Below are 72,089 nucleotides of genomic sequence, written 5' to 3' on the forward strand. Positions count from 1 at the left end.
ATTAAATGACCTAACACTATTTAGTAGGACGCCATTTCATTTAAATTCAACATTGGATTGATTGATTGATTGTGTCTTGTTTTACGTCTCGTTCGAGAATTTTTTCACTCATATAGAGATGTCAACATATTCCGGTGAAGGGTTTTTAATTTAAACCTTTACTCGGCACTCAGGGCCATTGAGCAATGAGGGTTCTTTATCGTGCTAACGCCTACCGTGACACGAGGCCTCGATTTTTAAGGTCTAATCCGAAAGACCCGCAACTTTCACTTCAAAGTGTCGAGCAATTGGCGAAGGTACGGTTGCTACATGTACCTATTTTTTATCGACTTAGTTCAGTTGCGATTGGTAAGAGAAAATTTGACCATGGCAGCTCGGACTGAGTGTAGTTCTAACGATATCTTTATATATGTATTTATTAAATTTGTAAGGGAAAATTCAATAAGGCGGAGTGATGCAAATTAGAAAATCGTACTTATTTCTCCACATGAAATTTTCTGTCTCTGAATAATCTTTCCACGATCCTAAAATGTTATTGAATGCATTTTTACTCAGGAAAGCGAGCACTTTTTTGTCAAAAATGGGGAGAAGTCCCAGAGACCATTAAAAGTGATTTGTTTTCTTTTAAAAGACAAATTATGTGTATGCTTTGCTTTAGGGTCGTTTTGAAACACAAAAGTAGTATGTTGCAACGATATCACAGCAGTATGCGTTACAGTCCATGGCACTAGTTATCGTAACTGTAAAAACAAAAGGCCCAGGGGCCACAACACTCACTTGAGTAACAATTGTCCTTCTGTTCTTTATGAACAGATTATTTTTCCTACCTATTCTTATGTAAAACTTTGATTACGTCTTTGGCCCCACCCTACCTACGGGGGTCACGATTTTAAGAGCTTGAATTTACACTATCTGAGGATGCTTCCATATAAATAGGACTTATCTTGGCTTTGCTGTTCCTGGGGAAAAGATTTTTAAGACCTACTATATATTCCTAAGTTTGATCCTCCATTTCCGCCCCACCTTTCACTCTGGGGTCATGAATTGAACAAACTTCAATCTACATTGCCTGGGGATGATTCCATATAAATATGACTGATCATGGTTTGCTGTTCTTGAGAAGGGGATTTCTGAAGATATTTCCTACATATTCTTATGTATAACTTTGATTCCCTGTTGTGGCCCCGCCCTACCCCCAGGGGTCATGATTTGAACAATCTAGCATCCACACTAACTGAGGATGCTTCCTTATTAATATGATTAATCTTGGCTTTGCTGTTCTTGAGAAGAAGATTTGTTAAAAGATTTTCCCTATATATTCCTATGTACAACTTTGATCAATGTTGTAGCACCTCCCTACCCCCGGGATCATGATTTGATCAAACTTTAATTTACACTACCTAAGGATCCTTCAGTATAAATATGACTAATAATGGTTTGCTGTTTTTGATAAAATTTTTAAAGATACTTCCTATATATTCCATTATAAAACGCTGATCCCCTGCTGTGGTCCCAACTTCTCCATGGGTCATGATTTGAACAAACTTCAATCTACACTACCTGAGGATGCTTCCTTATTAATATGATTCATCATGGTTTTGCTATTCTTGAGGAGATCTTTTCAAGATCATTCTTATATATTCATATGTAAAACTTTGATCCTCTGTTGTAGCCCTGCCCTACCCCCAGAGGTCATGATTTTAACCAACTTCAATCTACACTGCCTGAGGATGCTTCAAAATTAATATGACTCATAATGTTTTTTCTGTTCTTGAGAAAATCTTTTCAGAGATTTTGACCTATATATTCCAATGTAAAACTTTGACCTCCTGTTGTGGCCCCGCTCTACCCCCGGGGGTCATGACATGAACAATTACAGTATGAAATGAATCTCTCACATAAGTTTCATCTTTTCTGGCCCAGTTGTTCCTGAGAAGACTTTTTAAAGATGCCACCAAATTTTCACGAATTTTAATTGATAGAGGGCGTAGACTTTCTGTGAACAAACCCTTTACCCTAGGAAGCTTTGAGGCAAGCTTGGTTGAAATTGGCCCAGTGGTTCTTGAGAAAGAATGCGAAAATGTGAAAAAGTTTACAGTCGACACAACACAGACGGACGCCGCACACTCTACGATCAGGTAAACTCACATGAGCCTTGGGCTCAGGTGAGCTAATAAGCAGACTTAAATATTACGATTTTTGCAAGGGTATTTCAATGTAATTTAAAAACATTCCTATGTGTGTAACTAACTGTGGTCAGCTGACCAAATCTCTGCTTGACTAGATATTGAAGGAGGTATACCACACCAAACTTAGTTTGCTAGACGTTTAAAGTATCTCTTTTGAATATGATTTCATCATCAAAAGACCAATATTATTTCTTAATAGTTTTATATATTTATTTGTACTTTTTAAAAGAGAAAATGAAAATGTTTTTGCTGCAAATTAGACATTTGATAGTTTCAAATTTGCTGTTTATTAAAGCATAATATAAATATCTTATTAAACTTAAAGAGGAGTCAGTTAGATATTTTAATTAACATTTTAATTTAAAAAAAATTCCGAATACGAAAATCATAATTTATTAATATTTTTAATCGATGGATAAAATCTAAAATAATAACATTTTACACCAATATAAAGAAAATAATTATTAAACAATCATTTTTTAAAACGAAATTGAAATGAAATTGTGAAATTTAAGAAAAATTGATAATCTATATGATTTTTGTCTTTCCCGATCTAAATAACACTGGTCCCGACTGAAATTATACAAAGTGAAAACATTTAAATCTTACAATTTTAGAAAATTACTACCTTTAAACTATCAGGAACCTATATACTATGTAGTAGATACAATGTAAGTCCCTGGTACATGTAATATTATTTCCAAATCATTTTAACTTATCAAGCATATTGATTTCTCCGTGGCAACTGCAATACTTTGTATCGCGATAACGTCACAGTAATCTAACTTAATGCCGCTCATTTGCGGCGAAGTCGATGAAACTCTAAATCTCGCAAGATTTCTGGGGCATGAATTACTTATGCTAGTGGCAACAAATGATTCGAACAATTAGTATGCCGAAAGTACAATGTATTGTAAATGGTTGAACTTTAAATAAAAGGCTGTTTTACTTGGGATGTCCAAAAGTAACGATAATCAGAAAGAAATTGTAAAATTTAATTAGAAGAGTCGGCTTACAGAAAAAGTATCAATAAAAATGTAACGCTTGAGGACTGGGTTCTCTTAAAATTTATAAGCGTGGTTCAGCGAATGTTCCGCAGGATATTTCACCAGGACTTCTTTTATATTTGGCCTTTAAAAATCCTTAATGCTCTATCTCGCGTTGTATGCAACAGCACATTGCCCCAGCTAACAGACATTTCCTACCTTTACCGCGAAAGAGTTCCAGAAAGATAAGTAATCACGATATCAAGTATTTGTGGATTTTTTTAAAATTTGGAATTGATAGTTTTTGTTTCAATTGGGATTGGTACGAATTTATAAATTACAAAATGTTCTTAAATTTTCCCATTTCAATTCTCTTTTATATATTAAACGTTTCTTCAAAGATTTCATCCATAGATTTAAAAAACATGTATAACGAATAGATTTAAAATACATGTATAACAACAAATTATATTTTTCATATTCACCATATTTTTTATTATTAAAGTTTTATGTTATGTATTAACTAACAACAAATTTGAAGCTGTCTTATTTGCAACAAAAACTTTTTTTTTCCATTTTCTCTCAAAAAATACTTAAAACAAATAAAGTAATTGAGAGCTTATATTGGTCTTTCAATGATGAAATAACATGCCAAGAGAGATAAAGATTTAAAGATCCGTTAAAGATCCGTTAGATGAAAGTTTGGTGTGGAATACCACTTTAAACTATTAATGATTCGTATTCACTATTCCTGCAGATTTCACGCCAAATACGCCCATTTATAAGTATAAATACATTTGATTTAATATAATAATGTTTCTGAATGTATAAACTTTTAAGATTTTTATGAAATGGACATTTTGAAATCAAATGAAATTTGTCTTCAAAATCAGTAGATGAACAAAATGTAAAATGGGAAATGGGAGTTTGCTCTGTTTCAATTTGCACATACTGAATAATATTTAGGACTACTTTGTAAAATGTGATAACATTTTTTTTTCACTTTCTTTGTTTTTATTAGCAAAAACAGTTTAATCTTAAATAATACATCTTAAAAGATTTCACCGATTAAGTATTTCATAAGAACAGAAGTTTAACTCTAATATAAATATTCCACCAATTATATGATAAATAGGATTAATAGACACTTTGTTGATATGTAAAGGCCTAGAATGAAAGAAAATTTAAAGACCTAGCATTAAAGTACCATACCGTGATTTCAAATTATTATGTTTAGAATGAGTACAGTTTTCCTGCATTTTGCGTGAATCCCTTACTCACGAATTTAATATAGAGATATTGGTGTTGTCTTTAATGATAATACGTTCGCCCATGAAATTACATCCCCAGTTAAATTTTGGCAATTCAAGAACATCGATTTAACCCCCCCGCCCCCACCACCACCACCACCAACCCCCAGGAATTAAACTGATTCTACAGTAGTTAATTATGATGTATATGGTACATACTTTGATATATGTACTTTGGTCTATTTATTACACTCCATTTGATATGTACACTTTTAATTAATACTTTTCTTAATACTTTTGTTATATATATTTGCTTTCATCTCTACAGTTCTGATTTGGTCTGTAGTCAGATTTTACTTTGAATCATTTTTTGGGGCTTTTACATATAATGGTATCTCCGAAATTCTATATTAAGGATAATGAATTGAAAAGTAATATACATACATAATAATACATGTACAGATTTAAAAAAAATCGAAAGTAAAAAATCTAGATAAATAAGAAACTTGAGTAACAGTTTAAATTTTGCAGTCATTTAAACAGTGATTCACTGTAGGAAAACAATTTTATACTTCTACTCATAACATTATACAAAGTCCTTATTTTTAATCTATCAAATAATACAAATTTCATATGATACTTCACATACACTTTTATTTTGTTTATCTATAACTTTAAAACAAAGGTTGGTTTGATACATTGTGTTATGAAGAACTAGTTCGTCAGCTGAAACTGATAGTTCAATCAGCATTAATAAATATTTGCACAGATTGAAAGGTAAAGCATTTCAATATTTAAAATGTAACATTATAAATCGTGTACAGGTTCTTGTCAAGAATTTGAGATATGATTACTGTGATGTATATTGTTAAATGACATTTTAAATCCACATCTATAAAGTAAGAATTATTGAATCATGAAATAACTTTCCAAAAAATAATAATAGTTTCGTTTCAAAACAGAAAGAATCTATACAAATAAACTACATAAAGAGAGGTATAAGGAAGCTTTTGCCACAAATGAAAAACTGTTTTTGAACTTTGAGAAAATTATGTCATAAACAGATGTTTATATTAAGTTTATCTAGGTCATTTCCAAATAAAGTTCCTATCAAATTTCTCCAGGAAAAATATTCGAAGACAGTGAAGTATTTGAACATTAGTTAATATAAATCACTGGTTTGCTTACATTGGGCAAATACATGGATATAATGTTTTCAATTTCTTTTCTAGGTCAAATGTAATAGATTTTCGCTGTTTCATCTTACTTCAAAGGGCAGATCACTCTAAATGCATGAAACTACCTTGAAATTTGTGAGCAGTGTTTCGAGCTTCCTAAAGACTTGGCAAAGAGTTGACTGATATAGTCCCTTGCGTATTTGAATATAAAGAGGATATTCAATGTTTTGTAGATGAATATGGAATTTATTTCACGAGTGGGACAGGATTTTTTGATATTTTCACGAGTGCGAAGCACGAGTGAAAATATTAAAAAATTCTGTCTCACGAGTGAAATAAATTCCATATTCATCTACAAAATATTGAATTTTCTGTTTATTACATTTTCTGTGGTTTTCCCTTTGCCTCTGTCTTTTTTTTAACACAGTGTCATAGGCTTGACGTCATACATGTAGTTGAGCGGTTGAGACGTGATAGCTTAGCAGTTGTGAGATTGAAAACATTACATAGCATGGATTTTAGCAACATATTTGGGAAGAAATTTGTAGTTTTAGCTCTATCAAGATAGTTAGTTACTATCTCTTTATTATGACAGGCCAGAAATTATTTTTTACTTACTTTGTATCCTTTCACACTGTGAGAGAATATCATTTTGGTATCCTTTCACACTGTGAGAGAATATCACTTTTATTCAATAAATAAATCACAGTATTTCACTGTTGAAAATGTAATAAATAACTTATCCTTTATTAGACTTTCAAGGATATACTTTGCACATCTAAAAACGCAAACATCATTCTTATGAATCCTTCAAAATACTTTTGCTTCATCTATTACTACAATGCTGCTACATCTCTAAATGATGATTTAGGAATATCAGAGCACTTTCTGTGAATATCGTATAATACTTGGTATGACATTTTATGGAAGAAATGAAATTCCGTGACGTTGTAATGCCGTCCATTGCATATCTCGGATACGTGAAGAAGAAATCGCACTTTGTAAACACACAGGTATTTTGTTCCACTGTTTAATAAATTCAGAGCATTCAATTAAGAGACAAACAGTAAAAACAAAACATATTGCTTCGAAAGCATCAAATGGTCTTTTTCCATTAACGATCACTATTTCTCCTCATAGATAAACTCCAGATCTTCTTTGATTCGCTGATCCTCTCTCTTTCTACTTCTATCATAACCATTAAATATTTTCCTGTAATGTTGAGGAAAATCGGGGTCCTCAACCTTTAAATCATACATTAAGACTTCCCATGCATTTTTATCAAAAGCTTTTATTTCACAACGTCTATGGTCCATAAGTTCTCGTAGGCCATCGGAGTTTTGGGTGCTAGTTTCTTCCGAGACATCCATATAGTAAGTTTCTGTTTTGCAGGAGTTTCGCCTGATCCCATATAAATTTGCAACATAAATAGTTATTTTAGCTTGCCTTTTTTCTTTCAGAAACTTGAGCAACAAGTTCGCGTCACTCTTATTAGGAGACTTACTGGCGTATACGTTAACAAGCATGGTCTTTCCATCATATATCTTCTCAAGATTTTGGATCAAGTTTTCCGCAATCTGCGTTTTATACTGCATCATTTCCGCCTGGTTTCGATTCACACGATAAACTAAATGTGAGATATTCATTACAGTCTTCTGAGATGAGGGAACGTCGTCATCCAAGCCCACGTGGACCATGCACCCAAAGACATCTGCGAAAAAGAATAACATTAAAAATGTTGACAAAAGAATAATCTGTAATATCTATGGATACGAAGGAGAAATGTACATCCCTAACATAAAGATATAACAGTATAGTAAACAATAGTTAACTATAGTTATCTATATATATAGTAAATCAAAGTTTTTAAAGTTATCACTATACTGTCGTAGAGATAAGTATAGTAAAGTCACAGTATAAACATGTCATTAAGTACTTCAAATCAGGTGTTTAGAGATGTCACCTTATACATAGCGATGTAAAGTACAATAAAGTTATAACTATAGTAAATCCAATCTTCAAAGTGATAATTATAGCAAATCAAAGTGTCAAAGTTGTCACTATAGTAAATCAAAGTAATGTTTTCAAAGTTAACACTATACTGAATCAAAGTGTAAAAGTTATCACTAGAGTTAACTAAATTTTCCATAGTGTCAAAGTTATCATCACCATAGTTATCTATAGTTTACTATGGTAAGTTATAGTTTCATTTCACATTTATGCAACATTCCCAATAGAAATGGAAATAGATTTTAGAATTTCACATTGCTAAAAGTTTTTCAATTTCCTGTACACAAGTCTTGTCGCCATGTGATGTTTTCTTACGATGATCTTCTCGCCAATAATTAAAAAAAAAAAAACATGTGGCCATGAATTATTCACAATAATTATATTTCGCATAAAAGTTACGAAAAAAAGTGATTTACAGTATTCACTTACTTTCAATTTTGATACGCTTGATTTATACATAATATCAACATGATCATGGTAGTTTCATATCTCCTTTAAAAATAGAATTACATTAATTTTATAAATATCAAAAATCATATGTGTTCCATTCTTAACAGATTTACATACGTGTGCGAAATATGTAATTAAGATCCTGGTTTATATGCTGATCTTCCTCCATTCTACTCCGGTCATCACCTGCCTGTGTTTCCTTGTACTTTTATCAAAGTTGTACTTTTCGCCTTGGAGGTTTAGAATGTCTATCAAGTATATCCATGTTTCTCTTCCAAATGCTTTAATTTTACAACGATCATATTCCATAAGCTTGCAAAGGGCATCGACGTTCTTCTTACTATCGTATTCCGTCACACAACATGCAGATATGTGACCTTCCTTTTTTTTGCTGCATGACTGTCTAATTATCCTATACAGATGTGCAACATAAAAAGTGAGACTAAAGTTTTCATTTTCATTCAAAAATTCTAGCAGTGCTCCGGCACAATCCGAACATGGAGAATTGTTACTGTACACTTTCACATGAATCGTTTTTCTGTGAGTTGTTCTTGTTTCGTGAAGACGACGAATCAGAAATACTTCCGTGTGCGTACTCCCAGGTTCGTTATGAAGTCTTTCTGGCTTTTCAGCATTAATGGAGAAAAACATGGATGTTTTTTTAACATAATTCCACTTCCCATAGGGATTATCATGATTTAAGACTGTGTTGAACATGTTACGAAATGTTTCTAAATGTCCTGCAAATAAAAGATCCAGTAATTTATACATTTTTGCACCAAAAAAGTTTTTTTTAATGAAACGTTTTATCACTGAGATTTTTGGAATATTGATGCTTTTGCACTAACAGAAGAAATAAAACGCGCATTCTAAGAGAAGTATGTGTTTTTGTTTGTTTGTTTGTTTGTTTGTTTTTGTTTTTTTGTTTTTTGTTTTTTGTTTTCATTTTTTTTTCATTCTGAGACACTTAGAAACCTTATAGAATTAATTAGTAATTCAGACATATTATGATTGTCCCTCACAAAATAAGAAATAGATATAGGGCTCATTATCCTAAGGTTTTCATATTTCTTTTAAAAAAAACCATTAAACACAGTTCGAAATCTTCAAATTGAATTGTTTTTCATTATTTATTTTTATTTTTATTTTATTTATTTATTTATTTTTTTGTAAAATGGTGAAAACTTTATATTATTCACTTTTTGGTAGATGCATCAGTGAAAATCAGAAAAAAAAGTATCGACTTTTAAAATTCTTTGGCATAAATTACTGATTTATTTTTCAAAATGAAATAAATATCTTTTTTTTAAAAATTGCCAGCTTGATATCACTAGTCTCCATACTGATTTAGATGACCGCTATCTTGCATGAATTATATACATCGGCTTTGTGTCTTTATCGGTGAACCTTTCCAATGTCTTTGTCCGAGATAATTACAAATTGTAAAAATACTTTATTTCTACATAAATCTACTGGTTCATCGATAGGCGCGGTTAAAAAAAAATCACGTGCGGGGCGGGACAAATAGAGACAGAAGCGGGGCTATTAGAACGGGAATTTGCAGAATCAGGAGCATGTAAATATAAGGAATAACTGTCAGATTTTTTGGATTCATGACGATGATCAATCGATTGGCTGGCGTGATAATTTTATGCATAAACGCCTTCGGCGTTTATGCAAATTATCACGCAAGCCACTCGATTGATCACATCATGAATCCAAAAAATAAGACAGTTATTCCTTAAATCAATTAACACTTATCTGGTAATAGAGATTGTTCTATCTGACGTATCCGTATACGTATCCGTATCTGTATACGTATCGAGGTATGAGAGGCATCTCGATCCCGATGATTTAACCGTTGGGTAACATTTCCATCGTTTCTTGTTTGATTTCTTGTTTGATTTTAACCTCATTCATTTCAAAATAAGATATATAGAAATATTTCTAATAAAACGTATCAAGTTGCTGTTCACACCTATGATTTTATGGAAGGATTTAAAAAAAAATAAAATTAGTAAAAAAAAAAAAAGTATGTATATTTTTATTAATTTTTTTAAAAATAAAAAAAAAGTTAAAAAGGGACTCCCCCCCTTCTCTCTCTCACACACACACAATATCAGGATATATTATTGTTTCATTCTCGAAGTAACCTTTATCAACACAAGACATATTCCCCATAATGCATACAGTCAGTGCTCGTTATCTCAGACTTGATTGGACCAATTAAAACTTCGATATATTCAAGAATTTGAGTTAACAGAGTTTAACTGTACGAGGTGTCAGAGATCAATTATTCTAGATGAGTATAAGTTTGTCTACATCAATCAAACACTTAAAATTGATTAACAAAGTGGAGAAGGGGGAAGCTGGGCCGAGGCAGGGAGAAACCAAAAAATGACAAGTCACCTTAGCAAAACTTTGACAATAAAAATGTGTGGAAATTAATCAAAATCTTTAAAAAAAAACTATTACGGTGTATATGTGTGTGTGTGGGGGGGGGGGGATATTAAGTTTTGAGTTCCTCTTTTCCACAAAAATAATTACGGATACATTAACTGTGAAAGATTAATTTGACCATACTGCATACTCTGTGTGTATGTGTGTGTGTGTGTGTTGGGGGGGGGGGGTCACTGAAAATTTCCATCCTCATTTTCTTTTTTATCATTATCAACATTCTGTATATAATTTGATTATATTTGATGGACATAGTTCTCCAGAAAAGCTTTGGAAAGCTGGCAATTCTGGGGTGGTTTGAAGACTCTTAACTCTCTAAATTGTTAGGTGATAGCCGTATCCGAAATTCCAGAGAGCTTGAGAAAGGACTACCATTTCCAAAAGTGATACAATTACACGCAGTTTTTGTCGGGGATGAATAACAATAGTCGACAAAAGGAGATAAACGGAGAATAATGTTTATGTCTTATACATTACTTTATATACATGTTGACTAAAGTTTACTTAATGATTTATTTATTGAAATTAAGATGACTGTAATTCTTTGTGTGCAAGCGGGATCAAAACTATGAAAAAAATGCTGATATTTTATCAATTAAATGTTTTGTATAAATTTTATCCTTTATTCTGTTTTTTTATTTCTCTGCTACGTTGAAGCAGCCTCTTCTCTTCAGTTCTATAAACTGCCTGTTGAATTGACTCACACTTGTCCCGATCTGGGCCAAAATGCATAAATAAATAAATAAAAATAAAATAAATAAATAAAAATCAGCTGGATGGACAAGTTAGCGTAGAAGAAATAGATAAGTCTATTGTTTGGGCATTTTTTAGCCTAATGTTCTTTTCTTTCTTATAAAAAGAGAGTTAAGTTAATGAATACCCTATTCTGAAACAGTTTCTATATCAAACCATGAATTATAATACACATGTACGACAACAAGAGAACTAAAAGGAAAAATCAAATTTAACAATTGCATTTTCATTTCATTACCTATTTTTTGTCGCCATGAAGTCTTTAAGTTAATGCTGCTGAAAGGACAAAATATAAAGCAAAATCAAGCTGTATGAGAATAGGCACGAAAGTAGCAATTTCAACTGGGGAGGGGAATGGGAGACATACAGGTATTTGTCAAATAGTTCATTAAAAAAAAAGAATGAAGAAAGTCAACAGACGCTATGAAAGTTTGTGTGTTCCCGGGCGGGGGGGGGGGGGGGGGGCTTGGCATTTTTTAGCATATACTGGTAAGGGTCTAGAAGCGGCTTCACAGTTTTATTGATTGTGTGGATGTCAACGTCTTTTGCATTTTAGTGTGTGTGTGAGTGTGGGGGGGGGGGGTTAACTTTTATGTCATCTAATGTAAATTACAGAATCAATCAATAAAATATCCTGATGTTAGGATGGAGAGAAGGGGATCCCGATAAATGTTTTTAAACAAAGTTGCAATTAAAGTTTTAAACAAATACAAATTTATTTAATTTCATTATCTATTTTTTTTTTAAATTTTCCAGTGATAGACGTTTACAGCAGCTTAATGCATTTTTATTAGAAAAAAATACCACATGCTATTCTTAAATGAATGGGGCTGCTTTAAATCCAAACATTACAGTAAAAAGTTTAGACATCGGAATCGAGATGCCTCTTTCACCTCGATACGTATACGGATACGGATACTTATACGGATACGTCAGAAAGAACATTCTCTAATGAAACATAGTTTATTTTCATCTATTACGCTCTCTGAAAAAAAAAATGTTTAAAATACTAAATTTCAAAATGACTTTACAGAGGATTCTGAGTTGCGTTTTTTAAATACCTTTGTAACAAATTATGTCGAATTTATTCAGCTTTGCAGACCCTTATCATTTACTTTTACGTTTACCATCACGAATCTTCGGTTACCTCGAGCATTTTGGCAATCCTACAAGGTTCGATATATCGGAGTTTGATTATAGCATTTCTAAATGTCAACTAAGCTGATGTGCTGAAGTGTTTCGTGTTTTTATAATGATCTCATTGAACTTTATTCCAAAGCTAATTTACTCCCCTCTCACTTGGAAAAAATCATGTCAAAGCTTTGTTAGATGTCGTTTTACTGATTATCAATCGTGACTACCAATCGCTTGATTACTTGTTCACATGTAGGAGATAAAGCATTGTTTACCCGATTTCAATAATTGATATGTATTCTGTCCAGGGATCATTCATGTTATGCACTGCCCACATTTTTATGGTGACGCAATATCTTATATTTTATAGGTGTTTAATAATATCTCATATTTATCATATCTATTCTTGCTCGCATTCACTAATGGGTTCTTACTGTTATATGTAAATTCTCTCTATAGAATTCTTTATCCATTCCTACAAACCCCTTCTCAGACGCATTTCAAACTTAATACACATGGGGAAATTGTGTACATTTTGCTAACTTGCATAGCGGCCATATCGTTTTCAATATGGCGAATTTCTGTTCAATTTATTATATAAGAGCAAAAAAAAAAAAAAAAAAAAGAAAAGAAAATCATGTCACCAAGTCGAAATAATTTCTCCCTCATTTGGTTTTAGCTTTTATTGAGTCCTAGACCGAATGTATTCTTTTATCTAAAAATTGACTAAAAATTGATGGTTCCTTTTGATTTTAGAAATCTTAAACAAATCTCCGTTATATTGGTGTAGAGAGACGTTGTGAAAGAGCTAGAGACGCCTTTTACAAGTAGATTTAGAAATATTTGCCATTTTCTGTCAGATTTCTTCCTCATCTTACATGTACGCGAAGGTGTTAGTTCTACTTTCAGTTTTGAAAAATATCAGTAGTTTGAAATTAATAAGATGCTTTTTTTTGGACTTGGGAATCACAATTAGGCCAGAATTAAGAAATAATTTACGAGACTCCAAATGGGCGAAAAACTGTTGTTTTCGGCCTAGGAAAATAATATACTTCACTGTGACATACATGTACCATGATCAGGTAATGATTTTAATAATTTAAATTTCCATATCAGATAAGAACGTCGTTAATTAAAATAATCAGGATTATCAAAAATATCACAAAGACAATGAATATTAATTAGCAACGGTCACGTGATCATTAATTTATGAATAAAATGTACAGTATTTCTCCATATGACGTTGAATTTCTCGAGATGAAATAAAATTAAGAATTAATTTCGTAACGGGTATGATCATCGTTGTTAGTTCCATTTTTCCAAATAAATCTGCATTGAAAAGTGTAATTTGGCATGAAAGACTCGTTTTATTTATCAGACGTACGAGGGTTTGAAAAAAAAAAAGTTTGCGGACACATTGATTTAAGGAAAAATTTATAGTGCACTTTGAAGAATGACGTACGTCTGATTAAATTCTTATCTTTTGTTTTTAGTATATTAAAAAAATCAGGTCCATTTACTAAAATTTTGAAAATATACAATGATTTTTACTGTGCGGTTATAGGATTCATGGAGCAATCACTTGACGATTTTTGACGTTAGGTGACGTGACAACCTGATTCAAAACCTGATAAGCCTTTTCACAGTTCTAAATATCTTTCAGTTTTATAGACTTTTCATGTCTTTTTCGCCTTAAAAATTCAACAGTTATAGCAAGACATTTTACTTCTCTTTTAATACTTTTTTGGGGGGTATCGGATAAAACCGATGTCGACTCAGTTAAGCGATCAGGTATGGAAACAATGCAAAATCCATAGGCGCGACGTCCATGCGATAAGCAGGAGCTTATCATCAAAAATGTTAATCCTTCCATTCTTAGAAACCTACTACCATTTAAAATTTGGGTCCTAGATACGTGTCGGCAATCCCCAGCAGTATCTCAAACATTTTAGTCTCTTTCGGACATTTTTCTGTCTGCCGGTGTAACGACGAAAAGTGTCTCCCGTAGAATATTGACCGGGGGTCATTTTTCTAAGCAGAAATTTGACCCCCTGGTCAATATTCTATGTAGAAAAATGACCCACTTTTTGGTAGAAATTATGGTCTTGGGGTCATTTTTCTCCGTGTGGGTTGTAGAAAAATGACCCCGTAGAATTATGACCCTGTTTTTTTAAAATTTTTTTTTTAATTTTTTTATTTTTTTTTTTTTTTTATACAAAAACTGGTTTTGGTAGGAATATTCTTGTTATGCAAATATATAGGGGTAAAATTACGCAGCCTAAAAGCTTTAAAGTTTAAATAACAAAAGGGTATAGTATACCTTACATCAATAATACAAGATGTTTTATCCCCATTGAAGGAAAACAAATAACTAGGCTATTATGATTTTCGATGACTATAAGGGCAAAAATACGTGTGTTCTTAGATTTGTTTTATCACATTTTATAAAATAAGCTTCCACAGTAAACATATTAAAAAATAAGATTATTTTCTTAGCTGGTGTCAGAAAGAGAAACTTATATATAAATAGAAAATGCAAGGTTGCTATGTATAATTGTAATGATCTTCTTTAAATTTTACTCTAGGTAAATAATGTAAAAAAAATGAAAATGAAGTCTAAAGCTTTTTTTTTTCTTCAGATGTTATTAGAAAGATTAATGTTTTTGAACCCTACCCAAATAAATTTGCTTGAAAAAAAAATGAACAATTGTTAAGAAAATTGGATCTCATTTATATCATTTACTTTCTAGTATAAAACTTCTTCTCATAAAAATATAAAGAAGATTAAATTTGTGTGAAAATAGTAGACAGGACTAAATCAATATTCCTCTGATATTCGATCTGAGGGACACAAAAAATGGTTAGCTCAAAATCTTTACCAATGTCTTTTGTCGTTTGCTAGTGTCAACAAAGCCTAAACAAAATGAGGCTTTTAACATAAAAAAATGATTAATTAATAAAATTGGTGTTTGGTATACCACGAATTGACACAAGTCTATACACAGTAGTACGTTCTCCCCCTTTCTAGTTACATGTAATAATTTTTACCAATAGAAAAAGCCGAATGTTGTATTATGAAAAAGCTTCTCAGCCTAATTTACATATTATTTTTTTTCCTAAGTATGATTGGCAATATAAGCACAATTGAAGTTTCGTTTGCAAAAAACATAGAACGGTGCTTAAAAATATTGTAACACATAGTGTTAGAATCAAGTACGTGATTCGTGTCAGCGTGTCTATAGTAGTAAGTTTTGAGGGAGTGGGTAACGAGGATGTAACTCACTCTTTAAATCTGCTAGCCTATAGCTATAGAAACAAAAAATTCTGGCTATGTCTTTTCTATTCACAAATTAGTCGTTCTTGCTGTATGATACGAGGTTTAAAAATATAAGAGTTTTTAGGATAAAAGTAAACAAAATTCTTTTTTTTTCTTACTTCAAAAATCCTACTTATAAGGAGTTACATAATGCATATGTGCATGATAATGTAGATTATACATGTATCTATAATGATCAAGGAAGGGAAGAGTATATTGCCAGTATTTCTATCAAAATCGAAGGGCACCCATTTTTTCCCTCCTAATTTATATTTATAATACATTGATAGATACATGTATGGCCATGGTAATATTTAATAATATCAACGTTCATAGGAAATGAGTCTGCTTGATTTTTATTTGAAAAGAAAAAAAAATAACAATTTTAAATTTCAGTACTTAAGAGCAATTTTTACATTAAACATTTTATAGTTAAACTGAAATTTATTTTTAAAAAAGTGAATGTGTTACATTTTAAACATAACATTTCTATTAAATTATTGATATAAAATTTTTAAAAGGGTGATAAAATTGTGATAAGTTTACTCTTGATTTAATTAAAACATAAATCAGTTAAAACAACCAATGAATAAAAGCTCAGCATGTTACCCATGGATGAAAGTTCTTATTGTAAGCAATTGAACAGTGTTGAATAATTCAGTACACTTTGTCTTAATAAACGTCATGAGCATTATATAAATATAATAAACCTATTGATTCTTTTAATTCAACACGTGTGGATGTGTTTGATTTTTGTCTGATCCTGTAAGTTTAAAAAAATGCACAAGATACCAGTGGAAAGTTGAAAATAACGTTTCATGCGTGAAAACAGAGGAAATTCAGGTTAAAAGACGATTTTTTTAATGGTGGTGTTCTTTATATATTTGCAGATTTATTGATCAGTTTTATTTATTTCTTGTTGTCTAAGGGAATTATGCCTTGTTTGTACGTTGAAATATTTGGTCTTTACCTCAAAACATTTATCTACAAAAATCGAGGGGATAGGGTAAAATTACTGCGTCCAAGCGGGCTGATGCGGAGTATTTATTTATACGTCCGCTCCCGATTTAGTACGGCATGGGAGTGTCGGTGGGACGGGAATTTCGTACACTGCTTTTATAATCAGTTGGTAATTGTAGGTAGTGTACTCCACCACCACCAACACCACCACAAAAATATGGTAGTGATGGTGTGTAAGGGATAACTCTTCGTAAACTCGGTAAGTTAAGTGAGGTCTTTGAGAATTGTTACTGGGTTATTGGTTCTATTGGAATGCAGGCACCGAAGTATTGGATCCTTGGGAATTGACGCGACATACCGGATTTTCTGGACACTGGGCTCAAAAGGTCGCGTTACATGAAAACGTAGACAGGTTATTTTACGTTTAATAGTCAAACTATATTATTACATGTTTAAAACATTGCATAATGTCTACTTCTGGAATCACAGGATTTTTCATAATTTATGTTTTCGAATATGAAAACTTTTTTTTCAAAAAATTAACAATAAGTGAATCGCTAAGTGCCATTGCATTTTAAAGATGCTAGTAGTGTTCATCTCAGTTGAATATTGAATTTGACGTTTTGGCGGAATAAGCTTTCAAATGTAGATTTAATTATTTAATAGGTTTTCTTAAATAAATATGTATACATCTACTTGTTTTTCTTGAATATACGATGAATGCAATATATCCGGTAACAGTTTACCGGCTAACTCAAATTACATGTGTAGCATTTATACATAATAGCCCTGCTGTCATTACATCGTTTTTCTTTTTAAGAAGAAACATGGAAAAATATATAGGATAGGGCCACGTACTTGTATTTCACTAACGCAAAATCGCACATCATTTATTGAGTCGAAAAAGCAATGACACGATAGTGCAATGCTGTAAGATAGCGCGATGACGATGATGCGATTGCGCAATAATACGATGACAATGGCATCGATAGTGCGATGGAGCAGTAGCGAACATCGCTTCATCGCTATCGCACCATCGCATCGACGCATGATCGCTCCATCATGCCAGTAAATCATCGTCATCGCATTATCACGTTATCGCTTCATCATCATCGGACCTCGATGGCGCGATTAAGTAACTACGTGTCCCTTTTCGGATTTCATAGTTGTGACGTGTATACCTATCAGGTCATGTTCATCGCGTTTGGTATATTGAAGTTCCCTTATCCACATCCCATACACATTCACTAGACTGTATTTCGATACAGATGTATTTATGTATTTGTTTTTAGTTATTCCAAAGAGTGCTGATTTAAGTACCCAATCACCCCCATTTTGAATTTTAGCTTTCTGTTTTATTCCAAACATTTATTGGTTGGGAGAATGACGGCGTTAGTCTTTGACATCATAGGATATCCCAGACAAGTACATCAATCACACTGCCCTTCTTTGGTCTCTTATTTCTTTGCTATTTTGTTTGCTCAAGGTCACATTACGGGAAAGAGTATTCACACTTTTATCTTCTATTTCTTCGCTCAACATAACTTTTAGGTCAGACGTAATTACTCTTTGTCCCATGTTTCTATACCAAATTTTTCGTGAGTCATATTCATTGAGGTCTTAACATTTTCTCTCCTCCATTATTTCTCTTCTCAATAGTTTATTGTTTGGAGGCATTTGGGTGTAAGTAGATCAGAAACGCAGGGATGTACCCATTTTCTCCTTCATTGTTCTCTCGGACAGTATGGCCAATTGTTTATCTTATATGACTGGGATATTACTTATCCCTTGCGGTTTTTTCTTTACCTCTTTTGATCCTTGACATCAAAATATGCGAAATGTTGGGAAAATCATACATTACCGCGGGTTTTATGTCGCATGCTCTAGTTAAAACTCTACCACGTCAACAAATCAAAACTTGAATTTTGAAGAAAATAAAATATTGGGATTTATATTTCATTAATGATGCATGATTATTCATTTAACCAATTTTTCTCCCCGGTTTCAAAATTTAAAGTTTAAGTATCCATATGACAGTAAATTACCTGATATCAGCGACATACTTCAGGATTCACTTCCTTCAACCCTAAATTAGAAAAAAAAAAACAAGCGGTAAATGTTTAGTAAACAATTACATACAATACTCATTCTTTCATGATATGTCACACTTTTTGGAATTTAACCCTGATGGCAACGTGTCAAGGTGATGGTATATATTGTAGCTGGTTATTCCCAGAATCTTGAGGTTTGAATTATATACTATACACAGGCAAAAGTGGCTCGCATAAATTTTATATGAAATTCGCATGAATTTCATGTAAATTCTTCGCATGAAAAAGAGACGAAAAACAAATCGCATGAAATTTATGCGAAAACTTTATGTGATTTTGACATAATTCTCATATAAATTTTATACGATTTAAAATTCGCACGATATTCATGCGAAAAATTGTATGCACATTCATTGGATGATTTTCTGAATTATGTCATTTCATTTTACTTGAGATTCTCACTTAAGATAGACAATTATTTTTTCTAATGGTATTAAATTTATATCCCGTGTTTCTCTTCATTGCAATAATTGTATGATCATACATATGGAACAATCACAACAAACACTGTGTTTTTTTTTTTTTTTTCAATCTTCTTTATTGGAAGCTTCAATTTTTTTAACAATTCTCTGTTCCAGTGCAACCCATCGTTCTGGAGACTGTTTCATCTGCAAAATAAAAAATAAAATATAAAATTGCTTACTGCATGAGAATTCTGTCTTAATGCTACTTCAATTGCTGTATCATACAACATGTAGTGGTATGTATATTTAAAGTTCCTACACAATTTTGTATATTTACATTTCCAAATATTTTTCCTTGAGATTCTTTGCAAATTAGAAGACTGTTCATTTTCTCATGAACTACCATGGATGAGCATGAATATCTTCATTGTTATGTCATAATACCATATTATAAAAGACAGAGAGAAGGACGGAAGATGGACATGACAAACACTATATGCCCTGGACATATTCATGAAGGGGCATAAAAATGACAGTTAAATGGCGTAATTTGTGGCAACTCATCAGAAAAATAATGTAAATATAAGAAATGGATTCAATTTTTGAAAATTCATGAGGTATATGAACTACAACGCTTCACACTGGCATATTCATGAGAAAGCGTTAGAATATGCCGGCATGAAGCGTCGTAGTTCATGTCCTCATGAATCTTCAAAAATTAAAATCATTTCTTACATAAATGTGGCCATGAACTTGCCAAAATGTTTTCAGTTAAAAAAATTATACATTGTCTGGTCATACTTATCTTTGCGTGAAATGGATATCCAAAGTTTCTCCAATAGAAAATAATATATGAAAATGCCAATCAGGTCTTCTTATGTTCCTTTTTGTAAGATGTTGACCCCCCTCCCCCAGGGACCACTATTTACAAAAGGATCATTAAATATTTCATAATATGAGTGACTTCTCATAGCTTTACCTTTCTTGAAAAGATTTTTAAAAAACTCTTCTCAATATAACATTCCCATGTTAAACTTTGATCCCCCTACCCTAGCCCCACCCTACCCTCTGTGCCATGATTTGAATAAATTTGAATCTGCACTTCGTCAGGAAGGCTTCATAAAAATTTCACCTTCTCTGGCCTAGTGAATTTTGCTGAGATTTTCTAAATTCCAATTAATTTTTTTTCGCTCTTTCTTAATTATCTCCCCTTGAAAGATTGCAAATTTAATGTACCCCTTTTATCCATATATGCTTTGTGATAAGTTGATTGCACTTGGCAAGGTGCTTCTGAAGGAATCCACAATTGTTTCAAGTTGACAAAAACATGGACAGACTGACAGACAATGTTGACAGGTGATCAGAATAAAATTTAACATTTGGTATGGGTGAGCAGAAACCTTACCATAGCATCAATGTTCTTCCTGAACGCCCTCCAGAAGTCAATGGAGGTTGCACCGGAACTTTTCTTAAACAACTTGTGCCCGTCGGGGAATGCTCTCTGTAAACAAAGTGAAGAAATAAAAACATCAGCAAGCAGAATGCACTGTGAATTTCACAAATTCTATCTGGTCCTGAGAAGAACATATTGGTAAAGTAAAAGAAAAATTGATTTTAGATTATAAATGTGCCGAATGATGTCAATTTATTTACTGCTTTTTCTGCATAAAATGAAATGAAATCTTACCAGGGCAAGGGTCACTTTAAAGTTTGTCTTTTCATCCATGAGAGATGGACATACCCAGAAGGCACTGTAGAGGTACCTCTGCAGTGCCTTCAGAGGCATCCCCTCCACATTTTTTTCTGGAGTGACCAGCTGAAATACAGTATATACATAGGTAAAAATATATATACATATATAATTGATACATATACTATTTATGAATTGAACCGAATATCAAAAATACCGCATTTATCACGATAATCTGCATCCCAATTATTTTTCAAAGGATATTACTTTTATTTTTATGAATGCTATATGTACATAGTTAAATAAATTGTCGTATCTAATTAAGTTACCTTCTGTCTGACTTGGTTCCTCCAGCTGGTGAAGGAATGGGAGGCAAATGAGAAGCATATGACCAGCATACTCCCATTTACCTCCCAACCACATTGGCTCAATATGGCTCCCATACCAAACCATTCTCACAATTTGCTCATGAGCAGCTCACGTGAGGACTAACCAGATTTCCTCACGTGAGTTGCTCATGTGAGTCTCATGTGCAATTTAACATGCAAATTAGGTGAAATGCTCACATGAGCAAGATTCTGCACATGAGCATTTTTTGCTCATGTGAGGAATCATTTTGCTCACCTAGAATATTGCTCACATGAGGCTCATTAGTCTCATGTGCAACAATTGCTCACTTGAACAAACAACAATAGAATAAAATTTAGATTACAAATATAATATATACATGTATATTTAAAATATGATTTGTCAATAATATTGAACATTTTAAATATTCTTGAGCAACATGTAAATACATGCATAAATGTTCAGTGTTCTTCATTTTTCAAACTTAAAATGAAATGAAAATTAAAATTAAATTAAATGAACAACTAGTATATACTACATTGAACACATTTCTCTGTATTAATCTTAATTATACATGTATAATTAGTTAATTATGTACAATACACATTATTGTATAAATTATCAGAAAGTTAGATTTCCAGTAGATTTACACTAGAACATCCACTGTAAATGTCCAGTCAACAGTTTTGGACTGCACTAGATGGATTAAAGTTGTTTCTGATATGTCAGGCTATGTAGATTTTTTTCCAATTCCTGAATGCGTGGCAATCATACTTGGGTATGAAATAAATATTCCAGCAGTCATAAGAATCTTAATCATTTCATCAAGTTCCTTTTCCTTGCATTTCCTTTAAATGAGTGCCAACTTCTCAACTCCATCTGTATGTAAGGGGCCGGGGTTAATCTGCAGATCCTTCGATCAGCAACTTTTATCTGCAAAAAATTTGAATTTATAGTTATTATATTTTTCATGGTTCAATTGGTCATGAAAGGCCAGTCAATATAAAAATCGTATGCATCAATATTAAGCAACTTATCTTATTATAGATAAATTATAGATTACTGCACTGACCTGTTATGTACACTTTGACCTAATCTAACTTACCATATTTATAGTTCTTAAAAGAATCTATAGAGAATTTGCAATACATTAAGGATTTTATGTTTGATCCTATACATGCTATATTCAGAACTATAATTATATAAACATTAATTACATTATGTAATGATGTAAATTCATGTTCATATATTAAACTGTGATTACTGATAACATACTGCATTTCTATCTAAATTATAGTATTAATTAATAATTAACACACAAACATACTATGTTTTATAATTAGTAATCTGAAATGAGAGGGGGATTGTAAAGCCCATGCATGCACTTACCTTTTTCTCAGCATACTTTAGTACCAGCAAATCTTTGAAATTTTCCTAAATATATATTACAGTTCTTTTTCATTGTGGCTGCATGGTTATTCGTAATTGATCTTTAATACTTCCTCATCTCATGGACATAAGATGCATTTGTAACTTTTAAAATGTTGACATCCAGTTCAATATGGTGATGACATGTATTTACCAAAGCATATTTCACTTCTTTACTGTATAAATCTACCGGTATATACTTTCATGTCCCTCACAAACATTTTGGATTGAAATTTTGAACTGCTCTGAAAGCGCGCACAAATCCTGACTGGCTCCCCTCATTGGATACTGCCCTAGTTTTAAGCAACTGTGGGGGACACAACAGGTTGTTTAGGTAGAGGAAAGCATTTGCAAATTGATGGGATGAAGATTAGAAGCTCAAGAAATTAAGAAATTCCTGCCTGGCCCCCAATTATTTGTGATGCTATCATCAGGAAGCATTAATAGTTAACACATGGGCAATTGTAATGAAGGCTTGTAAAAGCTTGGACCACATAGAGTGACAAAGTATTGTATTTCCTCACGTGAGCATTAGAAATGCTCACATGAGGAAATGAGACTAGTAATTCTTTGGCGGTTCTACCTGTAATACTGAATTTTGACTATGTCCAATTTCCTAACCTCTTGCTCACGTGAGAAAACTGAACTTAGAAAAATTACTACCAATGCTATATCTTTATATAAGTGTGGCGGTCAGACGAGTTTGACCGCCGGTGGCCAGATAGCTCAGTTGGTAGAGAACCTGACTGGAGATTCAGGGGGCCCGGGTTCGAATCCCGGTCTGGTCCGCTGCATTTTTCTCCTCTCCCGTTACATTTGGTGCCGTGCCATGCCCTGAAAGTGACAGGTGAAAGGCCTGCCAGGGATGAGCCTGGGTTGGAGTCTTTGGGGGGCCAAATTTACATGCCAGGAGCAGAGATACAGCTAGTGCTTTTGCTGAAATGGAGATACTTAACCATGTCATAACAGGTGGCTATTTCCCTAATGGAGAGGAATGGTGAGAACTTACATTAATTTGCATTTGCTTAAAAGTAAACTAAATTTCTCCTATAACTTTTTTTATATTGCACATTATCTACTTGTAAACATTTACACAGAAACTTAATTTCATTATTTAAGTAAAGTAAATGGTCAGCAGGCTACTGAAAAAAGTGCGACAGCTGATCAGGGATGGTCCACTCCAAATGTGTAATGCAACCCTAATTGCACACATTTACAGTAACTTAATTGACTTCCAAGGGATTCATTAACAATGTTTAGACATATATACAAGCCATTTGCCTAAGTTCGAAATGTGGACTTACATTAATTTTTAAAAGCTAAAATCATTGAAATATGAAACCATAAAAACAATTAGAAATGGAAAAATTGTAATATTTAAATACCGCTAAGTAAATCTTAGTAGATGAGACTCGACTGTTGAAAAAGTTGAACTTGAATTGATGCCACAATTCTTGCTTTGAAGATTTCATACAGTTTATTTGATTTATAATTTCATTTTTGCATTATGATTATTCATAGGCTGCAAGCATCAGGGTCTGTTCAAAGTACAGCTGCCTGTAAAGAGGGAGGCAGTTTTTGGCACTACCTGACGAGTCAACCTCTACCACTATAAAGCTAATAAAGGCAATGGAGAGGCAAAATGGATCGTTGGTGTGGGAGTTCATTGATGACGAAACCGTTCACATGTTGTCATTGATTTTCAATGATATTGATTTCACTGGGGCCAAACGAAGCAAATTTTATTCCATAAAGACCCAATCAGAACAGCTGGTCAACAAAGGAGCCTCCATTTTACACAAAGTAGATGACAATAAGGTAACAAAAAGACAGTGTTGAAAAAAATTAGGATTGGTAAAAGTTGAAAATTATGTATTATTCAAAAGATTTTTCCCAGTCAGACATAATCATAATATGATATATTTTTATGTAGGAATTCCTAAAATAATTACAGCTGTTATTCAAATAGTCAACATTTCAAGACCAATACTTTGAATACTTCGTTCTCCTTGAAGAGAACTTTACTTATAGTTTCTGGTTGGTTACGAATTTGGCTTTGATATCTTAATTTTCATAAAAAATGTAGGAAGAATTTGGGTTATTTGAAGAGGGATGGCTCATATCAACTGCTGAAGGCATACATTTTCACCTGGCATAGATCTTCAGAGTAACACCATTGAACAACTCAAGACTGAATGATATAGCCTTGGAGAGAGTTGCTATTACACAAGATTTTGTAGTGGTTCCTGTTTCAAAGATTTTGAGTATTATTTGTTTGGTGCATGACTGTCTGAGTGAGGGGTGTCGTGTGAAAGATGGTTTGGTGAGTGTGCGTGTTGAGCAAGAGATGAAAGATGTGAGAAAGAAATTTTGGAAACATCAGAGAAAAGTTGTTTATTTTTTAAACAGATTCAGTTTTGCCAATCCCAGATGTAAATATTTTGATTAATGTAGTGCAGCTGTGTTCAGTTGATCTGTTGTAAAATGATTATGCCCCTGTAATTGAAGATTCGGGGGTATATAGTTTTTGCCCTGTCCCCATCCATATGTATGTCTGATCGCAAAACTTTGACCTTGGTCATAACTTTTGATTGGTTGGAGCTATGGCTTTCATATTTCACATATGTATTTCTTGTGACAAGACCCTCCCTTGTGTACCAACATATTTGACCTCTTGACCTTGGACGACCCACTTTTGCAAAAATTTACCCAACTTTAACCTTGGACATAAATTTTGAACAGTTGGTGCTAGGGCTTTCATATTTCATATGTATATTTATCATGACAAGACCTTTCCATGGGTGTAAATGTTTGAATGCCCCCGGATCGAAAGATCCCGGGGGTATATTGTTTTTGTCCTGTCTGTCTGTTTGTCTGTTTATCTGTTTGTCTGTTTGTCTGTTGTCAACTTTAACCTTGTCCATAACTTTTGATTGGTTGGAGCTATGACTTTCATATTTCACATGTGTATTCCTTGTGACAAGACCTTTCTTTGGGTACCATCATTTTTGACCTTTTGACCTTGACCTTGGAGTTTGACCTACTTTTGCAAAATTTTATGAGACTTTAACCTTGGCCATAACTTCTGAACAGTTGGTGCTTGGGGTTTCAAACTTCACATGTGTATTTTTTGTGGCAAGGCCTTCCTTTGGATACCAACAACTTTGACCTTTTGACCTTGACCTTGGAGTTTGACCTACTTTTGAAAAACTTTAACCTTGGCCATTACTTTTGAACAGTTGGTGCTTAGGGTTTCAAACTTCACTTGTGTATTCCTTGTGACAAGACCTTCCTTTGGATATCAACCACTTTGACCCTTTGACATTGACCTAGGAGTTTGACCTACTTTTGAAAAACATTAACCTTGGCCATAACTTTTGAATGGTTGGAGCTAGGGCTTTCATACTTCACATATGTAATCCTTGCGACAAGACCTTCCTTTGGATATCAACCACCACTTTGACCTTTTGGACCTTGACCTAGGAGTTTGACCTACTTTTGAAAAACTTTAACCTTGGCCATAACTTTTGAATGGTTGATGCTAGGGCTTTCATACTTCACATATGTAATCCTTGTGACAAGACCTTCCTTTGGGTACCAACCACTTTGACCCTTTGACCTTGACCTAGGAGTTTGACCTACTTTTGAAAAACTTTAACCTTGGCCATAACTTTTAAATGGTTGGTGCTAGGGCTTTCATACTTCACATATGTAATTCTTGTGACAAGATCTTCCTTTGGGTACCAACCACTTTGACTTTGACCTTGACGTTTGACTTTTATTTGAAAAACTTTAACCTTGGCCATAACTTCTGAACAGTTGTATCTAGGTCTTTCAAATTTCACAGGTGTATTCCTCGAGACAAGACCCTTCTTTGGGTATCAACATTTCTTATCTTTTGGCCTGGATTTTAACTTGCATGTGAAGAAACTTTAACCTTTGCCATAAGCTGCCATATGGGGGCATCAGTGTTTCACAAACACATCTTGTTGACCTTGACTTTAGAGTTTGACCTACTTTTTTGAAACTTTAACCTTGGCCATATCTTTCGAGCAGTTAGTACTACGGCTTTCAAATTTTCTTGTGACGAGACCTTCCTGTGGATACCAACAATTTTTTTGACCTTGGAGTTTGACCTACATTTGAAAAACTTTAACTTTGCCATAACTTTTGAATAGTTGGTGCTGGGGCTTTTATATTTTTCATTTCTTATGACAAGGACTTGCCCTGCTTACCATTCATTTTGACCTTTTGACATTGACTTTCATTGACTCCAGATAGTCCCAAGAGTGTAGATATTGGGAAAAGATGTTTTCAGAGCATCAATTTTGTAAAAGAATTATTGGTGAATATTAACACAGGCAGTACATTTGTTCAACAACATTGATATACATGTACAGGTATATATCATAAAACTTTTATTCCTTAAATTTCTATGGATTGCTTGATGTTATTGTCTTATTTTGTATACTTTGTACCTTCTTATTCAATTTACAGTGATGTTTGACAGTAAAATGAACTATATTTGTTCACACATAATATTGAAGATTTTCTTTTAAACTGTAAAACTTGAAATTTTACATATATGATTGTGAAAAAAACTATACAAATGAAAAAAAATATTATGGACATTGAAATAGTATGCTAATTTATAGAAGAGTATTATTTTGCTGTATAGAATTCATATCAGACAATGGTCACACACACACACACACACAGACAAAAGACACACAGACACAGTTTGGATAAATATGTTTGTATGTATTTTTTGAGTCTCATTTTTTGTTTAAATGAAGCAAATGTCAAATTTCTTAAATATGAAGAAATCGTAGATTTTCCCTGATGTTCAACGTGTAAACTTTATGCCATCACCCTTCAATATTATTAAGAATCTTGAGCAAAGAATTCAACATTGTAGGCTTATCTTATCCTTTTATCTAATTTATAAAGTTTTAACTTAGATTTTTAGGTTTTTGCCTTTAATTTTACCTGGTGTGATGCAGTCTCAAACTTGTGGTTCTGTTAGAATTGTATTGGGGTTTAACAACAAAGACTATTGTTAGAAGTTTGAACATCTCTATAAAGAGTTTGTAAAATTTTAATGAAAAAGAGTCAATGAAAGAAAATGAAGATCTTACACTCGAATTGTTTTTACCTTTCATATGAATAATACACAATTATTATATGAATATTGCATAATTTTCATATGAATTTTACACGAAGACCAAATCGCATATATATTGCACGAAAAAAAATTCACATGAAAATTATGTAAAAATTATGCGAATATCATACAAACCAATTCGCATGATTTTTACATGAAAAAATATTCATATGATTTTCACATGATTTTCACATAATTTTTATATAAAAAGAAAATCATGTGAAAATCATGCGAGCCACTTTTCCCTGTGTAGGATCCTAAATAAATGCTAGGATTTTTTATCTCCTCGAAAAAAAATTTCTCGATTTTATTTGTACATTTCTTGAATACGTGTAAAATATTATGATAAACAAACCATCTGGGAATTAACGTGTGTGAGTCATTTCGCGATATTAAGTATTCGCGTAAAAAAAGGCATCTACAGCAGTAAAGAAATATTAATTAAAACAGGTGTCCTCTTCAGTAGATTGTGAAATGGAAATGAGATTCTAACATTGTTGATAGTAATCAAGCAAAGGTTACATGTAACTGAGGTTTATAGACAAAACTCTCTTTCATATATGTCTAATTCTTTAAAAGGCTAATATTACCAGATCATTTTTTTAATGAAAACATACCTAACAAAGCCTATAATATTCAATTATATACATGCAAAGATAAGATTATTAAACGATCAATTTTATATTTATATTATCATTCCATTCTCAATGACCGTGTAGTGTTGGGCGGCGCCCCAAGAATTACCTCGGCATCGAAAGCAAGTTTTTTGACTTGCGTAGATTGCCGAGCGGTCTAGCGCGCTGTTCCTGTACTGCTAGGAGACAGATTCCGTAGGTCGAGAGTTCAACCCCGGGTTGGGGCGGAAGTGAGTATCCTTATAAATGAATTTCTCTGTGCTCTCTATATTAATATTAATATTTCTTCACTAAGGGCCGTTATATTAGTTTAAGATTTATTATACATTAAATGTACTTTATAAATAAAAGTGATATCATTAAAATGTGTATCGGTAACGATCCTCTAATAAAACTAATGTCCAAATAGCTGTATCTCACTAAGTCTTCCATTCTCAGTGACCGTGTATTACTTGCCTAGATGGCCGAGCGGTCTAGCTAGGTCGAGAGTTCAACCCCGGGTTAGGGCGGAAGTTAGTATCCTTATAAATTGAATTTCTCTGTGATTTTTATGGTAATATTTCTTCACTAAGCACTAAGCGCAGTTATATATATATATATATTATATTATATTATATTATATTATATTATATTATATTATATTATATTATATTATATGATTGGATAATTCAAATCTCGCTGATTAGCTGAGATCCAATAATGTAGTGAAAATAAATTTTTATATTCACCTGCACGTGACCTTCCAGGTGTTTATAAGGATTTATTTTCTCTACATTGCTCTAAAACTAGATTGAGAAATTCCAAATTGATACAAATAGTTTCGGAAAACTATTTCACTTGCTACCGATTTTCACTTAGGTGAGCATAATGTTAGGAAAAATATATAATTTGGGGACGGGGTGGTTGTTGGGGGGTGCATGGGACCCCCCCCCCCCCCAAAAAAAAAAATTTTCTTAACGTAAATTTTTACTTTTAATTTGGACTGAAAATATTCATTGAAAGGCTACCCATCCCCCTTTAATGGACCTCAATCCCCAACCCCAAAACAAAATATGAAGTTTTAAAAGAATTCTCTTTTAGTGGGGCTAGTCAAAGATTTTGTTTCCAACTGTTATTTTTTTCTGATAATGCCCCCTTTCAAAATCGATCCTATCAAAGAGCCTGACATTATTTTTTTTTTCATAGCAACTAACGTAGATTTTAAAAAATGCCAAATTAATACGACTGGTAATGTTCATTTAACCCTGCTTCTCTCATTGCGTTTAACTAGGACTTCAGCATATGTAAACAAGTAAGATGGGATGAACTGCTTAATGAGTTTGCATCATTTAATCATTGAATCATAAAAAAAAAAAAACAATTATTGCTGTTTTTTCAGTCAATACGATGAGCCCTTCGGACTCGGTGAATATTGTACTCCTCAGGTGGCTAAATCATCGTATTGACCTCAAAAACAGCAATAATTATATTATACAGTTATGGAATGGGTATGAGGGAAATAGCAAATTTATGGTTCCAATGCAGATATGTCTTGCGAAACAAAGAACGTAATCTATGTTATAACATGTCCTGGTGTAAGGAATTTTACTCGGAGAAACAAGCACTACACTGAGAGCTCGGATACGAGTCCACAAACAGCAAATAAATAATCCAGAATATAGACAAATTCAATTCACGCATCCACGCTCCGCCCACCGATGGCAACGAAAGTCACGTGGTTGCAGACTCCGACAAACTAACGTAAACAACATGGATGCGAGTTACAGAAATCGCACAGAAAAACTTTTCAATCGGCTTGTTTGCTCACGAATTTATACAGAAACGTTTGTCAAAATGTAAGATATGTTTCAGAGAGATTTCAATCACAAAATTTTAGTAAGTAGAAGTATAATTTTAACCTTTACCGATCTAGATCAGCACTGCATCCGACTTTAAGGTCAGTTCAACTGTCTCCGAAATATTTACTGTTCTGATACGTACTGCATAGTAGATCAGGGAACGTTTTTAATTTTCAATGTTAACAATAAAATTGACAATATTTGTTTGTTGTTTAGTTAGCATTAAAACCCCAGCCGCCGAGAGATCCCCCCCCCCCAATATATTCCATGTATCTTCATCGTCACCGACTAAATCTAATAAGGAAAGTGATATGCAGTGTATATGTGTTCATCGGTTTTGAAAGGTTGCTAATGCTAGCGCTGATCCGGAAGGGATTCAGGACTCTCCTACCCCTTGAAATTTTCAGAACTGTCATATATTTGGACCACATCCCCCTGTTGATATAATTTTTTTGTCAAAGAATTTTGAAATATTGTAGCAACTCATTCATCACCACCCCTCTCTCCCAGATTCCCCAATCGTTTTGATTTGGACAAACTGATTATAGTTTATTATTATATTTTTATTTCTTTCATTTTTTTTGTCCTCTCTGCACAGCACACTGAAGAGTTCTGATTCTGTGGTATTTTTATGCAATTAGAACATCCTGTCCCTAGATCTAAAGATAAAAGAATTTGAAAACTACAATTTGTAATAAATTTCTTAATATTTTAATAGGCTAAGATAAATTAATTGAATACTTCATGTTTTTTCAACTGGATGTATTTTTCTCAAATGTTATGAAGTGAACAATAGAATTTTTTGTTTGTCAATATTATCATTTATTAACCATTTTTCCTGGGGGTAAATGCAAGGCACCCTTGTTGAAAATGCATTAGGTATGCTCAAAATTTACACCTTCATACAATTTTTCTCAATGTCTAAAAAAATATTCTGCTTAAGTTTATAAAGGGTCCTTAAAACTATAAATGGGATACAAACTTGAGTTAGAAATTCAGATATTATTTCACATAAATTTGAAGGAAAAAATCTTCCTGTGTTTGTACATTAGTACAAAATAAATTTTCAAGATTTTAGTCATGTTTAAAATAAACATAAAGATATTCATTCTAAATCCAATGCAGACCCCAGTTCTGTTCTCAGTTTATGGTTCTAGGCATGGACTTTGATATATATTTCAGAAATCCTTAATGGTTCTAGGGTATCATAAGTAGAAATTACAATGTAAAAGACTGTTTAATGATCAAAACAGTCAGTGTACTTCACTAGTGACACACAAACTTAAGGGGATGAGGAAAATGTTCACATATTGTTGTACAAATAAATTGCATTCAACAGTTCAGATTGCTAGGTTTGAAGAACAAACATAAGTCTTCCTCAGCATTGCATATTCCAAGAGGAATCAAAAATCAATTCTGTATTTATATTGTAGATGTCAATCCAAAGATACCCATAAAAAGATCCAAGATGTTCAAAAGAAAATAAAGACAAGGTACGGGTATACAGAAAGTTTAATGATATTGTACATTTCATATATAAGTAATAATAAAATCGTTTATGTCAAATTCAAAAAGTATTACTTTTCCTCTATCAAATTTCCCTAGGCAGTGATATACATTTATGATTTATAGGGTTAGATACTTGAATATTTAATTTGTATCAGTTGTTTCTCATTGTATGATCACATCACTGTATAAATCATTTACTTATATCAGTATGACATATATTTTTGGGAATTTCATCTACATCTACATGTATGACAGTGCTACACATTTCATGTTATTCGTGTTATTCATCACCTTTCTGAACTATACATTTGTTCATGCTATTCAGCACATTGTGGATACCATAAGATTTCATAAACAAACATGTATTATGCTAATGGAGTTCATTAGATAAGTGAAAAGTCTGGTTCTCCTGAAATTAGTGAAGTCAATGAAAGTCAATCACCCATCTTTAAACCTAAAATAACATGCATAAGGTCAACACATGCACATAGTCAATCACTGACACACCAAACATTGATGCTACACCTTTATTCCAAAATTGTGCCTTAGCCTCATCAGTGTTGATATACAATTATGGACTATTTACACAAAAAATACCTAAAGTGACCGAGACAATTCTTTTGTCATTAGTATGCCCCTTTTTTTCTACATACAGTTGAATTGTTTTGATGTCAAAAAATCTAATAAATTTTCAATAATGTTTCATGTTGGTATAAATAATACACACATCACTGACATATCTATACTTATAAATTAATAAATTTTGCAAATAAACTCCGAAACCGATGCACCAGAGTTTTTACTTACTCCTCTAAGAATACACTAGATGCAATATGATGTCCGTAAACTATATTTAGATTTTACTGGCATTGTAAGTTTCGTACATTAAATTAAAAGTCTACTTTTATTTTCTATAAAAAGCCATGAAATAGCAAAAACATGAGTACGGTGGCGTTTCCGGTTGGCGGATCTAAGTTTCTGGCAATTTTCAATGAAACTGACAACAATCAGTCGTTTACTTATTTCATAAAACGTCATCACTGAATTATTCAATCAAAACTTGATTTAAATGACATAAAAGAAGTAAGTTGTGATAACCGATTATAAAGGGAAGTGTACAAATTATTTTTGTCATTCACCGATCTTAATATTGACGGAAGCTTCTAGAACATCATATAGCATCGAGCCCGATGTTAAAAAGAAAAACGAGACGATTATAGCTGCAGGAACATAAAAAAGCTGATGTCATTGTGTGAATGGTCATTGAAATAATGGTAAATCATTGATAACACTATAAGTTGTGAATATATTTATATATCGAAAGACTATTCCATATATGTAGTAGGTTTTCCTAATAAATTTATTGGTAAAATGTGTAATATATTCCTCACTGTGAGAGCATCGTGGCAACGAACCCGAAGTACAATTTCTACTTCGTAATAAAATTGCTTACATGAAAAGAGAAATTTATGAATAAGATATTGCTCAAATACAATTAAAGCTGTAAAATTTTGTGCTTTAATCGATACATTTCAGTTTTTTTTTTCTGTATACAGTCTTTTGTATCAAATACTCGGCCTATTCATAGGGCGTTAAAAGCTAATTTTTACACAGGTACTTGCGTCTTGGTTTATAGATATGTATGTACCGTATTGATATGTAAAAAAGATAAAGTACATTTTTTACAATATTTACAATATATATCAAAAAGGTACATACATATTTATAAACCAAGACCCGAATACCTGTGAATTTTAAACCCCCCCCCCCCAAAAAAAAAAAACTATCAGTAAAATGTACATATTCGTTGCTTTGATCCTTGACGGAAATAAAATAAGAGCATATGAAATACAATATCCATAACATAGTATAACAGGTTTCACAATAAATATCAATTAATGAAATTTTTACTTTTTCAAGTTTTTACAAAAGGGGGCGGGGGTGGTTGGAGACGCACATGCGGGATTTTGAACAAAGTATTTCTTCCTGCTATAAGCCTGTACGCTGTCAGTAGAAACTACAATATATTTTCTGTCGGTAGTGGTATAAATTCAATTACCCGCGCTTGCGCGGGATTTCATCTAGTATATATATATTTTTACTGTTTTCTTCATGGCAAGTGGGCCTTGTTTTTCTCATGCTGCTATGTGGAGTTGTAGACGATTACTTAGTCTGTTCTGTAGGTTCTCTCTGTTTTTGTTGTAGTTCTACAACATGGGGAAATTAATCCAAAGATTCCTTAAAATGAAAAATAAAATTCTAAAGATCTATGAGTATAACAAAAATAAAGTAAAATATAACAATATCTAAAATGTGCTTTCTGATTAAATTAGAAAGAGATTTTAGAAGTATTGATATCCTTCAAATATTACTTGAAGTATTGATTTACTTGGTATTTAACTGCATAAAAACATTGATGTCAAGAATAAGTGGCTTAAGAGATTTTGATGCATTGTGGAAACAGTTACTTTTCTTTTGCAGTTCCCTTTCTCCATAATCATGTGTACATTACATAACTAACTGGAAAACTAGGGTATGGCGATGTTCCTATTGTATATACATACATGTAGCCTGTTGACAATTCATTTTCACATTCTGTTATGACACACGGGTGAAGATTCTTTTCTGTTTCCCTGTGTGCTCCATCATTGATCCTGAATGCATGTAATATTTTATTAAAATATAAATACATGTAATGCATTTGACTTGGAATTTTTTAAATGCTTTTAAAATCTTGATCTCATAAACAAATTTGTAGTTAACTATCCTCAGCATTTTCACCAAGACTAAATATCAATTGATAATAGTACAGAAATGACTATTCATCTGTGATTTTACTATGTCAAGTTTTCATGGTATAATGATATCTTCACTTGAATAAAAACATACTGGCTTTGTAATTAAGTTTCTTCATAACAGATACTTTTCTCAACATAATATCAGTAAGCTTACAACTCTTCTCGATAATTCCAAAGAAGCCTTTCTTGATGACTGTGACCCATCTGGGGGAACTGGACCTTGCTGTATACAGTCAGTATTTCATGGCCCATAAAAGCTACAATAAATTTAGATTCCTAAAGCTATATACGATCACAAAATGTTTCAAAAATAAAGCATTGTAAAATTACCCACAAAAATGTTTTGCAGCAATCTCATTTAATATCGAGAATTATACTCAGTTCACCGAGACTTAGAGCTTTGAACGGTTGAGTCACTGTCTGAGCACGTTTGTAAATCACTATTGTACGTCATAGAACATAATCTAAACATTGCTCTCTTTAATTGACAATTATATTATCACTAACTTTTACATTAATATACCCGAATATCTTAATTTTTAACAGACAGTTGTGTTTCGGTCTTCCGCATGACATGCCTTTATCAGCTGTTTATGCAACGTAAACACTTGCTTTTCCGTCTTTTAGACTTAGGAAATGAATAAATCTCACCTTGTGTATTCTTTCCGGGTACCTCGTATCATTATTACATCTATCCCATGCATAGGACCTCACAATTTTTCGTTACACAGCGGATATGTTGCATTAAACGATGTCATCTCGCACCTCCGACATCTGTGTGTTTTGTCGGAGGTAATGGCGGACAAAGTTTCCGCGATTCTGATTGGCTGTGCGGAGATGGCAACTGCGTCACCCGTGACGACGTGGAAGCGTGAATTAAGTGAACATTTAGATGTATGCGGTTTTTCCCTTTTATAAGATGCTGTTTGGAAACCACATCCACAGGAAAAGAAAAGAGAAACACTTTATAACTACTTTAAAACCAAAGCTTAATAGCATTGTTTGATTTTCCCGTAATAACTCCTGGGAGAATAACATCATAGTGACTTTATTACGTTCCGCTGATTATGACGTCATAATAGACGTTACTATGTGACAGTTAGTAAACTTGTTTGTAAAGCATCTGAAGATTGTAAATGAAAGCGCTAATGCTTTACTGTGTTAATTTCTTCGTGTTTTCATTTTAATTATATATATATATATATATATATATATATATATATATATATATATATATATATATATATATATATATGTATATTGTTATGTTAATTCAGATGTCTAAAAACTTATGAATTTACTTTCTTCTCAAAAGTTCAAAGAGTTATCAGATTTGTTCAAATTTGTTATGTAATTTTGTTATGAAATATATATGTGGACCTGTACCTGATACCAGAGAAATTTCGGATTAAACCTAACCTAGATCCATTTTACCATGTTATCATTAGATAATCGTTACGACATGTAAAACTGTCGTGATATCTAGCTATTTGTTATTCCATTTAGAATATTATTTACAAAAAGTTGTAATACAACAACTTCACCACGTGTTGGTAGATGCAAACACCGGATGTAGTTTGTTTACATTCAATCTGGAGGTCGTCTCCACCGTTTGCAACCAGCCATGTTAATAAAAACACATGACAGCATATAAATATGCTTATCTTTGCTTCTAATATGGATTTTTGGTGTTATTTTGCCTTTAATTTGTGTAAGGAACTATGTGTGTTTCCTTTTCCCTCCATACTTCGGGTTGAGTCTACCGCGTGCTACCTCTTTAGTAAGCCGGTCTCTGATTGGCCAGCGTAGTGTTTATAAACAGAGGGGCGCTGCGAAGGTACATTTTGACAGTTCCCTAGTTCCGTATTCAGCAGCATGTCCCAGAAGCAATTACTGCACGACCCAGCGAAGGTGCAGAAGGTGATTATTTATTAAATTATAAAGGTGTATATATTGGACTCCGCACCTTCTCCAGTACCGACCATTTCCCTTGTATTGTAGGAGGTTGATCCGCCCCTTCCTTGTTATTGTTTACATTAGTTACGGTACATCCGCACCTTCTCGGACATATGCACCTTCCCCCAATTTATTATATACGAGGTGCATACACTTGCACCTTCACCAGAAACCAATTAAAGAATATTTTCCTATAACCTAGATCTAATTAGAGTGTTTTTATATTTATTCTACACCTTATATTCCTGACGAATGTATTATCCCTTTGATCTACCGCGCCAGCTGCTGACCAGGAAGTTACCTGTTCGTTTCATATACGTTGTTAATTTGCTACAATAAATTTTTGTGTATTTATAAAGGACTTTGTTGTCTTGTCAACTGATAAAAGGTACAGAGCCCACATAATATTTATAACGAAATGCTGTAGACTACAGAAAAATAACCATTATAATACAAATATTTAATCCCGGCATTTTTCGTTACAATATATAACTAAAGAAAACAAACAAACAATACTTTAAACCAACTTTCATTCGCGAAAAAACATGATCTCTGAAACTACTATAAACTTAAATCCCATGATCCCTTTTGCAGCATCGATAACTATAAATCTATAATATTGAGCTTTCAGTGGTAACGGTAACTAAAGGTAAACTGAATTGTCTTACCATAAATTCCTTAGGAAACAATGAAAAATCCCATTTCTCTCCTCCCAAGTCTGGATTGATCAATAAAATACAAGCCAATAAAGCATCATTGTTCGGAACATCACGGTCGATAAAGGTGTACATTCAATTGCAACAAACTGCATGATAATAGATCAATAGAACTGCACCGATCATTCGATATTTGTAAAGAGAAAATTTCAAAATATCAAGCTTACTCAGTGTTATTAATAGAAGCAATTAAAGGTTTTTTCTGCAAATACACTTCTATAACAGATTGAAATGAACCAATGAGAATTATAACAATTCCTCCGTTAATTGCTGGGTATTTAAATAGAAACAACAACTTTGAAAATACAAGGGTATAATTAAAAATAAATGCCTTAACCACTTTGCTACGCTGTCTTAATAAAAATATCACCTTGTCATAGTGGCTTGAATAAAGGAGTTTGTTCAAGCATATCATTTTTTTCTGCCGAAATATGGCTGAAATATTGTCTATTCGGCGTTAAACAATATCAGTCTATCAATAATTCATATGATTCAAAAAAGTTCGAATTTCATTTGGAATGGATTCCTTTTAAAAAAAAACAAAAAATATGTTTTTCATTCTTTTCTCATTTATTTTTTTATTCACTTTCCAGTCATTTAAACCTTTATATATAATTGGGATCTGACTCATCCATATTGAAAAATCAGTGTTCTATTGTTATGTTTGAACAATTTTCCACCAAGTATATATGCATAACTATCAACTTAAAAGCTAATTGTTAATCATTAAGTGATTCATTGAAAAAGAGGAATCAAATATGCTAATGATGACATAATTGATAGTACTTTTTTAAAAAATAAAAAAAAAACAAGAAATGAGTAATATATTTCCTTAGAGGTGGGATTGTCAACGCCTCTTACACCTCATTCTTTCCAACATGGTTAAACAAATAAAGTATCAATTGAATATCAAAAAAAAAACTCATCAAAACTACTTGGAAATAGTAGCATTTTTTCTTTCTTTCTGCTAGTGAATAAACGTTCAATTTCTATTATTTTTTTTTACATTGACTTAGCCAGTATTTTACTCATTGCTAATGAATGAATTCTCAAATCTGCAAAAAGGTAATTAACATCTGGTACTATTCTAAAAATGAGGAATATTATAAATGTTCATTCCAAATATAAAAATTGTAAAGCTTCTTTGACTTATTATTTGAAAAGACTTTTTGTCACAGTACATGGTTACTTTTTCCATATCTTGTCAAAAACAACTTCCCTTGAAATATCCTCTGTGAACAAGGATATGTCGTTAACCTTTAGGTGTTGTGAAAAATTCAATATGTTTCACGAAAAAAGAGAATTGAAGACTAATTTTGTTAGCTACATTACTATTCAGAAAATAGCATGTTTTACTGACTCAGAGAGAAGAGATACAGAGAATGTAATAACATGTTTTAGTGAGAAAGGAGAGCGAGAATGTTGTCTTGTTATTAGAATTCTCTATAAATGTATTTTTTCAGCTTGAAAATGCACATTACATCAAATTATGGAGAATAATTTCGTGCAGCGAGAGTGAGAGAGGTAGAAACCAAGTAGACAAAGTTTACAGGAATATTGCTCACACTGTTTTTCAAATTACCATGGAAGACTGATGCAATCAATTCACGAATGTAGATATAGTAAGGTTAAACGGTTCAGTGACATTTGATGGGTGACAGGATTTCTGAAAAGCAAAGACACCGTATTCTGCTTTAGAAAGAGCTAGCAAGATTTTTGTCGATCATTAAGTAAAGATATATTGTTCAAACTAACGTTGTCTGTAATGTTCTAGATGTGAACCAATCAACACGACCTGTTTTAGTATTTAGATGACATCCTTAAATATAATTAGGAATAATTTGATGTTATATCCGTAATAACCCTTTAATTATGAAAAACTTTATATCTCCGATGAGATTACTAGTATTTAGATTCATGTTAATAGCATTTCTTATGGATATTTGGAAATTTAAAATCAATTTATATTTACTGGATTCTAGAAAGCACATACATGGGAACTCACAAATTAAATGTCATGAATGAAATCTCACAATGTTGAATCAGTGGAGATAAATATTAATTACGCAATTTACCAATTTAAGACTTTGGAACACAATGGTCGGTTTTTTTGTTTTGTTTTTTTTTTTTTTTTTGAAATGTTGATCCTTGACAAAATCTGTTGTGACGTTTGTATTTTAAGCTAACAGACAAAGCTAAACCAAGATGAATCCCTGGATTAAATAATATAATATTGGAGGTAGAAATATTTATTGAATTGTTAATTAGAATTATTAATTTTTAATCAATTCGAATAAATTATTCAAATTCTTGAGGAAATTGTTTGTACACATCATTGAATGGACTTTGAAGTGACGTGAAATCTTTTATTGCAGTTTGACATACTTTGCTTACCTACGAAATTCAAATGTGGTTGTGTATCTGTATTATAAATTTAAAATATTGAGGACATTAATATAATCAAAACTTTTATTTTTCCATATTTTGCAGCGGAGACCGAAGAAAAAAATTAAAATAAATCTTACGTATTGTACAGACCTTGAATCATTCAGTTAGCACAACAAATGTCTGGTGAAAGAAAGCAAATTGTTTTTATTTGAGTGTTGCTTTTTACTGCTCATTATTTTTTTATTTTTTATTTTTTAATTTTTTTATTATTATTTTTTTTTTTTTTTTTTTTTTTGCTTTTCATGGTACAAGGAATATACTGACTTAATAATCTATGCCACTAAGTTCATACCGGTCGTGGTAGTGGTATAGCGTTCGCTTTGTGATCGAGAGGTCCCGAGTTTAAGTCTCGTTCTTGGCGCCGCGTCAAACCTACAAACATTTATCATAGGTAGTGACTGTAGCTTTGCGAAGCGCCCGGCACTAGAAGTGAAAGTCAAGGATCTTTCGGATGAAACCCTATAAATCGAGGTCCTGTGTCACGGTAGGCATTGGCACTATAAAAATCCCTCACTGCTACGGCCGTAGGCGCCATGCATATGTCAAAATTTGTGACACTTCTCTAAAATAGTATTATGTACTGTACACTGTACAGCCTTTTAAACTTGTGAAGTGCTTGTTCACGACATCAGTCATGTCGGCATGACAAACCGGGAAAAATAGTGTATATGAATTTTAAGCATAGGAAAAAGTCTTATTGATGAATTTCTGCAAGTAAATGATATTACCGTAATGAAGTTTTCTTTACCCTTTACTGGAATCCTTTCCTGAATTTATTATTGCTTGTCCGCAAAACTATTGTAACCAGTAGATACAATGGGTTTTTTTTTTCTATCATAAACAATACATGCAGCAACTAAAAAGAATACTTGAAACAGTGTTTAATATCTTATGTCGTTCGCCTTGGTACGGAAAGTTGTACATATAAACCTTACACATAAATGGAAATTATCTTATTCATTTCAGACCAATTCTTATAATTTAAATATTATTTTTCATTAAACATTGAACGATGCAAAGGAACAGCCTATCTACAACTAGTGTAGGAAAAAGATGAAAAATGGTGAAAAAATAAACATGGAACTTTAAACTTTACTTTTCGGTGTGGATCCCTGCTCCATCTTCCTGTCAGAAAAGCAATATCCATGAAATACTCAATAAAATCAAGGAAATGTTTTGGCATTTCACTAAAAAGAAGCATACTCACGGTCAGTTAAAGAAATATAGTAAAATAACAGTGGAGCTTAAACAATCATTAAATTAAGATCTTGCTCAAGGATAAAAGATTTACTATAAATATGAAAATTTGAATATGTAGCCTTAAGAAAAGTATTACTATTACGGGAATACAACAACATACACATAGGAGTGTTAGGCGTTAATTCTTCGATTTAATTTAATCATTGAATTCTTATCTTTGTAAGTTGTTGGTCGTATAACAGCACCTGGACGTGCCGACAAATTGAATACTGCGCTTTAGCGTGATATGATAATTTGTCGACACGGACAGGTGCTGTTATAGGACCGACAACATCCAAGAATAAGTATTCAATGCTTATATTTACATTCTCTAGTTGTCTCTCTTCATAAATATTTACTTCATTCGTCTTTTTTTTATATATAAATTTAGCGCTGTCAGAATTGGTATGGTTAATAGATGTAAGAGCCATTTTGACGTTAAAAGTTAAACAACGCAAATGAATCTTGAGAGGGGAAAAATGACAAATTTTAAACCTACAATTGTTATATTTTTACAACAATCTAGTAGGGTAATTTTTTAGGCAAATTGAGCTAAAAAGATTTACATTTTGGTGTTCCTAGTGTATTGAAAGTGTATGTAGTTCCTATTGTGTATTCTACCGCGCTGTGACAACACTTGGCTTAATGGTGGCTTATAGGTCCTTAATGCTTAATATATACATTTGTGGTATCTCTCTCTAATATAAACATACAGAGAGCAAATATCTTCATACCTGTATGAAGTTTTTCGAAGGTCATAGGTCATTAAGTGACCTAATCATACAGCGCAGTAATATCTACATAAAAAAGACTTACTCTACTTAGCAATATAGCATGTTTATCATGTATAAAAATGTACAAAATACGCAAGTTAAATAATAATCATTTTATTAACAATGTAAACGAGTATTCAACACAGTTCTTGATCGATTTTACATAGAGAATAGAAAACTACGTGTTATACGTTTCTTGTCTGAGCTGCATAGTCTCAACGTTTACCCTTATTTTTCTTGTAGACCTCTGAATGCTATATTTTTTTTTTTCATTAAACTTTACTCACAATAAATTTGAAAATCTGTTGGAAAATATCAGTGTAATGCAATCACGCCACAAACAGCCGACAAACACTGCACTTCGGAAGTTCTGTAGACACACCATCATCGAGATCGTTGTCTTAACAATGTAAGCTGTCGCCAGGGTCTCAGTGTCAACATCATAATTAATATGCCTTGGTCCGAACAAGTGTGTTCACCCATCCCTTTCCGACTGAAATTCCTCCAACATTTAATTATCAAACATCAGACATGTTTCTTGTGTTTTTTTAACATCGAATATGGGTTCTCATGGATACAAAAATTCCCAGACACCAATATGCTCACTATAATTGATCACAAGTAGCCGTTCATAGAATATTCCCTTCAAAACAGAATCCTTTGCCAGATGAATTTAAATCGTAACCGCTTTTCAAGCCGATTTACACCTTGCGTAATTTGTCAAAATCTACGACGAACAGTTAGTGCAATATTTATATTCGATTGCCCGTCTCAAAGGTATATATAAGTAATAAATAACAAGTTTAAAAACTTCACTGGGAAATGAAGTGGGTCGGTACGTGATCAAATCTTCTGAGAAGGCCTTCGGCCTTCACAGGATTTGATCACGTGACCGACCCACTTCATTTCCCAGAGAAGTTTTTAAACTTGTTATTTATTTCTTAAATGGTTGTCTTTAAGTCACCATTAAGCTTTCTTTAAGTAATAAATACACCATCATTAAGTTACTCTAGAGCCATTTCAAAGTCCTTAATGGGTGCTTAAAGGTAGCTTAATGGTGGCTTAATCGTGGCTTAATGATGGCTTATAGGTGCTTAATGGTGTTTTGAACATAGTTTATTGACAATATTTCAAAGGGATTGGACACATGTTCTAAAAACTTAGATAGCCCTCTCCCATAAATTTATGATAGCTTCTAGATAATCTTTAAGTCACCACTGAGCCAAACTTATAGGTGCCTAATGTCCAAACTCCATTAAGCTACCATTAAATCACCTTTAAGCCACCACTAAGTCACCATTACGCAATCAATAAAACTGCTTTTATGGGTAAAATATTATTTTTATAATGATTTATTCTCACAAGTTATAAATGTCGAGTTTATTCTCACAAGTTATAAATGTCGAGTTTACACATTTGTTAATTTGGCAAAAAAAAAAAAAAATGTAAAAGAAAGAAAAGTTTAAAAAATGGAAAATTGAAATAAAAAAACCCGGTCTAGTCAGGATTCGATCCCACGACCTACGGTTTATAGGGCGAACGCGTTAACCACTTGGCTATTCGGGCTATTGAAATTTGATGGAAATGTGAAACCTTTATTTTTAACAAAATTTGAGTGGACTGAAACGTATATATATATTTATATCTTTATAATCAATAATATAAATAATTATATTTATATATGTTTAAAAATATATATATAACGTTCATATGTCCTACCGTGGAGTTCCGTGTAAAACAACTTTTTGATTTAGGTTATGATTTCCTCGCTCTGTTATTTGCAGTCATATTAGCATGAAAAGATTGACATTCAACAGATGTAACACAATTTTGTTATTAAAATTGAATATATCATCGAAAGAGAACGATGGAAAAACAGATTATAGTTCTTTCAAATACATGTATGCTGCGGATAATTACTGTTTTTGTATTTAAATAATTGACAATCTTTGCGTAACACTTACGTTTATACAATATTTTATTCGACCTTGCACTGAGGTAAAAAAAAATACACATTTAAAACTAATAAATATTTTTTGCAATTAAAGCAAAAAATAAAGATAATACAAACAATTCTATATTAATCATACTAAAAGGAAAGTTCCATATGTGTAGTTTTAAAACAATTTTTGTAGATGTGAATCCTCGGAACGTCGCTGTATGCAAGCTTACACTGGTTCATGTTTGTGTGCATTAGGTTGGCAGATTAGAGGTTTTGATTAGCATATATTAACATCAACTGAATATTATTTCCTTTATTTCATATAAAACCCTTTGCCACTAATCAGTCAGTAAACAACACTAAGCAAGCCACCTGCATAGATTTCTTAAGCAACGGCTGTTCCATCAGTTATGCATACAATGACATACACATCTATAATACAATATTTACCATACTTTTAATTTACTTTGAATGCTATTTTTATATAGATATAAATATAAACAATAAAATGTCTGTCTTTGTTTTTTAGTACGGGAATTAACGTCGCAGCAATTGCAGAAAAATATCGCATAACCACTTACGGGTTACATTGTATGTATTTTTTCTGCAACAGGTGCGACATTAATTCCCGTACTAACAACCAAAGAAAGCATTTCATTGTTCTACATAATCCTTTACAAGATCAGAGAGTAATTTATCTATTTAAATTAATTTAAACTCAATAAAGAAAAAAAGAAAAGAAAAAACTGTCTAAAAATAATATCCGAGCTAAGATCTATTAGAATATGATTAGTACCATGTCCATGAACATTTTAAAAATAAAAAATTCACTTACAAGTTACATTAATTGGACTCCTGAAGTTATAAACATAGGGACTATAAATATTTTTGATATGTTTTTCGTTATTTTAATATTTCTTTTTAAAGATCTCTGTTTTTATTTCTTCAAGAAGTAAAACAAAGAATATTGATTTTATAATTTAAGGTTATAACAACTACACAGGGAAAAGTGGCTTGCATGATTTTCATGCGTTTGCCATTTCGCATGAAATTTATGCAAAAATCATACAAAAATCATGTGAAAAGTCCCACATGCGAATTTCATGCGAATGTTATCACACAAATTTCATGCGAAATTCATGCGATTTTCATGTGACTAAAATTTCGCATGATATTCATGCGAATTCCACTTTATCTGTTATTCGCGTGAAAATCGTGCAATATTCACATAAATATTATGCAATATTCATACCATATGAAGAAAAGCAATGAACAAAAAAATTAAACATTTCAATGTTTATTTAGATGCATTTTTCACAGTGAGTGGTAAAAATTTGCCAGTCTCTGCATGATGATCCTAATATCATATTTTTTGGATGCTCCTTATGAATCCATTAACATTAATGATGGCTGTGTTTAAAGGCAGTTTTTCAGTCTTTTGTCCTGACAAGCATTTCCTACAAAGAAATTAAATCATAAAATATTTATTATATTTATCAGTCAAGGGCATCATGGAAACAAGTTATTTTTTTAAATAATTTGTTTAAGTTATTAAATGTCATTATTTTGGGTTATCTTTCCCTGATTATGCTTTTCTTCAGTAACTTATTCCCATTATTGATACTTTACTATTCATTATTTTAAACCTATTGGTATCTGAAAAGCTCTATTCATCATGTTCACGCTGTATTTGGGTTATTAAGTTAATGGAAAAGGTTCATGATAGTAAAAGTAATCTATCTTTAAGATTTAACAAGTTGAAGTTCAACAAGTCATAACATATTTCAATTATTTCAACCTTAACCAATCTCACTTTAGAACTCTTGCACAAAAATCAACAGCTTTGCACAAAAAATGTAAGACATAGAGATTGTACAGTAATATCCAAGGATTTTAGGAAATTTGGTCTCACTGTTGGCAAAATTGGCGGAAGTTGTGTAATTGACCTCTGAAATGTTCATGAAATGGAATTATTTTTCCCTTAAAATATCATATTTTGACAAATATCATCATATCTGCTCAGGAGATATGAAGTCTGTTGAGTTTGTTAAAAGAAGTACATACATTTACAACTTTCTCAGCCTTACTTCATCTTAAATCAGCAGCAAACTCAAAATATTGATGTTTTTTGGCAAAATTGATAGGCATTCTATGTTTTAAGAATTAACTCAAATGAGTTATTTCTTTGTTTAGTAATAAATAAGTGAAGTAACCTAAAAAAAATATTTTATAAAATAACTTGATTCCATCATCCAATTGTTCCAGTCAAAGGGGATAACGCCTAGAATTACTGAATAGGACGTCATTACATACAATAAATTCCATGTTATCACCTGAAAGGTCCATGTTTTGTCAACTTGTTTATGTTAAATTGCACTGGTACTATAGCAAAACAGAAGACCCTGTGTTTTGTACATTAATAACTGCACAATAGAGGCATATGTCAGTCATCAGAACATGTTTTTGACGGGTGCTAATCACTGCGCCCCAAAACCAGAACGCCCCATGCACGAGCGCCCCAAACATTTTTACCAGCGCCCAAGTACAAATTTGAGCGCCCCAAATCTAAATCACGAGCGCCCCAAACTTATTTCACGAGCGCCCCAAATTAGCATTTCGAGCGCCCCAAGGCTTATTAACTAGTAAAGAAATAAATTATTGGCTTTTTTACATTTCGATGTTAAAAAAAAAATATTGATATTACAATTCATGAGCGCCCCAAATTATATACATGTACCATATATCATGAGTGTACCATTACGTATAACGTATGAACGCCCAACGATTTGTAAACTAGCATTATGAAGTTATAAAACATACTCAAATTCTTTCCAAAAGAAATGAACAGCCAGTCGACAATTTTTTTCATCACAATGTGGTAAAAATGATTATGAGATTATAATTGAGCGGGTTCCTTTATGTGGGATAACGGCGGTGCTCAGACTTTGATACTATCGTTTTTAATTACACAAACAACAGGGAATTATTTAATCTTAGACTAATTATAAATCCTGGATTTTTAGAAAATTTTAAAATCAGGTGTAGTGCCTGAAGACTAGCTTAGTTTTGCTTGAAATATCAGTTTTCACTGTAGTAGATACTGTCTAAATGGGTAATTGTGTATATAAGAAGCTAATATAATTGAATTATTGTTTATTTTTATTCATTCATGTTTTTATTGTGTTCCAATTTCATATTTTTATTGTTTATTTTGAGTCATAATTATCATTTTTAGGGTAAATGCCTTTAATGCAGTGTATCTGGTGTTCTACTGTTTGTATCTGTAGAAAATAATGACGCATGCGCAGATGGGGGTTAGTCGATGCCTGGCATCAAAAATCGACTAACCCCCATCTGCGCATGCGTCATTATTTTCTCGCTAAATTCTGCAGTTTTCTGCAATCAAATGGCGATATTAAAATAATCCCTCGAATGTCCGTCATTAAATTATCCTACGACTCCACTGTTATCGCAAAACGTTCCTTCCGAGTTGTAGATATCCATTAAACATTGCCAACAACGCACGGCTTCATAGTCCCCATGAATGAAGACCCGACTAAAGAAATGACTCGCAGCAAACGAAAATACATACTGATGCGTATTCAGCACGACAACTGCAAACACCTACATATGTTTTCACAACCGTAACAACTTTTAAATCCAACGAAACGCCCAGAAAAACGCAGCGATGTAAACACTACCAAATTTACAGCAGCTTCCTAATGCAGACAACCACTACTCGACGTCACAGTCGTAAAATACGACGTCACAGGTACACTGTTTTCCCGAACTTTTCTAAAGCAAAATGGCGATTAAGCCTTGTACGTAATATAAGGCATACTGTCTTTGTTGTTCAGCACACGTACTTTTAACTGTTTGCAAAAAGTTCTCCTTTAACCAGGTAATTAAATATCACAAGAGGAAAGGAAACTGGAATGTCTTTAGTACAGAAATCGGTCTTTGAAAATTGAAGATCCAGGATCCGCCCACTTGTTTCACCTCCAGCTAAGAGGTGCATATTTAGTGTGCAAATCGAGAGTTTTCAAGCCATTGTGACGTCACCCTCAATAATTTGTAACAGATCAGTGAAATCTTACAGATGAATCAATAAAAAAAATAATAAAGAGTTAAACTGTGGAAATCATTAGTTTGAAGTCTTGTGTACTATAAACAAGTTATTTCTGATTAATCATGTGTAAGGCACAACGATTCTCCATGCACAAAGCAGCATTGATATAGTAGTACTTGATGTACATGTAATACAATATGATAGTACTTGATGTACATGTAATACAATATGATAGTACTTGATGTACATGTAATACAATATGATAGTACTTGATGTACATGTAATACAATATGATAGTACTTGATGTACATGTAAATATACTGTAGATAATCCGCTTAAATACACAGAAAAGTCGAACAAGTGTAAAAATCTATCATAAAGATGCACTTTTTTACAAGGGAAAAAATTCTGTGGATTTTCTCTGGTGTAGCTGCATGTAGACTGAATTCAATCAGAGCGCAATTAACGCTGGCTTACGCTTATCTTTATATTATCCGAGACAAATGATGTCAACAGTGTTGAGGGAAGGATCCAAAACTTTTACAGATCTAAGATTAAAGCTTTAAATATTATTTTTGAAGAATAATATGACGCCTTTATTTTTTCGGGGGGGGGGGGGCATAGTTTCAATATTTTATGTGCTCAATAATAATAATAATAATAATAATAATGATAATAATAATACATTCAAAATGAATATATAATTAGAGAAAATAAAAGAGTAAACAATAAACAAAGTTAAATAAAAAGGAAATTAAAATAAATGTTGGAATTTGTATGTAACCCTTAATTTGATTTTAGAAAGTATAAGTATGCCACAGGTTATTAATTTTACCCCATTTCATTGACCACGCAAAGCGCAGGGTTTTTCCCTCCCTAAATATGTCTTAGGATTCGTACGGGGTGGGATGGACTGATTTTAGGGCATAGATAGGAAGGAGTGTCTGGGGAAAAGAATTAAAATTTCAAATATTGAGAAATGTTGCCTTTGAACGTATGAAGGGTATAAATAGCCCATGTTTACCTTCTTCTCAATGGGTAAGTGAAATATGCAGGGTATGGGGTAACTCACAGTGTCTTAGAAAGACTTACACACTGTGGATTCTCCCTAGATTCAGAAATATTAACGTTGTTAAAATAAAAAATAAAAAACACTAAATTCCAAGGTGCATCAGACATGCCACTGAAGAGATTATAGAATTTTTTTTTCTTAGATCCACCTCTCCAAGATTCTGCTATAAATGCATTTCGGGGGGGGGGGGGGGGAGGGGGGGTCTTTCTTTTGGAAATACTTCAGAATGCTCTATATATTTTTGCTTTATATATTTTTGAGGTCGATTTGATGCTTTGCATCAATTCAACTTGTTCAATATTTTTTTTTTTTTTTTTTTTTTGGAGCCAATACAAATATATATATATATATATATATATATATATATATATATATATATATATATATATATATATATATATATATATATATATATATATATATATATATATATATATATTGATGATGGAACTAATAAAAATATTTGAACTGAGTACTCGATCCGTTTTTCGCCGGGGGGGGGGGGGGTATTCTGTAAAAAAAAGTTTGTAAAGTACAAGAAAAGAGGAGACGGGATGGATTAATCTGACTGGTGTATTCAAATACTTATTATTATATTAATGACGCAGTATTTTTCTCTGTTCCCCGTCATTACAAGTTTAAGAGTAATGTCACAAAGGCTTGGGAATTTGTTTATGTTACACAAGAATTCAAACTAATGTTTTCCACACTTTAACTCTTTATTACTATTTTTTTATTGATTCGTTTATAAGATTTCACTGATCTGTTACAAATTATTGAGGGTGACGTCACAATGGCTTGAAAACTCTCGATTTGCACACTAAATATGCACCTCTTAGCTGGAGGTGAAACAAGTGGGCGGATCCTGGATCTTCAATTTTCAAAGACCGATTTCTGTACTAAAGACATTCCAGTTTCCTTTCCTCTTGTGATATTTAATTACCTGGTTAAAGGAGAACTTTTTGCAAACAGTTAAAAGTACGTGTGCTGAACAACAAAGACAGTATGCCTTATACTCCGTTCTTAATGAGATCATAATGAATATTCATATCGCATCGAAAACGAGGCTAAGGTCGTACGTATCGAAGTACAACAATTATGGCCGATAATAAGTTGACAGCGTCTGCTACAAGCGATCTAAGCTTAGTGCCGACAATTTCGTTCTCTTTTGTCGAAGACATCATAAAGAAGAACTCTACTAGTTTAGGTGCCAAAGAGATATCCAAAGGATATAAGTATTTTAGCGAGAAATACATCACAGACATCAGAGGTACGTAAACATGAAAAATTTTCCCATGAAGGGGGCGGGTCAGATGCTCGGCGTATATAGTACAAAAACGGAGACCGGTAGGTCTCATGATTTTGTTTTCCCATTTTAGTGGAATCAAGTTCAGTTGATTATGTAGAAAATTATCGATTACTCTAAAAAGTATGTCATGTATGAAAACTTGGATGTAATTTTTTTTTTTATAGATTGATGTAGGCCTAGTGTAGATAAACACAATATTATACCAAGATTGCAAGGGCCTCCCCCATCAATATAAATATACATTTGTTCCAACTACCTGAGTAACTGACAAGGAATTTACAAAGACTAAATGATATTAGATTTTTAATACACATAATTTAATATTATTACTAAATATCTTTGCAGTGTACAAGATGAGTGATGGTTGTCTGGTCCGAGCTCGTGCCTTCAGATCACAGAGAAAAAATGAGTCGCCACATGACTTAGAGGTAAACATTGAAAGGCAATTAAGCAACATTACTTGTTTTAATAATTATGTATTTCATAATGCATATGCATACTGATATTTAGTACTATATAATGTGTTATAAATTCTAGATAGTTTTGAAAGAAGGGCCAACTTATGACAGAGATTCCAGCAAATGTTCATGTGCCATTGGATTATCTGCTTTATGTGGACACATTACCGGCCTCCTGTACTGCTTGGCTCACATGAAAACAACCAATATGAAATCGGTTCCCAGAGATGTTGCCAAAACATCACTGCCCCAGACATGGCACATACCCAGGGGTGAGAAGATAAGTGGGAGCTCATCAGACAGCACAACTGTAGTTGGATATGATTCCCAGAATCCCTACAGACAGCCCCGAGGAATCCACTCTACACTGTACAATCCAATTTCTAGTAATACTGATGTGCTCCCTCTATCAGAATTGTGTGACAACTTAGCAGCCATTGACAAGTCTTGTCTACTGTTGACCACCATAGACCTGAAAGACCAGACAAAAGACACTGACACAAACTTTGGAAAGTTTCCTCGTGGCTCACCTATTGGTGTTCAGCAGAGGATGAGAAGTGAATATGTGTTGAACATTCTTGATTGTGAGGACTTTCCTACATTGCCAGTGAAAAATGTGATGATAAATAGTTTGTTAGTGGCATTAGACTACACCAAAACTGTGAAACTGAGTTCATTAAGTGTGAGCAAAGAACAGGCATCAGATATTGAGGAGATGACTCGGCTACAAGCTCAGGACCCCAAGTGGCATCGGATCAGACAAGACCGGATCACAGCATCGGTTGCTGGAGATATCGTGAGGAGAAGAAAAGGTAAATAATATACAATGTGCAATTGCACATATATTTATAAATATTGTTTACATTTCTAAAACTTTAATGTAAGTCATTCAATAGTTTAAAGCTTTCATTGAAAATTAGCATAGTACTTCTAGTTACATGATTAAGTGAGATATTAGTTATTTAACCAAAAATGGACAATTTACCATTCTAGAGTATGAGCCACTTGTTGAACGACTCAGGACAACCAGAAAAGTTGTGACTTCAAGTATGCGCCATGGGATTGCCTGTGAACCTATAGCAGCTAATGCTTATGTTGAGGTAAACTATTTTAAAAAGTAAATATGTGTATACTGGTAATACATATATAACAATTCATTATTGATAAATTTCATTCATACATTTATTACAATAAATTTTCTCATCTGTACATTTAATATCCCTCTTCAAAACACAACCAGTATATGTATTTCATATTGTAGGCACTAGACCGAGAGGTCAACATATACCCTTGCGGACTAGTGGTAAACCCATGGTCACCTTGGTTGGCAGCTTCACCAGACCGTAAAGTATACTGCCCTTCCCTTAATCCCTCATATGGATTGCTGGAAATCAAGTGTCCAGTTAATCATCTGTCAGATTGCATATTCTTAGCAAAGGATGAGAATGGATACAGACTGAAAAAGACCCACAAGTATTACTATCAGATCATGATGCAGATGGCTGTAACAGGGCTAGAGTGGTGTCACTTTTTTGTGTGGATGCAGGAGGAGTCCCACCTGGAGCTGATAAAATTTGATCTTGATGTTTGGTTGGACATGAAAGCTAAACTTGATATTTTCTTTTTTTATCACTATTTAATTTGAATAGAATCATGTTGCTCATTGTTGTTGTTTTTTGCCAAAAATTACTTCCACTACCTGTCAGTTTAAGAGCAAAATGACTTTATGGAAAAATTTACAAAATTTCAAAAATTTGACTCTGGATTTAATTGAAAAAGGTAAAAATACTCTTAATCACTTTCAACTTCAATTATTTTTATCTATTAAGGCGAACATACAAGTATTTATAAAAATCTGTAGAATAAATTTACTACATAACAAACATTGGGGAAATAACAAGTTACTGCCACTTGTATGTGATGAATATTTACACAATCAACTTTAACATTGCCATATAATCTTTCTAGGACCAGTCTTTAACAAGGGGACCTCTAAACAAAGTCAGCATATTTGCTACTGTCCAAAGCTGGTTGATTGACCCTACCATACTAAGAGGAATAATAGCATCAAACAAATGGAATTCTTTAACTCTGCGTATATGCCGCTCAATATGAATTCTAAGTCTGGCAATTGCTTGAGTTTCTTCTACTTCTTGTGCAGTGAATTGTCCTTGACTCATTAGAAATGGGGGTGTGTTAACATCAATCCCAGTTCCCTCCAAAACCTTCTGTAGGGTAAAACCCTTATCAGCCATAACAGAGTCCCCCCTCTCTAGCAATTCTATGAGACCACTCAGTTTAGTAATTTCTACATCTGAAATACATCCAGTATAAAGGCTTGACACAAAGGTAAGGGCACCATGAGGAGCAATACCCACTAGCCCTTTCCAAGTATGAGAGCTTTTATATGTAGAATAAAACTTTGATCCAAGAACAAGTGATGAAGGCCTCTCTGTTTTGATTTCTGTGCAGTCGATAATAATGCGTGTATTTAGATACAAACATTTAAAGCAGTCTGGCATTTTCCTGTAAATTTGTTCTCGTGATGGCCAAATGTTTATGCTACCCAAAGCAAAATACATAAAATTTGTCCAAGTAATAATTTTTCTGCTGACTGTTGATAAATGACAATTAAACCTGACAGCAAGATCTTGCTCCAGAAGCCCACATTTTAAACGACATAAAAACATGAAAAGCTCATCAATTAATAACATATTTCTTTGTCTACCAAGAATGTTTGGGTTAGTGTTTGCCGACATTTTGTAATAGTAGCTAGTCATTGAATTAGCAGCAGGTTTGATAAAATCAAAAAAAGCTGAAAATATTGCAAATGATATGAAGCCTGTGTAAAACATTATCATGGAATCATCTTTAGAAAATCTTTCAATTCCAAATCTTTCAATCTCTAGTTTTTGTTGTAGTTTCCCAATTTCTCTATCTTTTTCCTTCAACATATTTTCTAGGATCTGGATTTTCTCTCTATCAGACACATCACAGGGCTGAATCAAGGGACAGCTGAAATAAGTTTTTATACTTCTGAAAATGTTAATCTGTTTTGTTGTACAAATGTAATTTACTTACATATCAATTTTCTGGAATATAAGCAAGATGATCCAGCATCAATATAAGCAAGATGATCCAGCATCTTCTCAAGTTGTCCAGCAAACTTGACGTTTAATTAAATCATCAAAATACAATATTGCAATTGCAAACTGAGTAATTTAATAAACAGCTTGTCAACTGAATAATGTTTTGAAAATGATTTAAAATTCTTTCAAATGATGATCCAGCATCAGTCTGTCCAGCAGAGCAACTACAAGACTCTATATAACACTTCAGTTAAACAACTCAATACGCAAGTTTCGAGATTATCTCCCTTGGTGCACTCTTTTGTTACGGAGGGGAATTTTGTTTCAGCATAAACCGGCAGATGGGACAGTTGTTTATATTGGATACGTTACATCATCTTTACTGGTCTATCATAACTGTCTATCCGGATGCTCTCATCAACTCGAATATAACCAAATTTTAGTAATGGCATTAATTTGTCTTTCTACCCAACAATCGGAAATAAAACTAAAATATCAATGGATAATACATCAGACGAGGGAAAAGACATGGATCTCCTATACACGCGCATCTGATCTTTGCACGCCGACATTCTGAATGACACAGCAACTTTTCCCTTATAATAATTTCAAAAGGTCCATCATTTTTTTTAGAAAAGGTTTGTAATCAAGGAAGCGTCTTTTTCACAAAAAACTATGAGGGTCTTTTGACTTCAAGTATCCTAATTAAAAGTAGATTTTGATCAACATAATCATCAAAACCATCACTGCTTGACATTATGTAATATTCATATATAATCTTTCCATAACATTAAATACATTTTAAAAGCCTTACCCATCGCATATTTATTTATGCACGTTTGTGTACATTGATAACCTGTCCCACTTTCATGCTGACATGGATACTTTTTTCGCCTCTATCGTTGGAGAGCTACAATCTCGAAACTTGCGTATTGAACTCATTGTCCCAGTGATAATAGTATACACTTGCAATACTTTTTTAAAATACTTAAAATTCAATCTGTCCAGCAGATTTTGACTCTTTGTTCAAAAAGTTTGAGAAATTAATTTAAATTATGCATAAATACAACTTCTGTGGAATCACCATTGTCTGTGGGGGAGCAACGTACATGGATTTGTGTTTCACCCTTGCCCACGAATTTACATCCCAAAGAACAATTATTTTGTCAACATATTTATTAACTGATTTTTTCCTTTCTTATGAGTTGCCCATGAAATTACTTCCCCTTGAACCAATGAAATTTTGCTTGCCCATGAACATTTCCCCCCATGAATTAAAATGATTTCAGTGTATGCTTTACTTGTTAATTGATAGTTTTGTTTACCAATCTTCATATTCGGATGTTGCAGGTAAGGGGTCTACATTATCATGATTTTCTACATGGTCTTCCAATTTCTGTCGTTTCTCTGGCAGAGGATGCTTCAGAATTGACCTCCTGGGTGTCACCTCTTTTGCCCAATTAAATACTGATGGAATACTCTCTGGCTTTAATGTCTTTCTGATTGGGGTCCACTTGAAATCATCTGGCTTGAAATGCCTCGAACACACAACAGTTTCTTTAGTTATCTATGGGAAAATTGTTCATTTGTATATAAATATCTCACCCAAATCACAAGACCTGCTTTATATGATTCAGACCAATTCTTGTATTATTATTTACTATTATTTTCAGTGTTGACTGACAATTCCAGTTAATACCTGAGCACTAGTGTTTATCTTTGTTATTTTGATATAATACAATACGCTTTAGGATAATCACTAAAATGTATTGTACTAAAGTGGTTAAAGATAGAGATAACCAGCAACTAATTCAAAAATTTGAAGGAGACAATGATTCGTTGTAAACAATATTATTAACAGAGAATTACAAGTTTTACGTATACAAGTGTTTTCCACGTGTACAGATATCAAACAGGCCTACACTTCAATTGTGCCTTATTGTAATCTTTAATTTTATAATGCCATAAGGAAAATAGAAAGTATACAGTATAATTGTTTATATGTATTAGATCTAGGTGGATATACCTCAGCAATCACAATGTGAAGACGTTTGTTTACATAATATGAATGAAATAATTACAGTAAAATAAGGCCCTGGATCCCGTTTGATCGCTTGAATCCAGGCTTTCCTGATATCAGGTCGAGTTGGAATCTTGTGGAAAGATAATTCTTTGTGAAGACGGCCGTTACCATTACAAAACGGGACACAGCAATGTTTATCGTGACCTACACCCGCCATAGTTGATGTTCTTTTGCTTACCGACCTTAGCCTCGTTTTCGATCTGCTGGCGGGGCTTATGAATATTCGTTAAGAATGGAGTATATTACGTACAAGGCTTAATCGCCATTTTGCTTTAGAAAAGTTCGGGAAAACAGTGTACCTGTGACGTCGTATTTTACGACTGTGACGTCGAGTAGTGGTTGTCTGCATTAGGAACTGCTGTAAATTTGGTAGTGTTTACATCGCTGCGTTTTTCTGGGCGTTTCGTTGGATTTAAAAGTTGTTACGGTTGTGAAAACATATGTAGGTGTTTGCAGTTGTCGTGCTGAATACGCATCGGTATGTATTTTCGTTTGCTGCGAGTCATTTCTTTAGTCGGGTCTTCATTCATGGGGACTATGAAGCCGTGCGTTGTTGGCAATGTTTAATGGATATCTACAACTCGGAAGGAACGTTTTGCGATAACAGTGGAGTCGTAGGATAATTTAATGACGGACATTCGAGGGATTATTTTAATATCGCCATTTGATTGCAGAAAACTGCAGAATTTAGCGAGAAAATAATGACGCATACGCAGATGGGGGTTAGTCGATTTTTGATGCCAGGCATCGACTAACCCCCATCTGCGCATGCGTCATTATTTTCTACAGATACAACACTAGAACACCAGATACACTGCATAAAAGACATTTACCCTAGAAATAATAATTATGACTGAAAATAAACAATAAAATATGAAATTGGAACACAATAAAAACATGAATGAATAAAAATAAACAATAATTCAATTATATTAGCTTCTTATATACACACTTACCCATTTAGACAGTATCTACTACAGTGAAAACTGATATTTCAAGCAAAACTAAGTTAGTTTTCAGGCACTACACCTGATTTCAAAATTTTCTGAAAATCCAGGATTTATAATTAGTCTAAGATTAAATAATTCCCTGTTAAACAATTAAAAGTTGATAATTTAAGAGAATATTGCACAAGTGTTCTTTGAAGAAGGAAAGTCAAACAAAAGAATATTTTGTACAGTTGTATGCAACTAAACATTAGTCAATTTCAACATAGATTCAAATGAAATATTCAAAAAATAAAATATAACTGCATTATGAATACTTATATATGAAATTAGCACATAAAGAGCACCAGTGTACCTGTGTTAGATCAGACGATTTTATCTGGGGCGCTCGAAATGCTAATTTGGGGCGCTCGTGAAATAAGTTTGGGGCGCTCGTGATTTAAATTTTGGGCGCTCATATTTGTACTTGGGCGCCGGTTAAAATGTTGGGAGCGTTCATGCATGGGGCGTTCTGGTTTTGGGGCGAAACGACAGTAACCCGTTTTTGACCAACTCTCTATATAAGTAGTGTTTTCCCTAAGAACCAGCTACCGGCAAAATTGATTGCTTCAATTGATAAAAATGTCGCTTTGAAATTAAAAAAAAAATAAAATAAGGTTCACAGAGATTTGTCATAAACCTCAACCCAAAGCTTGATACAATTGATCTCTAATCCCTTTACTTTGAAATAAAGGGAAAACACCGTATAAGGTTGTTATTGGAACCAGTTGTCCAAATGAGATATAATAGCCCATTTTACATGTAGCTATGATATTCCAGTTGGATTTATGAGTTTTACAGACATTACAATGATGAAAAGATAGATTTTTTAAATCTGCATAAAATAATTATAATATATCAAATACAACAGTTTATTACAAGAAATTTTTTTTCATTACCCTCACATTTGTGAGATTAATACCCAAGAAAATTGGATCTTTTGTGGGACCTGCGTCCTAAACATTTTGTGTGATACACTGTGAAAGTCGTGTTTACAAGTCTCTGCACATGTATCAGAATATACAAAGTTAAAAATCACTTTTAATGTTAATTACTTACTCATAATTTAGTCAAGCCTTCAAATTGTCGTCGCTTAGCATAAAAAAAATGCATAACTTCATTATTTCTTCGATGAAACGGAACCATTCGATTCACCAGGCCGTGTTGACTGTTACGTTGAACCTGAACGAAAACGAGATCCGAATTTACTCTGAAAATTTTCGTTGCAAAATGAATATCAATAAGAATCTATATTTTAAACACAAAATATGACAAACAATTAACAGTACATACATTTTCACCGTCGTTTCAAGGGATTAGAGTACATAAATCCAACAGGAAACTCTGGAACAAGCCACAGGAGGGTACACTCGGTTTTTTCTGTAACAGGAAGTGCAAGTAGAACCTGGCTAATTCGGCCAGTCCATTTCGTATTCATCACAGAATCGGGAAATATCTAAATAACTGTAATTTTTGTCCTTTAAATCTTTATTTTGAAAATCTTTTGAAAATCTATTTCCGCGTCGAAGTCGGAACTTTGATGACTACCGAGTATACAATTATTTTTATGAAACCAAAAGTAGTTTTTTTTTAATGGAATGTCGTACGTCACATATTACGTCATCATGCGGCTGAGAAAGCAGACAAGAAAGGGCAAAGTAAATTCAACTGCATATTTTCTGAAAGTTTTTCATATTTTTATCATCTCCTTTATCACCAGATGGATGTATATAGAGGATATTCAATGTTTTGTAGATGAATTTGGAATTTATTTCAAGAGTGGGACAGGATTTTTTGATATTTTCACGAGTGCGAAGCACGAGTGAAAATATCAAAAAATCCTGTCTCACGAGTGAAATAAATTCCATATTCATATACAAAACATTGAATTTTCTGTTTATTACATTTTCTTTGATTTTCCCTTTGCCTCTGTCTTTTCTTAACACAGTGTTATGGGCTTGACGTCATAGTTGAGCGGTTGAGACCTCATAGCTTAGCAGTTGTGTGATTGAAAACATTACGTACATAGCATGGATTATAGCATATATTTGGGAAGAAATTTGCAGTTTTAGCTTAATCAAGATGCTTAGTTACTATTAATATCTTATGACAGACCAGAAATTATTTTTTGCTTACTTTGATATCCTTACACACTGTGAGAGAATATCATTTTGGTATCCTTTCACACTGTGAGAGAATATCACTTTTATTCAATAAATAAATCACAGTATTTCATTTTTGAAAATGTAATAATATAATTTATTGGCAATATATTTTGACAGCTTAATAATTTAGGAATGACTCTAATGCTTGGCCAAATTATTCGAGTTTAACCTTGTTCGGGTCAGCGTAAACTGACCTAAACCAGGTTATACTCGAATAATTTGGCCAAGAATTAGAGTAATTCCTTATAATTTAATTTTAAAATCATTAAATAACTATGGGTGTAAAATTTTGTTGCTTTTTATTAGTTCAAATTTGCCGTTCAATAATACAACCGTAGTAACGGAAGTAACGGAAGTGATGGGAAGCGAGGGGAGGTAAAAACTGATACATATGCCTAGCAGCTTGTTTACATGTGGTAAGATCGAATTATTGTTTGAAGTTAAAGGTTCATTTATTAAATCTGGAATTTTCCATGAATCCCGAGGACTGGAAATGAGAGGATTGTATGGATATAGATGATTCAGCTGGTTGTCGTGGGGGGGGGGGGGGGGGGTGTCCCCATACCAAACCAGGTTATACAGAATTAATTTGTGCTCCGTTTTGGATACTAACCAATCAGAGGCTAGAATACAAACAAAATTAAATTATATAGATATTTTGAAATAAGATGGACCTGGCACAGGCACTCTTTTTTTCATACAATGGAACGGTGGCCTGGAAAAAAGCGGGGTGGGTCTTTTATCCTTCTCCTAGCTACCATCCCTTTAACTCTTCTATTTTGAATTTCCTTTTTCTTCCTCTGTCTGACCCCGACCTTCCCAGTATTTCTTCCTCTCCAAACTCTCCTTTACACCTCACATTCTCCCCAACACCACCAATCAAAACATTTATTTGTAAATGTACATGTATTCACAAAGAGGTTACTATCTCTCTAGAACCTTGATATTTATATACTACAATGTACTAATGACATGCACAGTGGGTGGCACATCTGTTTAGATACATTGTAGTTCATGTTCACTAGTTTGCAAATAGTAAATGAGTTGTGTCCCTTTGTGGGGTCTTTTTTTTCTTCCTATGTGGTACAATCCACTATAATCACTTAACCAAAAGGTCAAGACTTAAAGAGTGAAAAGAATGATGTTTTCTTTGATCTATTTGCCAACAGGGCAGGCAGTGGGGTGTGCTGTGATAAATTCAGTGTTTTAAAAAATTACTTTGAATGGATAGGCAACTCAATTTTGAGGCAATCGAAATTAAAGATACAAATTATACTATTCTGATTTCAAATGACAGTAATACAACCAAAAAATAACAAATTTTATGGGTTTATTCCAAAGATGACAGCAAAGGGCCAGACAAGGGATATAGCTTTTATAAAGTGTCTAAAATTATTAAGGACGCCATAGCAAATCAAAATAGTGTATGTATTACGTGTCTTGATCCAGGTGATTTATGATCAGACCCATTGTAGGAGGACCAAACTCATCAACACGAAGACTGAGTCACTTATTGGATATACTTTTAAAACCATATTGTCAAAAAGTACCCAGCTTTGTAAGAGACGATCTGGATTTCATAAATCATTTACCTACTCAGATCACCTGTAACACAAAACTTGTCACTTTTGACGTCATAAGTTTATATATTTTTGAATGGAAAATTATCCCGATGTACTAAATGACAGATTCCAACAGAATTTTATTTTAGAAGCACTTAAATTAGTTCTAGAAAACAATTCATTTGCTTTTTCTGACCATCATTACCTTCAAACTAAGGGAACTGCAATGGGGACGAAAGTCGCACCTACCTATGCAACATTAACCTTAGGTTATTTAGAACATAAGTTACATGAACAATTATGTTCGTTGTGGGGAATAGAAATAATATACAGTCTAAATGGAAAAGATTTTTAGACGACTGTTTTATCTTATGGGATGATGATGTCGACAAATTATCGGAGTTTTACGATCTACTAAACCAAATGAACTCGGATATCAAATTCACGATGGAAACAGATGATACGCAAATGCCATTTCTCTTGTTCTTATATCAAAAGATAATACCAGCTTAAATACGGATTTATACTATAAGCCGACAGATACACACCAATATCTGCACTTCGGATCGTGCCATCCCCACCATACTAAAACGGCTATACCATATAATCTCGCAAGAAGGATCTGTACCATTTTGAGCAATATTAATACGAGGGATATCCGTTTGGAGGAATTAAAATTGTATTTATTGAGCCAAAAATACCCAGAGCAACTGGTAGATAATAGTATTATGAAAGCCAAGGAGTGTGATAGAACACAATTACTTTCAAACACACGACGTGCGAAGGACGGAGAAACAATACCCTTTGTTCACACGTACAATCCGAGAAATAAAAACATCAATTCAATCGTTTATGAATTAAATAGTTTACTTAGAGAGGATGAAGAAACGAAAACTATATACAAAAACTGTCGTTTTATCAGCAGTAAACGTCAACCCAAAAACCTTAAGAGAATACTTTGTTCCTCCCAATTCGCTGACCATAATTATACAGTGTCAAAGTGTACGGATCCTCGATGCGGCACATGTGACTACATTACAGAAGGGACGAGTTATAATTTTAACGGGCGTGAATTTAAAGTTAATGCCAACATGTCATGTGATACGAAAGATGTCATATACGCCATCACATGTCCTGGATGCAAAGAATATTATATTGGTGAAACTGGCAACACTTCCGTGCCCGTGTACGTGTACATAAGCAACACATCAGTACACCTGAATATAGACAAATCCAGCTAAGTGCACACCTGGAAACTTGTGGGAAAAAACGATTTAACATTTTCCCTTTTTATAAACTCAGATGTGCCAATGATATCCAGAGACGGGAAAAAGAAAAACATTTTATTTGTATTCTAAAGCAAAAACTTAATAGTCTCTTATAAACTACCTATGATTTTCCCGAACTTTTTCATCATCATTGCAGTATTTTATCTATGACGTCACAATATAGACATTAAACGTTCCGCTTAGTTTAACGTCATAATCATTGTTTCTATGTTACCGTTGTGTATACATTTTTGTAATGTACAGCTTCTGAAGATTTTTAACCACTTCTGTGCCAAAGGGCCGATTTTGGGCCGATCACACAGTTGCGTAGAGTGCCACGGGGCCGATTTTGGGCCGATTTTATTGAAATGAATTGTGTCTATGTATTTCTTTTACTTCTTTTCAACGTAAATAATTATTGAACTTTTGCATCTTTTTATTCATAACATTAAAGTTTTTATGGCTTATTTGTAGAATATAATGAAAATTTCAGGAAAATTTATGGATAAACAAAATGAATTTCATACCAGCGATGACGCCATGAATTTTTTTTTTTCAAATAATTGATTTGTTACTTATAAAACCGGTATTATTACTATTGAATATGCTCAATGAACACGATTTCATTTCAAAAGTATATTCTCATACTATTATAAATTGAGTATATTGAGGTACTACTCATCCATTTGCCAGCAACGGTTAGAATCAACGTCATTTTTCGTAAATGACGTCATAATAACAAGTACGTGTAAGCCAAACCTTGAGAAAACTTTCCGAGTTTATAAATTATAAATATGTGAGTTTATATACTAAACCAAGTAAAAAGTAACCTTGGATCCCCCCTCTAGAAAATGCAGACCTCCCCTAAAAAACTTGGATATGGTTAAGTTGGTATGAAGTCATAGGTATGAAGAAGATTTGAAAGTCAACGACTACCCCCCACCCCAACCCCACGAAATAGGATTTTCACGGTTTTTTTTCTTTCTTTTTTTTGTGACGAATTTCTGGGTTGGATTTTTTTTCACTGGGGTGGACCTTCCCCCTGGAAAAAATTCCTGGATCCGCGCCTGATTTAGGCATTTAAATTGATTGACTGATTGTTTAATTCCGTGATATAATATTGTCAAATTTATTTATTTTATTTTGTTACGTATGGAGACATTGCACATGCCATATTTTCTAAAGAACAAATTAAATTTTGTTTCCTGTGTTCGATGTATTTTTCGTAAGTTTCCTAAATGCAGTTATTACATGCTGCTACTCAACTAAAAGCACATAATAATTAAACATATTGAAAAGATAACCAAAGCTAATAAGTTCAAATGTTTGTTTTTGCTTTAATTGTATTCCGAAATTTTAATTTTAATCAATATTTATTTTTATTTGTTCCGTATTGACTAAAGATTTATTACATATAACTTTTAATATTTCATAGATTTTTTTTAACAAGACGCATGAATTCAATGATTAAACAGTGAAAAGGGTAATCATGATCAGTTTAATATGTTTGATATGACCATTTTTCTTCCAGAATTTTATTGGAAAATAGTGACACATTGAAATCTCTAATGAGGAAATATACATGTACGGCGAATGAATGAAATTGTTTGCATGGCAATCTATTTTCGAAAAAGATTGTTTCTTTGTTTATTTTTTTTATTAGCTCTTCTGAGCCAAAGGCTCAAAGAGCTAATGCTATGGCCATTTGTGTGGTGTGCGTAAACTTTTTAGAATATGGGCCATAACTCAAGAACCCCTTGGCCAATCATTGTCAAAGAGCAAGAGCCACGAACCATCAAAAATGGCCCTGTCTCAAAAAGTAACGGGGTTTTGTCAATTGATAGTGTAGACTTTTAGCTTTTCTTTGCCGTTTTTCTTTTTTCGATATCGATTATATTTTTTGAAAAAGAGAGTTTGAAGTATGACGGTGTTTTAAAAGAAGAATGCTAGTAGAACGTCATTTTTTGAAACGTAACGTCGTAGGGCGGAAAAATTACCTTGAGCGATTTTACATATGTGACTTTGAATTAAAACTAGTATTAATTGGGATAGATATTTATTATCTTACTAATAAACTTCATAATTAATTTAAGACAATTAAGGACAGTTGGAAATTGATTTCACATCGCAGTCTTGATGGCAACTGCGTGTTTAACTGATTGAAATTTATAGATACATGTACAGTAAAAAAGAATCTGTGTTACTGTCTCGGAAAGTTTTCACTCTACCTGGTCCCTATGCTAATATAATTTTTAAGAAGGAACATTGTATTTCTATCCCTTGAACACATTTTTGTGCGATGCATCACTCCTAATTACATGTAAGTATTGAGTATTGAACATCATTAAAAAAAACATACGACTTGCTTCAAATGACGATAGCCTGTCCAACTTAGTTTTCCGGACTTTTTCCTACACGCCTGCAAATATTAGCTGATCTTTGGAATGCGCGTCCAGGCACGAAGTTTGTTTTTCAAAGTGGGGAAGAGGGCAGTCCGAAAAAAAAAAAACGAGATACCTGAAATGATCTTAAAACGAATGTTTCTAAACTGAAGAACTACAATGTAATTCAATAAATGGATAGAAGTAATTGCAAAAAAAAAAATTGTTTAAATGGAAATAGACTTTTAATGCGAAATTCTTAGATCCTTAACTTGCGAGTATTTTAACATATAAAAGTTCTAAATGATTTGGAAAAAGGGAGGAAGTAAAAAGTTGGAAAGACTTGTTTCTAATCCCTTTATATTCATTTGTAACAATATTTTGAACGTCGTTTTCGAAACAGAGACATAGATTAATTGAAAAGGGGTGTCGCAACTTATCAGAATGGTTTATTAAGCAAACAAAACTCATCAAAACATTGTCGCCCTAAATGTGAGTTTCTTTGGAATAATATGGAATACATTTCCAAAAAAATATTCTTAAGAAAGATAAACCTGTTAAAAATCACTAATTTAAGGCTAAAGCAGAAAATAAATCAGCCCTGTTCATTATTTTATATTTATCGATATTTGCTAGAACCCCCCCCCCCCTTCTCTTGCAAAATATTCGAATATTTCTCTCCCAAATATCTTAATTGCAAGGAATTTGCAAAGATAGAAATCTGCGAAAATTATATGATTATTTTTCATGTAAATGTACAAAATAATTATTCGTTTTTAGCATACGTAACTATAGTGTAAAATTCCTACTTTCGATTTCATTGCACATAATGGTCTTTATGGTTTATAAAAAGAGTAGAGCTGCATTTATATTGCTGATATGTGCAGGCCCGTAGGAAGCAAATTCATTTTGGGGGGGGGGGGGGCTCAGCCATACATTTTCAGTTGACAGTTGAGGAGGCACTACCCAAAATTTCCTGACAAGCAAAAAAAAAAAAAAAAAAAAAAAAAAAAAAAAAAGGTCATCAGACGTTTTTATTGAGGGGCACAAGCATATAGTATCTATGTTTATGATAGTAATCTATATATCGGCAAAATTATCAGCCCCTTCCGGTTCCTACGGCCATGATGTGGGTCACAGTCATAAGTGAAAGACATGTACGGGTGTTCATTTATCCTTGTCTTATTGTCCTGCAATCAGCGCAAGATTGATTTTATTCAACAAAATCTTGCTTAAAAAGGTAACACCCTCAGAAACAATAAGAGCTGTCCCTATATTTTCTTTTCAGTTTTCTTTATGAAATAGTTTTTGTACACAGTGGTGGCGCCGCACCAGGCACCCCTCCCCTTCTCACTGAGAAAAAAAAATGAGAGGAGTAGGAAAGTATAAAGCAATTTTCAATTTCTAGATTGATTTCAATTAATAAACAATAAAGAAATTTAAATTCAAGACAACTTATGGGATTAAACTTTAAATAATTACATTAATTGCAAGTTTTGCTGTCATTAGTTTGTGACCCCCCCCCCCCTTTTTTTCAACCTCAACTGGAAGTCTTGGATCTACCCCCCCCCCCCCCCGATAAGTCCTTTTTACATATCATGATACTAATAATTAATTAATACTGAGGAAGGAGGTACAAGTGTACTATACCAGAATAAGCTGACAATAGATTAAAAAAATATTATTATTTCATGTATTATAAAAAAAAAATCTACTTCATTGGGTATAAAATAACCAGCTATAAACAACTTACGCCCATACGTTTCAAAGAATATATTCTTGGTTTATTGTTTTGAGTTTTAAAAACATTTTAAGGAATCCCTCTCTCTCTTTCTCTCTCTATGAGATTTCATAGTGCTGAATTCTTAGATAAAACAAAACTGCATACTTACAGTCGCAATGAAGAAATGGTGGCAGATAAAAAAAAAAAAGTAAAAAAAATAGAGTAATTTATATGTAGTGTACTTTATTTTATTTATTTCTATTTTTTATTTTGTCTAAATAGATTTAAAACCACTACCCCCAACTATCTGACGATCAGAAGCATAAATTATTTATATTGTGATAGTAACAATAAAATATTTGGAGCACAGTAAAAGATGCATAAACATTTTATACTGGATTTATAAGACATACTCTGATATTTTTTATGCATTTTTGCTCACTGGGGTGTAACTGAATTATGTTTCACAAATGATGACAAAATCACTTATGTGTTATATGTACACATGCATCATCAATATCCTCTCTTCGAATTTATTAAATGCAGACATATTGAAAAATATATATGCTTTTGAAGCAGGATGGAAATTCACCCTTTTGTGTTACATGCATAAGAATCATCTCAGAGGATTTTTTAAAATATACAGTTATTATATCGATAGCTTATATATGCTGGTACAAAAGAATATAGTTGTAGTAGCCTATATATGCATGTGTGTATCGATATCGGGTTTCGTCAAAACACTTGCACTTGATGAACCCGCGTCCGTGACCTAGATTCTGTTTAGCCGAAATGTAGATGATTATCCAAATGCGTTTTTTAGTTCCTTTTTTTTTTTTTTTTTTTTTTTAAATTTTCACTTTGCACAGCAAGCTATGTTTTTATTATTTCGTTTGTTTCACAGAGGTCTAGCGTGATAGCTTTGCTACATTCTCTTTTAATTTGTTTACAATTTGAGTCATGTCTGTTAACACGCACAACATTATTAAACTTGTCGCAAGAATATCAAAAATAAATAAATAAAAATAAATATATATTTAAAAAAATGCTTAAATATAAATTGTAGGTCTAATAACAGCTTTAAAATAGCAGGCATTGTGGGGATGGGGGTGGGGGTGGGGTGGGTGTGTTAAGGGCAGTAAAGAAAACAATTTGGCGTGAATTTCTGATAATTATAATCTGATGGTATCATCCAGTTGGGCTTAAATCATACAAATAATGACAGCATTCCAGAGCATAAAAACTTTCAGCAACATTCCAAATAGTTTAGAGCCTTTATGACGTCATAACTGACGTATTATTAGTAACGTCATATATAATGGACCTACATGTATTCACAATAAAAAAAATGTTTTGCCAGATATTTATTTTAGAAAATGTTTATTCTTGAGGTTTTTTTTCCACAATAAGCGTTTTAAACGAACAATAAATTGCTTTTTTCGCATATTTTGTGAAATTTATAATTTTTTATTGTTGTATGAATTAAATGTTAACGATTGATTAACAAATTAGTGATTATTTGATGCATCAAAATTTAAGTATAAAATCAAATTTCATATTGGCCACACCCACGAACAACAACGATAATAAGCATAAAGATTTGTATCGGCAATATCTATATCTATGTTAAGTATAAAAGTTGTTCTTGACTGTGGCCACAACTAACTTTGGAAAAATCTGTCGAAAAATCGGCATTTTTTAACGCTTTTATCACACCATCGCATGTTCCAACCGTCGCACGTGCCTAATGGCGCATTATTTAACAAAATAAGTTACGTATGGAAAATAAGTATGTTGTCCTCTAACATTTAATGTATAGGACTCTTGTTGAATCAAAACTTTATTTTTGTGAAAAACACAGGGCCAAATTTGATGGTTCGTGGCTTTAGCTCTTTGTCACAGGGTATCCTTGGCCCAAGGGCTACCATTATACTAAAACTAGGGTTGGGATCCTTAAACAAGGGGAGATAAACAGGAAAATAAAACCAAAAGTACTGTTTGCTAAAAAATCTTCTTCTCCAGAACCACCAGGCTGATTTTCACCAAACTTACATACAAGGATCAGGATATGTTGAAGATTAAAATTTGCACGGAGAGGTACCTTGGGGCAAAGGGCGTGGTCTCAAGGTCACTTCAAAGTTGACCAAAATTTTACTTTATAAAAACATTGATATTTTGCTTATTATAAAGACTTGGATCATCAAATCTTGTACGTTGATGCATCTTAGGACTTCACATCATGTTAACTCAAAAGTAGGTCACAGTGACCTACTTTTTAATTTTGCGGGCATTTGTTTTGAAATTGATTTTGAGACATATTTTGCACACTTTAAGGCCTATGATCATCAAACTTTGTCAGTTGATGCATCTTGGGCCCTCGAACAACGTCAACTTAAAAGTAGGTCACCGTGACCTACTTTTTGAATTTTATGGCTAATCTTTTCTAAAACATTTAATCCCATTAATTCAGACACTGAGAGGTTTAGAATCATCAAATCTTGTAAGTTGATGCATCTTGGGGCCTTAAAACATATTTTTGAAAAATTAGGTCACTGTGACCTACTTTTTACATTTTGCAGGCATTTGTTTTCAAATTGTTTAAAAGGCATATTTTGAATACTTTCAGACCTATGATCATCAAACTTTGTCAGTTAATGCATCTTGGGTCTTCGGAAAACATTGACCAAAATGTAGGTCACAGTGACCTACTTTTGACATTTTATGGCTACATTTACGTATCTTAGGTACTCATTGGCAAAGAATCACCAAAAACTTTGTCAGCTGGTGCATCTTGGGTTTTCGGAGAATGTCGACCAAAAAGTAGGTCACCATGACCTACTTTTGACATTTTATGACTTCATTTAAGTATCTGAGGTACTTTCTGGCTTAGAATCATTTGATGCATCTTGGGTTTTTTCGAAGAATGTCAACCAAAAAGTAGGTCATGGTGACCTACTTTTGAATACCTCAGGAACTTATTTGCTTAGAATCATTAACCTTTGTCAATTAATGCATCATAAGTCCTCAGAAAATTTCAATTAAAAAGTAGATCACGGTGACCTACTTATGGTACATGTATTTTATAGTTAAATTGAAATATCTTCAGTCCTAACTGGCTAAGAATCATAAAACGTTGTCAGTTGATGCACCTTGGGTCTTAGGATATTTAGAGTTAGGGCTTCAATATTAATAGAAGTGATAGATTGTACAATTTATTAGAAGAGCGATTCAAGGCCCTTGGGCCTCTTGTTTTATTTTGTTATAAGGCTATTGATCTTTCTATTTTCATCGTGTAGGATATATCCTAAATATATTCCTTACACTACAGATTATTTAGATTTTTTGCTAAGGACGTAAAAATTGCACCTCCCTCTGATGATGACTATACAAAATCAAGTTTAAGTGTACAAACAACAAGTGTTATATATTTTTCCCTTTGAATTAATGCTAATCATGCATCAGGTTAATGATATCTTGGGGACTACGTAAATATTAAACAATTAATGAAAATCTATTTAAAACTACAGTAGAAACTTGCCTAAAGCGCAAAACGGGGAAAGGTGGGGGGTGGTGGAGAAAAATGAAAAACAAGAAGCAAAAACAATACATTAAAGGTGATTATTTTGATAATTCTCACTATTGTTTTCGGCTTCAAGAAGAAAGAAAAAACGCCAAGGGGACAGCCGTCTTTGAGTTTAAAAAATATATACTAAATACATGCATTGTATTATATCATAGCAAATGACTACATATTTCATTTTTAAAAAATGGGTGAAACTCGATCCATCCCCATCCCCAACCCCCATCCGTTAGAGTACGTACGTGCTACGAAATATGCGATTTTTTAAATATCGACCTTCTCCCTACTAATTCGTGTGTGTTCCATTTACATTATGGAATATGTACATGTGTGTAGTTGTACCTTTGAAAACATTTATATAGACAACTACAATTTCAGAGAGAGAGAGAGAGAGAGAGTAAAAACACAGTTACAAAAACATGCGATTTAGTTTGAATTGTTTTGAATACATTATTATAATGCTTTAAACTTATTGATTGACTTTTTCAGTAATTCTGAAGTGTTGATTTTCTCAGTTAAATTAATTAGTATAACATAAAGTGATTGAGCATTGGGGGGGGGTATTTTTTTTTAATTGGGGGAGGGGGTGTTAAATCTCAATTTATTAAATAACTGTACATTGGAAAGGGTCCTCCCCCCCCCCCCCAAAAAAAAAGGAAAGGGCTACATTATTGCAGCTAGTTTTATTAAACCACCAATCCTTTTTAATTACCATGAATATTTTTTAGATACAAAATGCGAAAAAATGTGGAATTTTGTGAAGTCTCTTTTTAAATTTTAATAGGCTGAGTTTATGTATGTTAAAAATATTTATGTTAAATCATAATACGATTGCTATCGCAGAAATCGGTACATTTATTTAAAATTTTGATAACGCCCGATATTCGGACACTCGGAATAGGGTTGAGCCGCGAAGAACCGGGTCTAAAAAATTAATACACTATATATTTTTTCTTTCCTATTAAAAGATCGCAAGTGGACTGGCGTAACTGAAAAATATATTAAAAGATAAATGGGCTTCGTTCGAGTATTGCAAGTTGATAATAAACCAACAGGAAGGATTAATTACCAAAAATTAAGGCGATATACTAGTATATGAATCTTTAAATTTAGTGATCTAATGGAGGGCGATTTTCATAATTTGTGGTTGATCTATGTTTGAGTAGATCATCCATCAAAAAATGCAGTTTATGTTTAATCTTGTATCAAAAGAAGCATGGAATCGGATACAAAGCTGACGGACTGCAGGTAACCTGGGATGTTAAGTTTTAAAAACTATGTACGATTCATGAGGCGAGTTGGGGGATCCCTCATTTTAAAATGTTCCATTAGAGTTATTAAATATCTATATGTAAAAGTAACGAAAAACCTACCTTAGGAAAAACAAAGCCCACTTAAAAAGTATGAGGAGAGAGTCGTGTACTTGAAAAAAAAAACTTAACCAAGCCCCTCCGCCTATCCCCTCAAATCGTATACATGTATATACCCGGTACACAAAATATGTTTTTCACGTTTGAGCTGGTTGCTTCTGACTCGTATCCCACTAAAAAAAAAAATCTGATTTCAATATTTCTGAAAATATTGTAAATTGTATACAAGTACAGACCGCTGTTTGAGGCCGGAGAGGCCGTTAAATGTTTGAAAAATGAAAAAAGAAAGAGGACGCTTTACCATTATTCATTTTCTTTCAAGTTAAACGAAAGAACATCGGTCACTGTACACGTTAAATCTAGAATGTGCATCCACTTCCTAAAACTATGTAATTGTTGCATAATGCTTTAATATTGGCAATTCTATCAAAAAGCAATGTACATGTATATTCATTTACGTTTACTATGTACTCTATACAGATTGAAAATAAAGTAACAGTACTTATAAGGGTTGAGGTAAATCATTCACAATTTACTTGGGAAAAGAATAGAGGCATACAAAATGAGGACTATTCTATTTTCGACTCTCAGTTTTCAAAGTTCGTACTAGAAAATAATTATTTTCAAAAATAGATAATGAGAAATGACACATTTGGTTTTTTATTTCATGTATTTAATGGCATAAAGGTTTGGCGTGTCAGGAAGACAAAAATTTCTTAACAGTATTTGAATTCTGTAAACAACAAGGTATAGCAATAAAATACTTGCGATTTGTTTTAGGTTTGTAAATTCTTGATAAAGGCGATACCCTCTATATCACACGGTCTTCTTATCAGTGTAGAGTTTCAGACTAGCTGGTTTATAAGTGAACGTGTTTGTTGGGGTATATCATTTTTTCTTTAGGAAAAAAAAACATAAAATTTCATACAGAATGCGTTCAGAGTACTTTTGTTTTTAAACAATGTATTTATCTTCCGTACATTGTAAATACATACCAGTATGCAAAACGGAAAGTTTACCAATTCATATTCCGAAGTAATTTTAATGGCTATAATACATCCACTTTCCATTAATATACTTCACAGTAAATTCACCAAATTATCAATCAGTGCGTAATTTAATTTAAAAAAATACAAAGAATCGACCGTGCAGCTGTGTACGTGTTAGAGATGACGTTATGTTCAGATAACACAATTTTTTGAAATGTCTCTTTCTTTTAAAAAAAATTACTTTGTCTCAGATTATGTGCTAAACAGGATCTTCCTCGCCTTGATAAAATTTGTTAAAATTAT

The 72,089-nt window shown here is 32.8% G+C and overlaps 1 protein-coding gene, 1 long non-coding RNA gene and 2 pseudogenes across 2 annotated transcripts; 2 read left to right on the plus strand and 2 right to left on the minus strand.

Annotated features, from left to right (window-relative positions):
* Positions 1–19,321: 19,321 nt before the first annotated feature.
* Positions 19,322–21,331, minus strand: LOC133197877 (uncharacterized). Its single transcript, XM_061334060.1, has 4 exons — positions 21,218–21,331; positions 20,886–21,014; positions 20,604–20,699; positions 19,322–19,402 (listed from the first exon to the last, which is right to left on the minus strand). Exons 1-4 carry the CDS (start codon positions 21,329–21,331, stop codon positions 19,322–19,324), a joined length of 420 nt encoding a protein of 139 aa, XP_061190044.1.
* A 1,787-nt stretch (positions 21,332–23,118) lies between these two features.
* LOC133197878 (uncharacterized) lies at positions 23,119–25,129 on the plus strand (annotated as a pseudogene).
* An 8,788-nt stretch (positions 25,130–33,917) lies between these two features.
* LOC133197973 (uncharacterized) lies at positions 33,918–35,398 on the minus strand. The gene is made up of 4 exons (XR_009722470.1): positions 35,260–35,398; positions 34,763–34,865; positions 34,375–34,464; positions 33,918–34,048 (listed from the first exon to the last, which is right to left on the minus strand). It is a non-coding gene; the product is annotated as an uncharacterized LOC133197973 (long non-coding RNA).
* A 14,444-nt stretch (positions 35,399–49,842) lies between these two features.
* Positions 49,843–52,241, plus strand: LOC133197974 (uncharacterized; annotated as a pseudogene).
* Positions 52,242–72,089: the final 19,848 nt, after the last annotated feature.

Source organism: Saccostrea echinata, unplaced genomic scaffold, assembly GCF_033153115.1.
Source record: "Saccostrea echinata isolate AGI-Se365-2 ecotype Australia unplaced genomic scaffold, CSIRO_AGI_Sech_v1 ptg000032l, whole genome shotgun sequence".
In the NCBI taxonomy this organism is placed as follows: Eukaryota; Metazoa; Mollusca; class Bivalvia; order Ostreida; family Ostreidae; genus Saccostrea; species Saccostrea echinata.

Bases quoted from the DNA above. Each gene is read 5' to 3' on its own strand.
- LOC133197877 (XM_061334060.1), bottom strand. From the start codon at position 21,331: ATGGGAGCCATATTGAGCCAATGTGGTTGGGAGGTAAATGGGAGTATG. The intron at 21,015-21,217 runs GTAACTTAATTA...ACTGTATTTCAG, and splicing joins GGAACCAAGTCAGACAGAAG to CTGGTCACTCCAGAAAAAAA. The intron at 19,403-20,603 runs GTAAGGTTTCTG...TTTATTTTGCAG, and splicing joins GGAAGAACATTGATGCTATG to ATGAAACAGTCTCCAGAACG.